Here is a 60,948-nt window from a genome sequence, read left to right as displayed (position 1 = left end):
TGTCCTTGAAAGATGCAGTCACAAATAGGCCCAGATATCAAAACCCCTCTGAAACAACTCTAAATGGGAAAGAGGATGGCGGCATCTTCTTAGACAGTTCATTTATAGGAAGAAGTTTACTTTAATTCAAATTTGACGTAACCAGAGTATCTGCCAAATTGGGTTAAAATGTCTGCGATAACAGGGATGGATGAGGCTGGGTTAGACACATATAATAACAAATCGTCGGAACAAAGGGACAGCTTGTGGGTGACATAATGTCTGGTGATGCCCTCAACTCGCCCCTCCCCCCAAAGCCAAATGGCCAATGGCTCGATAGCTAGAGCAAATAGGAGGGGGAAGAGGGGGCATCCCTATCTGGTGCCCCGACAGAGGGCAAAAGGGGGCGACCTCAAACCGTTTGTAAGGATATGGGCAGTTGGAGTCATAAAGCAGTCTAATCCATGCAATAAAGCCTCAAACCAAATTTAGACAGGACGCAGTACAGATACTTCCACTCAACCCTGTCGAACGCTTTCTCAGCGTCTAAAGAAATTACCACCTCGGGTGTGACAGGATTGGGGGAGCCGATAATGTTGAGAAGTCTCCTGGTGTTGCACGAAGAGTTCCGTCCGGCCATGATTCCAGTCTGGTCTGTAGAAATTAGGGTAGGTAGGGCTTGCTGCAGACGAGTGGCTAGAACCTTGGCAAGAATCTTTTGGTCCACATTTAAAAGTGAGATGGGCCTATAGTTACTACATTCAAGGGGGTCCTTGTCTTTTTTTAACAAAAGAGAGACGTTGGCTTCTGATAGGGTTGGAGGCAATCTCCCACTATTAAAGGATTCGTTGTAGACATTAGCCAAATGTGGGATTATTAGGATTGAATATGCTTTGTAGAATTCTACTACAAACCCATCTGGGCCAGGGGATTTGCCGTTCTGTAGCTGCCCAATCGCCTCCTGTACTTCTGCCGCTGCAATCGGAGCGCCCAGTTTATCAGCCAGATTGCCATCAACTTTGGGATATGAGAGCTCCTCCAGGGGATTGTGGTTCTTCCAGATTTCAGGTGAGTACTCTGAGGTATACAGGTCAGACTAGAAATTCAAAATTGATCATTTATCAATTTGGGGTCGGTGACCACTGACCCCGACGGCGATTCTATCCTAGGGATCAGTCTCGAAAGAGCTGCGGTTCTAGCTTGATGGGCGAGGAGTTTATCAACAAATTCTTAAACCTGCAACAACAAATGTCCTTTAGTTACAAGGGGGCAGAGGAGTAAGTGTTGAGTCCCTTGATAAGGATAACATTTTAGCATTTACTTATTTACAAATGCAAAAGTTGCAAAGCTACATAAGAACTCAGTGTTTTTCACCGCATGACAAATCCAATATTCACAGTTTTAGCTCCGTTTTAGGTCTTGATGAAAATATATGAATATTAGATATTAGTTTTCTGCGAGTAAGGTGTTCTGCGAGAACATACATTACCTCCACTGAGGCTAATGCCCTATCTTGCAATGTCAAAGCAGTGTATCCCATTTATTATCTAGATTGTTGTGGCCCACCATATTCTAATTTGTCTGTTTTGTTTTTTTTTAAGCTTCTAACATAAAGAGTCACTTGGTGTTTTGCTCCTTTGCCACATCGTATAGTTGTGTGCAGGGCTATTTGACATGTGGTGTGAAGTTCATTGTCCACACAGAGTCAAACCTCTAGTTTCAGCTGCAGTTGAGCTCGTACTTGCAAGTGGGTCCTGTTAACGAACCAACTCTGAGGAAACCTGAGCTGAAAACGCCCTAGAAAACCCCTCAAAAATGAAGTTGGAGGGGAGCTGCACATTCTTGTCAAAATTATTTCTGCATTCATCACTGAGTAACCCCTCTCACGCTGTCGCATTATTTTCACTCTTATTTCATTGTCTTCATTAAAATAATGTCTCAAATAGTTTATTATGGGTCAACTTCAGCTAATCAATTAACATTTTACTTCATTGTATACTTTTTTATTGATGTCAAACCCCAAAAATTGTGGCTTGACAGCAAGTTTTCACGTTGTCATATTTGTCGACACATTATTGTAAAACTTGTTTTAATCTTGTCATGGAAATAATTGAATCTAACTGTCCTCTTATAAAATGTAACAGATCCTTCTGTCCTGACATAGCTATGCTCAAAGTTCAGTTGGATTGACCTGAAAAACATCATTATATAAATTCTACTTAATGTTTGCATCTGCCTGATATCAGGAAATGTTAGTTAGTTTGAACCTAAACGTCCTTGTGACTATTTGATGTTCTGCCCAGTGTCTATACACTCAGGAGAGAGGGGGGCATTTTGTCCCTTCTCTGCCAATGTCTGACCACTGGACACATCCTGCCTGATATCGAAGGATGACGTGGAACCTTTGAGCTGTGCATAAAAGCTGGCACATCTCATCTTGCCCTTTGTCAGATCCTTGATACCTGCAGTGGTGTTGAGAATTGTGTCCCGCTTGGCCAAGTCTTTGCTTAGTAACTCTGTTTGTGTTCAAATCTATTCTCTGTAAATTGTTTCTTGACCATTAATTAAATACTTTGATATCATTGAAGTGATCACTCAGTCTGATGGTTTATTTCCTCACCAGGGAATTAAATACAAATTCCCACCACAACTCTCAGGTTTTTGAAGAGGTTAATTACAATTTCATGTAATTAACTTTTAGCAAGGCCCATTTCAAGTCTTTATGCTAAATGTTTCTCTTCATCAGCTTCCTATTTAAAATGCAGATGAGAATCGAATCAATCTTCACTTCTCACTCTTAGCAACAAGGCGAATAAGAATGTTTCTCATAATGCCAATCTATACTATGAAAGGAACAATACATGTAAAAACTCACACCCATTCTCACTGTATTATCAGAAATTAAAATCTATTCATCAAGTCTATTCATAGCCGACAGCCCAGGAGGTTATGAAAGGAGCGTGTCACTGGAGCATACAAGGTCCAAGGCTCACATCCCCTTATCTGATTACTCTGCTTTCGTCCTCAGGCGACTCATCACACAGGACGATTTAATAACATATAAGGCACACAAACTCGATATCCTAAAATATGATCTCTTTATTGAATCCATACATAGTAAAGTCAGTTTGTGTACTATGGTATATGGCTAAGGGGCTAAGGCTTATTTCCCATTTTACACACTTGCAGTTGGGTACCAACTAAAACAATGTGCTATCACATGTGGATCCAAGCACAGGTCCATAACTCAGCTGGCAGCTCAACACAGTCCCACAGGAGTCATGTACACTGCATGGTATGTTTAACAAAGAGCTGTGGTTCTTTTTCTAAGGGAAACATCATTGTTAACTACAACATTATGTACTAATGTCACCACAGCTGATGGTGTTTGATGATGTTGGACACTTTCATACTACCTGCTTAGACTGTTGGGAAATTGGTTGAGTTGAGTTTTCGGCCCAACAGTTGGATATTTACATTTAACTTGTAACAGGTCTGTAACTGTGTGTAGATGTAGAAAGGAGGTCAGACAGGGTTATTTTGGCTTGGAATTGCATGAGACATCCTAAGGCATACTGAGTGGTGGGGTCAAAAGACCAGTCCTTTTGGATCACAGTGGTCTCACTTGAATGACGTTCCCTTCGGAGGATCCTCCAGACTTGGAGGGCACGTCAAGGTGCTGAAAGTCATTGCTGGTGATGATGAAGACTATGGAGGAGGAGTTGAATGTCACCCTCTTTTTGGGTCGGTTTCTGCTCCCGCAAGCGCGGGACACAACAATCGGCCGGATGGGACGCTCGACCGGAGCCAGGGGGCGCTCTTTAATGCTGCGCTGCAGCCAAGAGAAGCGCGAGCAGAGCAGCTGCAGCAAACAGCGGCGGAACTATGAGAGGAGGAAGAGGAGGAAAGATAAAAGCATGGTATTAAACAAGGGGATGAAATAGCACCCTTTCCTCACTCATTTTCCCATAAAACACAAAGGATATCAGGATGCCAGCAATTTCACTTCAACACAAAATAAATGCATTCTGTATATTTAAGTACGCAGAACGCATTAATTGCAGATATTTTTCTCATCTTGAAATAGATTTTTTCAGAAACCTTTACAGCCCTTTATCTCCACTTCTCTTCAAATAAAATTCTGCACTAATTTGTCTAAAATTGCTTAAAAAAAATACTAGTTTCCTTTTTTTTCTTTTCTCGAATGTCAAACTGAAGCAGCACGAGAGAACAAACCTTCAACCCTTTTTGAGATGCTCTTGATTTGTTCCATCTGTCCATATTCAATTCCAATTTCAGTAGAGCACATAGACGGCTAGTAGAGTAGCCACATAGATCAAGATATTAGTGCTGGATAGGTACAGAGTTTTCCCAGAATTGAATGTTCCTTCCTGCAAACAGAAACTATAAGAAAACTTTATCACTACAAACCTTTCTGCTCATGAACACATAGATCAGGGGATTGTAGGCAGTGCTGGACTTAGCAAAGAACGAGGGGATGATGGCCATTGTGGGGGAGACCATGCTCTTCCTGCCGAAGGCCTCCATCATGGACACAGCAGCGTAGGGTGTCCAACACACCAGGAAGCAGGAGATCATCAGGAGAAACATGACGGCGACCTTCTTCTCGTACCGCAGAATCTTGATGATCTGAACCGTCTGGAGGTCCTGGATGGAGCGCAGCTACGAGAAACAGGTGAAAGTGAGATGCCACCATGAGGGAGACTTTGGCCAAACAATAAGACAGATGACCACATTGTCATACCCGAACAATAAGCTGCGTCTCAAGTCAGGGGCTGCATCCTTTGGAGGCTGCATTTGATGACCAATTGGGTCACAGTGGTGTGACTAGGCTGTCTCATTTGCTTCGACCAACAAATTCGTCCCTCTATCCCAGAGAAACAAAGGGTGGATTCTTTCTGTCTCAACCTATCCCAGGATAAGGAAGGTAATGACGCTGGCAATGGACAAGACGTCCTATGCTTGAGTATCAGGCTTCAACTAGACTGAACAATTCCCAGTCACATAAAAAAACATGGAGCATTAAAAATGTCTTGATGTGTCCTGCTAGAGCTCTGTTGCTTATTTTGGCTTGGCCTGAGGGGTCAGTGGGCCGGGTAGACCACGTCCTGCAAATGATGCAGAACCCCAACTGTATTAAAAGATGGAAGACATGATTGCTCCCAAAAAAATGAACCCAAAGTGTCTCCATCGCCACCTGGTGGCTGGCTGCAGTATGGGTCATAAATCCTGCCTCCTCCATGTCAGTAGGTGGGATGTGGACCAAACAAAAAAGGTCAACATAAATGTCAAATACTGTTTTTAAAGATAGTTTCTGTAATTTAAAATAAGTTTGCAACTTTGTAACTCATTTTTCCAGGTAAGTTTGGTCCTAATTTTACTTGACATTATAAAAGCAGGCTGAAACATCATGACTGACAACGGAGACTGACTCAAGATTGGTTGAGCATGTTTTTTACACTTGATCGCTACCGCGCAGACTCTGGCTCCAATTGGTCAAGATGACAGAATTCATATCCTGCATATTTTGGCCTCATATTTTAATGACGGGAAGAAATGGAGAAGCTTTGTTTATCTATGGGTAAGACTCTTTCAGCAATACCTGAATGTAATGAATTAACACAGAGACCTACCAGTGAGAATATGTCTATTTAAAATCAAACAACTGTTTATAAGTGCAGCATCGTGGAGCTTTATTCCCAAAAGCTTAGCAATAGCATTGCGATAGTCTGAGTGGGTGACTGACTCTGTGGATTATAACCTTCAGATGAAGAGATGAGATGATAAAGCATATGGCTACATTACAGACTCCCTCAGGACAGTCGACAGCAGCTGACTGAATCCCTGCAAGCTTTCAAATGTATTCATGAATTTGCAAGTTCTGTTCTTTATTCATGTTCTACATTTCTGATGATTCATTTCCATGTTAAAAATTGTTTCCCTTTTTCTTCTTTTCTTGTGTAACAAGCCAAAAATACTCTGTAGGGTTCAGCGTATGTCTCTTTGAAGGTTTTTCATTGCAACTCCCAGAATGCTGTGACATGCGATGAGTCCTACCAGGCCTCTGATGTGTTCTGGGAATTTGCGTAGGGGCTGAGTGTATTGTGCACTTGTGCTCGGGGCTGTGAGGAAGTAGCAGCTCAAACAAGGTTGTGAACACTGGAGGACATAAAGATAACAGCTGCGGCCAGTTGTGATGCAGACAGACACCTCATTCGATGTTTGTGTTCCTCATTTACATACTGCTTAAATACTCTCCTATTATAACACTTCAGTGACCATCTGCTTGGTCGTACAAATAGATTCACTAATTTCAGGGAACGATGAGCTTTCCAACGATTTGCACCCTACAGAGCAAGCACTATAGCCACAGACACATATTACAATAGTGGAGTCTATAATGAAAGAGGAGTGAGAGGCAGTACGTGTCTGCAGAAGGTCAAACCGTTTCTTTTCATTAAAAAAGGAAAAATAGTCTGTATAGCTGCAGGTAATAACAGCACGTACATTTATTTAATTTGTAGCAGACATTTCAAACTTAATTTCACATCTGTATTTAGAAGAGGGGACATTTATTGAAGGGAATGTGTGCGCCTGTGTTCCGAGAAATCAAGGCTGCAACATTTGAAATAGTTAATTTTTTTTCTGTCTGGGCGACTATTGCTGTTCATAATGCACCAAAATGAGGCAAATCTGTGATTCAGCCCGATTAGTATCGCCTGTGTAGGAAGTGATGCCTGACGGACTCCTAATTTCGGTACCCTACCATAGTGTTGAACATGATGAGAATTGGACAGGCGATACGTTCAATATTAAAGGTTATTTGAAGATTAAATGATGAGAACTGTAGAAATGTCAGATCGTGAAGTTGTTGAAGAGTAAAAACATTGATGCATTGATACATGTCACTCTATCTAATTTTAGATCCTGATGCTTGAAAATGTGCTGATTTTACATGTAAAGTAAACTGAAGATCTTTGGGTTTTCTGACTATTGTTTGAGCAAATAATGTAGCTTTTTTATTTTTCATCGATAACAAAAAGCAGCTATAAAAGTAGCAGACTAGCAAACTCATGTTAAATTCTGATCTATAGATTGAGAATAAAACAGTAAAGAGAACATCTGCGTGTCTTACCATTTGCACTGTGTAGAGGATGTTGCCGTAGCAGTAGATCATGATGCCCACAGGCACAAAGAAACAGGCCAGGAGGAACAAGAGGATGAAGGAGGCGTCATTCGGGTCCTTCGATGCCCAGTCCATAGAACAGCCCAGCTGGTGGATCTCCAGAGTGTAGCGGTTCCACCCCAGAAGAGGAGCTCCCGTCCAGGCCAGGGAGTACAGCCAGATGTGGGCGATGGCCCGCCACGCCCAGGGGAAGTCCACCACCTGGGCATGGACCACCCGGATGTAGCGCTCATAGGCCAGGGCCGCCAGAGTCATGATGGAAACAATGCCTGGTGAGGGAGAGAGACATCCACGCTGAGTAATGCAGAGTGATCACTGCAGGATCTGGGTCAGTGACTACTCATCATCTCTTAAGACTGAATGAATTTCATCCGGAGCCATTTAAAGGCATCATCTTGGTACTGAACATCAATTTCCATCATTTCTGTGTTGAATCCATGAACCCCCCCCCCCCACACACACACACACACACACACACACACTCCTCAAGGACGTACGTCTGCATTGTACAGCCTGGGTTTTCTTGTCAAAGTTACATGGTCTGCTTCAAATTCTGCAAGCCAGAGTCATGGTGCAGCGTCTAAAATTGATTCTGCATCTTTTTTGTCAATAAACATCACACACAAACACACACACACACACACCCACATACAGAGACACACACACAGACACACACTTTCCTTAGAGCGCAAAACAACATCACAAGCCCAAACATGTCTGCAAGCGAGAGCGAGAGTGCATCAGCCTCCGATAATGATTTACTACCTTAAAAGAAACTGCTTCTTCGATAGTGTGGAAGCGGTTTGGCTACAAGAGGCCAGACCTTCGACATTCATATGAAAGAAAACTGTTACTGCTAAAGGTGGAAACACAACTAACTTCTTTCACCACATGTTTTCCCCAGTGTGTTTCATCTATATTGTACAAATTGTTGTTTTCTTTACCCTAGAATGTGTCCTCTATATTTAAATACTTTAAATTACATCGGTATAGGGTCCTCTCTACTGAGGACATGTTTGTACAGTTGCCAAGACTGAGCAAACTAAACATCTTTTGCGTTTTTATGACAACTGAAGGCTGCCCCAGGTTCTCTCTCATGTTTGGAAGGGGAGGGTGACGTGAGGTTTTTTAGCTGCAACATGTAATTTCACCAGTAAATGTCACTTAATCTTACACACTGAACCTTTAAGGTACGTGAGGAGGAGACAGGAGCTGCTGATAATGTCCGGCCAAAAGTAAACAAATGACTCGACCCGAAGAGCACCCGCTACTTGCTCTCGCTAGTTGCTCTTCATACAGGCAGAGCAAACAGTGGATGTAAAGCACTGATGCGGTTACATATCCTTGCCTGCAATGAAGCATGCAAGACCAACAAGCAACTACATTATCGTCTGTGGAGTTTTATGCCTCAACCACGGACCTGTGGTCGAGCCGAACCACAATACCATACATCAAGCCTGACCGCGCACTACATCGACAACGACTGGAAGCTGCGCAACTCCTGCCTTGAGACAAGTATCTTTTCCAAAGATCACACTGGCGAAAATATTGCGAGATGTTCTTAACTCGTTGAAGAGGACAAAGAACAGACAACTGGGCCAATGTTGTCAAAGCCATCGCTCTCAATAACTGGACCAGACTGTCGTTCTTTGGCCGTCGTCTGCACATTGCTATTTGTAAGCTTCATTTACCATTAAAAAAATATTCTAAATTTGTAATTCATTTTTATGAGAAATGCCTGTCACTTTCCCCCCAAAATCAAAGAAGGACTAATCCCAAAATCATAATCCTCTCCAATGCCTATTCGTAATAGCAGGCAATCCCAACACAATTATATTCATGGGATATTGCTGTGGGCAATAATTTCTGCCTTCAGTTATTAAAACTCTCCCTTTCCTTTTGTGTAAAATATGTATGAGTGTTATTGATGTGCTTTCATTTGTCTATTCCCGGATTAGATGATCATATATAATTCATTAATGATTCAACCTGTTTTAAACCTGAATCTGTGCTAAAAAATATCATAAAATGGGTTTGTAAGCACCTATAGCTTTATGACAATCTGAAAATAACATCTGGTCACCCTAGTGAGAGAGAGACTGTGAGAGAGAGAGTGAGAGAGAGAGACACACAAGTGTGAAGGACCCCAGGATTGATAGAACAAAAAGAGTGTTTCTGCCTTGCTAAGCGCTGGTAGTGGACAGCAGGCACTCAGGGATGCTCAAGTGGAAGTAGGACTACCTCAACTCAAAGTGGTCACAGAAAGACAAAAGATGATCCAGCTGATGGAAATTGTCTTTCATTTTGTTTGCACTGATTAATGCTGCTGCTGCCTACACGCTGCAATCACCGATAAAACGTTGTTCAGTATCTTGTGTCCATATCTTCATAGATATCGTTTTCATAGAAAATCCTTGAAATATCGTGATACCATTTTGAGGCTGTATCGCCCACCCCTACACGCAAAACAGGGGGGTGATTCACATGAAGCACTCAGCTTGAGCCACAGCTGCCCGGATAGGGTTTCAGTAGGAAGGATGGAGCTGCAAGGGCTTATCGCTCCGGCCCAGTAGCCTGTGTGTGTGTGTGTGTGTGTAGGTCACACTGACAACAGCGTCCAGTGGGTATGATAAGGCACAAAAATGATGGTGTGTCAGGGTTACAGCTGTGCGATTTATTTTTTGTACACTTTTATATTACAAACCTGAGTCAGCAGGAAGACATATTATCCTTGTTCTACCAGAAGGGGCTGCAGGGCCTGTGGTGCTTCCACCAAATCAAGCGTGTCATGTACAACAGGTTTCATTTTTTTTGATTGTTGCAACACTGCACTGCAAATAACAAGGGAAGGACAGGATGTGTCACAGTAGCTGAAAATGTCCGTCCTCTGCATCAGCTTTCTGTTACCCATCTGAGTGTGGGCCAAAGCAGCCGGACGCCACATCCTTTCTGTGCAATGTCACCTAAATGAGAAAGCAAGTCACTCTATAACCACGCCAGGACATTTTCTTTTAACAGATATTTTCTGCTTCCTGTTTAAAAAAACCTCTGTCCAGACAACCTTCTTTTTGCAAAATATGTCTCTCAAGACGAGAACACAGAAAGGACCAGAAACAACAAGCATGTGGGGCCAGTCCGTGGCAATAAGTTCAAAAATCCGTGAAATATCAGAGAACATCACTGTGAGCATGCTCAGTCAGCTTACTTGCCTTTGGTGGTAGTAACTTCAAAACCAAAACAACCGTATCTCATCATTTTTTACTCATATCTTTAATTATGAATATTTGACATCTGTTCCCTCACCTTATCCAAGAGCAAGGCCGTTCTGGCACATGGCCCAAAGTGCTGATACACACAAACGACAGCAGGCATGCACGGAGTTAAGCTGCCGGGTCATTGTTTCCCATAGGATCTGATTTCAAATTACACACAGACACACAAAAACTGCGGTTATTTAAAATTCGCACTTTGGAAGGTGTTAAAGGACCAATCATATGCCCATTTTACCACAGTTGATATGGTTCATTGGGGTCTTAATGAAATGTTTGTAACATATTTTGGTCAAAATACCACAAAGATCATTTAAAACAGCAACTTTTTTACCCTGTCTAAAACAGCCCTCCTCAGATTGACCAGTTTTGAGTGCCCCGCCCCCCTCTCACCCCCTCTTAAGGCCGGAGCATGCTTCTGCGTTGTCAGGGGCCCGCAGGCACGCAGCTGTAACACAGGACTCGTTCTCATTCATGGTTTTCCAACCATTGCGCGGGTTGCCATGCAATTCCCCGCCAGAACACTAGGCGGAGTAATATTTTTTGTCGAAGTCGGCTCTTCTTCGTGTGTGGCACGAAGAGGAGCGATTTATATACATCGCCACGGCGGCTCCGCAGAGCCTTTTTCTGGCGGAAAAATCCGCCGGTCAGTGACGGGTTATACTAGTGGTCATAGTGTCGGATCTCTTCTGCCAAGTGCTCTTCTATTTGGTCCATATTCGTTCTTCTAAATCTTCCGTGGTTTCCGGGCATGAACCGGAAATGCGACTCCGGAAATGATGTTGTCAGCAGACCAATCACAGCCCTTGCGGCCGGGTGACGCTTGCGGGGCTTTGCCGTCTAGTTAGAAAAATTGGCCGACGTACGTAAGGACGTAAGAAGGGCCGTGAGGGGCCCTGGAGGGCTCCTGCGTCTCCGGGCCCGTGAAAACGCAGAAGCATGCGCCGGCCTTTAGAGGTGTCTCGGGGAGAGGGTGGAGCGCGTTAGCTAGCAAGCTAACGCTAGCCGGGTAGCCGGGCCATCTCTCCCCGGAGCCCGGTGAGATGATGGTGGGGGGTGGTCCTACATGGGCATGGTTGGAAAATTACATATTTTTCGGTCGTAATCCCATTTGACGCACTCTAGCGTATCGTTTCTGAAATAGAGGAACCACAACAAATCGCGGGAGTTGTTTTTTTCCAGAGTTTTTGGGACGGTAGACATGCCAGATACCCAAATTAACGTGTAGAAGCACTACAAAAGTAGAATTTTCATAATATGTGCCCTTTAAATCTCCCTCTGAGGGCAAGGTCACACTAGCACGAGTGCAGCAGTTCACTTCCAAACTGTGCGAGCGAATCAAAACTTGTGCTTCCTGTGGTGAGGCAAATTGCAGCGTGGCTTCACGTGGAGTTGAACTTTGGTGAACTGTGATCGTGCCCTTCGTTTACTGTGGACGATTCGTATAGTTGATGGCAGGATATTCGCTTCTGAATCGACATGCATATTTACTATAAACGTGCTGCAACAGCTTTGCATTAAATGATTCGTCACTCTCATTAGCATGACCCATTTGCAATGCAAACCACATCAACAAAATCAGGTACACGTGTTCCTCGGATCAAGTGAAAAAGAAACCCAATGTCAATTGAAAGATGGAGAGGGGGGGGGGGCAGATAAGGATCAGTCAGGAGTGAGCCCTCCACTTCAGCTCTGTGATTATTTTGCTGATAAAGCAGCTGAAGACTTGCAGGTTGGCACTAATGAGCTAATTATCCCACAAATCCATCCTCCTTAGCTGCAATTCCTACGGGGGGGGGGGGTGACCTGCCCAGCGACCCCCAGTCAGTGTCCGTCACACGCCACTGCCAGGCTCAGTTACGCTGATGATAAAAGGACAATGTTACAGTCCAGAGGAAGCTGTGGATGCAATGGACATAAGGAAATCGCCATTTATTAACTTATTAACAAGCATAGTGTAATGTCTGATAGGAACATAAACAACAGGATTAAAAGCTCATTAAGGTCACATCTCACTGCAGCCCACCATAAGGCAAACTATAGAGGGTCTAGTGCAAACTGTTTTCATTTGATATCTCTTTATATTCTGCAAGGAAGTGCTCACACCACGAGCAAACAGAAAAATGTGTCACCATGAGGGCAGAGGACGTCGCACCTTGTTCAGCCCCGCGAGACAAATGGTGATTTGTGAATACCGGCTCCACGCAAATCAAATGGGACTAATATTCACATGGGAATTTAAACACTTTTAACAGAAAAATCCATTTCCACTCGCAGCATCATTCTCTCCTGCGTAGTGGAGAAGTCAAGTGGAGGATGAGTGAGCGCCTATCTGCTTTTTACAGCATCACATTAGGCTGCATGTGTTCCTCGGCTCAGTTTACAGCAGGTGACAGAACCACGGCAGGTCAGAGAGGGCAAAAACACTGTAATGAATTACTTTTGGATTAATAAAAAAAAAAAAAAAAGTTGATGATGAGTGTGACACAGCAGGAATGTAAATGGTAAATGGATTTGTATCTATATAGTGCTTTTCTAGTCTTGATGACCACTCAAAGCGCTTTACAGTACAGTTTTACATTCACCCATTCACACACACATTCACACAGTGCATCTATTCGCAGCACTTTGTTACTCTATGAGGACAATTCAGGGTTCAGCATCTTGTCCAAGGACACTTCGGCATGCAGATGGGTCAGACTGGGGATCGAACTGCAGACCTTCAGGTTGGAGGACGACCGCTCTACCCCTCAGCCACAGCCGCCCAAATCGGACTAATATTTCAAAATCTAATGTGAATTTAAACACTTTTCACAAAAAAATCATTCTCTCCTGCGTAGTGGAGAAGTCAAGTGGAGGATGAGCGCCTCGCTGCTTCTTACAGAACCACATTAGGCTGCATGTGTTCATGGGCTCAGTTTACACCAGGTGACAGAACCACGGCAGGTCAGAGAGGGCGAAAACACTGTAATGAATTACTTTTGGATTAATAAAAAAAAAAAAAAGTTGATGCTGAATGTGACACAGCAGGCATGTTTGAGTAAACAGTGTGATCTCTCTCACCGAACAGGCTGTTGCTGAACCCGTCCCAAACGCACGTCGCATGGCTCCAGATCCATCCGCCTTTTACGCACGAAACGAACGTGAAGTTGATCCCGATGATGGACACCAGCAGGTCGCTGAGGCTGATGTTGACCAGCAGCAGGTTGGTGGGCGTGCGGAGCCGCTTGAACTTGCAGAAGAGCCCGAGGACCAGCGCGTTGTTGCAGAAGCCGAACAGCCCGATGGTCCCGATGGCGACGGCCAGAAGTTTGTAGGTGCCCGCGGCGAACAGCAGCTGCTCCGCACTCCTCTCGGCTCTGCTCGCGTTACCGGGATTCATTCCATTCATTGCGGGAACTCACCGACTCCGGTCCCAGCATGGCGTGTCCCGCACGCTCATCCATTCCACGCACAGTTGGAGGAAAGTGGGTCAATGTACACACACACATGGGGAATCAGCGACACACTTCCGGATTCGCTTTCAAAGTAAACTCTTTTCGTTCCCCCATCCACATCTTTGATGACAAACACATGGTCTGAGTGCGATGGAATTTAGATTTTTAAATTGCGATGCATGGAGGAAGCATATGGAGTATCGTCTGTAAAGTTATCTCTGCTATAGCAAATTTTAAAGTTATGCAGTATTGCATTTTCTTTCTGGTTGATTATTTTGGATTTTATTTTGAAACTAATGTCGAAGACTAATTTCCTGTTTTACTGTGACTAACAGTGAGTGAATTGATACAGAATTCAATTAAATTATCAACATCGTAATGTTTTATCTTTTTTGCATCTCTGACACAGAATGCACATATTTTAAGGTTATTTCACACTTTGAAAATGTTTGCATATAATGTTTAATGTTTTTATAATGTGTCACTATGATATCTTCTTCTTCTTCTGCTTCTTCTTCTTCTTCTTCTTCTTCTTCTTCTTCTTCTTCTTCTTAATAGAGTTCAGGACAATTAAGCTATAAAACCTGTGAATGTTGAGGTGACAGGTTAAACTCTAATAAAATTATAAGACTCAAATGCATGAATGATTTTACTTTTATAAATACACAAACAATGATCAAGTTCTATACAGGCACTACCGACAAAACACCAGTTTCCTGTCACAGACGTGTGTGTGTTAGACCAGGTGTCACAGTTTATTTAGACAAGAGCAACCAACTGGAACTCCACAGATGACTCTCATTGTGCTCCTGACAATGTTTGAGAATTAGAACACTTGTGATCTATAAGATAAAATAACCCTGTGTTGGTGCAACTATATTTACCACATTAGAGCAGCAAAAGGAGAAGAGTGAAATAAACACTCAGTAAAGGTAATCAATCTGTAACCCAATACAATATAGGGAACTATGAAAAAGATAGAAATGTGCACAATGTAAACCAATTTCAAATGGTAAAACAGTGTATTGAAATTGAGTGGATAGAAAATGGTTATTGCACATTTAAACCGTTGAAAACTTGAGTGAGATATGGTGATGGTCTACTGAGAGAAGAACTGGTTGTAGAATCTTGCTGCTGCAAGATGGAACGACCTCTGATAGCTCTACCTCAGACACAATCTGTCACTGAAGGAGCTGCTCAAGGCTGTGATGGTTTTCCATCAGAGATGACAGCTTCGCCATCATTCTCCTCTTTCCCATGCACCTCTACATGGTCAAGGGGATATCCCAGGGACGAGCTGGCCTATTCATTTATTTTTAACTATTTATTGATTTTCTTTAAAACAAACAACACATCAGTATCAGGTGCTGGACTTCCCTCCAGATGAACAAGACAAAATTAGAACAGAACTGATAGAGCTCGGCCCACTGACACAAACATTGAGACAAGAAATAGACTCAAGCATTACATAATGTACAACAACCAAACTTCAAAGCAAAACAGAATATAAAAATATTGAACTAATAAGAAAAAAAATAACATTAACAGAATAAAAAGTGATACTACTAAATAATGGAATGGAGAAAATCTGATATAGGCCATGAAGATGAAAAAAACATAGTCTTTAGAATGTAGTAGACATGTTAGGTAATCTAACAATACATATTCAAGTATGACCTTGTGACATTGTGATAGATTGTAGCTTTGTCTGTTATTCAATTCTTATATGTTTTCATGCACTAAATGATAACATTTTATAGTTTACCTCCATACTTATCACATAGGAAGCCCCTTATTCTCCCAAGTAACATGCATAGTGGATCGTTTTAAGTTTAATGGCTAGAATTGTATTAATTTCTTGCCCAATAACAAACCAGAACCTCTGTATTTTCCTGCAGGACCACAGACAATTTGCTGTCTTTATTTTGCACTTGAAACATATAGGGGAGAGGAGTCAACAACAAATTTGTGGGGTTGCAAGGGAGGAATATGGGCACTCCCACACATCATCTCATTGATCATATGTGATATTTATATTAAGCTCCCTTTCCCAATATTTCTTTAATCACAAGGTGCCTGCATTATCAAACTTATGAGCACAGAGTTGTCCTCCTGCAGAAGGAAAAGCTGTCTCTCTGTGCCTGATTGACTTTGATTAGATAGTAGTTTTGGGTCCCTCCAAACAAGATCTCTTATCTGTTCATAACAGAAAAAGCTTGGTTTTGGATATGACATGTTTTGATTAATTGACTTAAAGTCATTGAAGTTGCACAAGTAAATCATACAGATGCGAGATGCCATTAGCACTGCGGATCCAGACACACATTTCTGTTGTCCGAGGAAGTCAAGATTATCACATGTGAAGACAGAGGTCAACTGAGATCGACCTTCTATTCTTTTTATAGCCCTCCATGTCCAAAGGAACTTAAGCTCTCAATATCAAGCCATAAAGACGTAGGCTCTTTATGCACCCAGTCAGCTATAAGGCATAGGTTGGCACTTGTATTGTTTTGGAATTTTTTAATTTGGATTGAAGCAGAGTGTGAGAACAACAGAGGGGGAGGCACCAAAAGCAAGAAGTCCACGTCTATGATCCTGGGGTCGTGACTGCACGGAGCTCAAACATGGGGAGCATTGGTTTGAGTATCACAAACAAGAATTTGATGATGCCTTTTTTCAATAATTCTTCATTTGTAACTTCCCCTGTGATTGATAAATCTTGTCGTGTTTGTCTTGTGGAGCGAGGACATTTGCCTATTGTTAGTGTCACAATTAGGTTTAAGTCAGGGTTAGGGTTAGAGTTGGGGTTAGACATTTTGTTATGGTAAAGGTTAGGGAATGCAGGATGGGAATTGGTGTCCTCACTAAGATAGAAGTATAAGGTTGTCTGTAATATTTTTTGGCTTTTGAAGATGTGTGCGTCAGTGGAGTCGGGGGTCACGATGCCAGAGAAAGTTTGACAACCTCTGGTCTCTACCCACTGTGACATTTTGAGGTGCTGTCCTTTCACCGGTCGTTGGTGATTCGTCCACACAGAAATGTCACCACGTTGAAACGTTGAATTCCTGCTGCGAAGCTTTGTGTCTGTCCTCATTTCTCTGTGCCCTGAGGTTGATACAGCATAGCATCTATCTCTTGAACAACAAAAGAGATGAGAATATACAGTACGTTGAAGACTAGAATGACAAACTGAATCGAAGATTGTTTTGCTACGTGCTGCAGCTCATCCATTGAATCACCTTCATGGTTTGAGGGTATTTCACTAAAGTTTTCGATTAAGCTTTACACTCAACTCGTTTTAGTTACCAGGATTTATGCTTTGACCTGACAAAAAAATAATTTTTACTTTTTCCCAAGGGGATTAAAAAAGGGCAATGAGGTCTTTGGTTCATGTGCTTTAAATAAATATAAAAAATGGAAGATATCACATTCTTTTTTTATGTGCAATTAAAGCTGCAAGAAGCAGTGAAGGGCCCTCGTACCTTGTGCATGAAGGAGCAGATTGTTCTTTTAGACATGAAGGGGCTGGACATAAGCTCTACTTCATGAAAAAGTAAGGATTTGTAAATGGAGAACAAAGCTGTATTCAGACATGAACTTTTCTGCAGTTTGCTCCTTATATATAAAGAACGCAGCAGAAGATTGTTCTGGTCAGATGTGTTCACCGCGAAAGAAAAATGTCCGGTACATTCAGACGAGGGATGATGCTTGAAACGAGCATGCAGGAGGCAGGAGATAATATATAAATCTCGTGTTTTTGTTTAAATCACATCAATACAAGCTCTTGAATCTCGGTTGAAAGTCGACATCTTTGTCTGAGCCCTCTTCATGTATGACACCTCTTTTGTCATGCTGCAATATTTCTATTCCTTATTTTTCACTTTCGACTCCATCCTGTGTTAGAAACATCATCCACATAGAGCCACTCGCTCCCTGTGAGTTAGTGAGTTTTAGCGCCCGGGTCACACATGCACAAATGTATCGCAGGCTGTGGCTCAGGAAATAGAGCGGCTAGTTCAATCCCAGTCTTTCCCCTTCCATGTGTCAAAGTCTCTTCGGGACACTGACGGATGTGCGTGGATGATTGAGAAAGAGCTGCACTTCGAGTTCAACTTTGGTGCAGCCTGCATGTAGGTGGGGGGGTTGGCAGAAAAATGTTGTGGAAAATGTCAGGAGCAAGAGACATTTGCGTTCTCACATCCTGCGCCTCTCCAGAAAATTTCTTAAAAATTTCTGTAATTCAGTGCAGATCTGAAAATAGCTCCATATGCTGGGTAACATTTCAACGGGAGTTACAAATGAAAAGGCAGAGAGAGACAAAGATACGAATAATATCAGACATCACAAGTAGTTCTGACTAATACAGTTACATACACATGAAGTACTGCAGGATGCAGTGGATAAGTAAAATACTGCAATTTTATTCAGAGTCTAATATACATGCACCCCACATTTCATACATCTAGGGCAAAGTTAAAGCACGAGCAAGAGTTATATTTTTTAAACTTTTTGGGGGTGCAATTGAATTTAGCAATCGTGCTATGCCCATGCATGAGACCCATAAAATACACAAGTTCTTGCATGACCTGAAGTGTCTGTAAAGTTTTGTTCGAGAGCTATCTAGTATATTTCAAAAATGTGTCGAAAGACAAAAACAAAAGATCAGATCAGATTGAATCACAAGCGCGCATGGAGCAATTGTTCAGATCGCTTGCAACAGAAATATTGAAATCCATTTAATAGATAGCATAATGGCATTTGTGCCACAACATTATGTGCTGTAGATGTAAAAAATTGAACAGGCTTAACTATCAACAGACCCTTCGAATCCAGGTCTGGATAATCTCGATAAATACTAAAAGACAGACGCTTTCTTTTGGATTTCCACTTATCTTTTGTTCAGAGTTTCTGCAGCAAGGTCAATCTTCCAATCAAATCATTTCTCACACTCCTCTATCTGTCCATCTTTCTCTCTCCTCACAACTGTTTGTCGGCCTCTCTTTCTATTTATTTCTTTTACGAGTTATTAAAGCTGCTTGCATATACACAGGCATCCACTGCTGTGCCCCCCCGAGAAGCAATTACTATAGAAATACACTCACTCTGCTGTGAACTTGCTCCATGATGAATTTTTAAGTGGCTTTTCACCGTCAGAACCATCAGCACTTCAGACATGACCGAGCTCTGTACCCGCTCCGCCAGCACCACTCACATGTCCACGCATAATTCAATGACATTATATCTTTGCTGATACTCTCCAGTCATGGTGTGTGGTTCACTGAGTAAACAGCTTGCAGCCAAACATTAAGGTGTTAACATGGTGCCTTTTTTATTTTCTCAATTAGCTGGAACGGCATATTTAGTCATGGCTTATTTATATTGGAAATTAAAACCACACTCACTGTGTAGAAGAAAGACATAACAAGAGAGTGAATCATATTCATTCCGTCAAAAGAGATCAGTGCAGCTTTTGATACCCAGACAAGCAGGGGGGGATAAAGAAATAAATCAACATCTGACGAAATACGCGTATTCCCTGTCTTGCCAAGAGTTAAAGAGCAATTCTGTGGATTTTCTCTGGTCATCGAGAATGCCAGCTCTTCCCCAATCAAACTTTAATCACAAATGATGTAACTCTTAGATAATACTCTAACTCTGAGTACGGGAGGAGCAGGAGAAGAGGACATGCATGAATTTCCCCAAATCATACCTTTTATTTAAGTTTTTCTTACACAAAACTAGTTCACTTTTCTTTGCATTGATTTCATTCACCAACTATGTCTCTGGCATTACTCATCAAATTGTCCTGATAATAACCCCGGCAAGGCGTACTAGATGATCCTGATAAGCTACTGCACAAGTCCTTGACAGACTCTGAACACATTCATCACTGTACAGCAGTTGAGACATATTTAGTGGCAATAATGCACGTGCTGAAAATCATCTTCTCTCAAGTGGCTGTGTCATATAATCCGAACTTTCTCAGAGGGATTAACAGAGAGGAGAATGCCAATAGGGAAGTTGAGGACAGGGGTGGTGATTAAAAAAAATGTGCTTTTAGCTTTTAACATCTGTTAACCTGTGATTTTAATCTATTTGTTGTCACAGCACAAATGCTTGTGTATCTTTTTAGTTTGCAGCTGGATTAAAGATGTTGAATTTAATCAAGCCAAATAGTTATTGAGCACATTTTAAAGAACATTTCTAGCATCTGTTATTGTTATTTTCACACTTGGCCTTCAATGATGAGTCTCTTTCATCATTCCTCTTCCCTGTCACTGCAGAGTGTCTTTGAGAATTTGCTCTTCTAATTAAAAATGTGAATGTTTCTGTTATGCAGTGACTTTGCCTTTCACATGTAAAAGAAACATCCAAGGTTGTACGGTATATAAGATGAGATAAAGATGTTGCAGGAAGTGTCTTTGGTTCCACACTTCTGAAGAACGGATAAACATTGGCTTGTGCAAATAATGTGCATATCTACACTGTATAAGACAATAAGACAATGCCAGGAATTTCTTTCCAATCTAGTTCATTCCCTTTGTTTTAATATGTCACGAGACAAACTCCATGAGCAGACACAAGGGCAGGCAGAATTTATCTCTACTCACATGCGAGTCACAGATTGCCGGCCCAATTCTGAATCTGCAAAAAGCAACTTCATTATGGCAAGCTATGATGTCAAGCTGGATTCAAGAAATAATCTTTTCACGGGAATCAGATGAACAGACACCAGATTAACACACTAACCTTCGTGGTGTCTTTATTGATTTAAGAATAATTAATTACACTACACCATATCTTGCTTTCGCAGTAATGGGATAAGATTGATGTGTGCGTGTATGTATTTAGCAGCTAAGAGTATAACATACCATAGTGAGAGACATAAAACGGTTATCATTGACACTCAGGGTATTTTGCTCTGGGAGCTACAGAGGAGCAGCGGAGATATTCTTGGATGCTTTTATTTTCCACCTCTGGGGGTTTCTCTCGGCAGAGGAGTCACGGATCCGTGATGTCATGAAGGTTGAATTGTCGGGCTGGTGTCTGGTTTCACATCCAGTGTTTCCCAGCCTGAGAGGAGCTGGAAGAAGGATGCAGATATAATCTAATAAGGCAGAAAAAGCTTGGTTTTGGATATGACATGAATAATCTAAAAATGTATATTTACACAAACCATAATGAGTATATGTAATGTGGTGAGTACTACTCAAAACAAGGAATCCACCCAATTATTACATCATTATGCACAAATATGCCCCAAGCTTTTTGGACTACATTCATGAGTCAGTGTCAGCTGTCAATCCTTTCATCTCGTATTTACACCATCAAATAACTAGGTGAGACCAGACTTAATGGGAACAATTAACAGTTTGATAAAAAACACCAAAAATGACAGAAACCATCTCTGAGAAAACTTACTTAACTTACTTTACTTTTTAGTTTAGCCCATTGTCCCAACAGCCAGCCACCAGGGGGCGATCAAGAGGATTTGGTAAGCTGCCATCTTTTTATAATGCATGGTATGGTTTCCTTACCAGTCTTCACCACATGTGAAGCAATGGCTTAACAACATGAACAATATTGATTGGATTGTTAGACAAATTGTATAGCTGCTCTAGTCATACTGTTGACAGGCTTTTACTTTACACACAGACACATGCATATGTAAATATATACAACACACATACACACAGATGTATGTTCCCTGTGTGGAATTGTGTTAAGGACAGATTGTTCTTTGTGCCGATCTATACACTCAAATTCCTACACTGGTCGAGGTTTGCTTATAAATGTTAATGGAACTGATACAGAATCTTTGTATACTGCACAACTTTCAGCAATCAACTTATTTACAAACATATTTACCCTGTGTTTTCAGTGGCCTTGAGATGCATTGATCCTTCTGGCCGGCATTTTTTTCCCACACGCATATTTTTCAGATTCCTGACCTACATCTCTCGCTTTCATGCATGTCTCTCTCGTTAGATGAACTCTCTTTTGAGAACCACCTTTCCTCCTTCCACGGAAATGTGTTTTCTCCCCTCTCCCTGATGTGCCTGACATCTCTTGAGTAAGTGCTAAAAGTTTGAAGTCAGTACAGCGTGCAACACACACCTCCTCCGATGACCGATGTACCAGTGCTGGCTGAAATGCAAAAGTGTCATAAATGTAGTTTTATGTGTGCTTTTAGTGGTTAAACGATATGAAAGCATGCATCAGGCTGTCACCCTGTGCAACCCGTCCTGTCCATTTTCTGACCAACATGATCAGTCTCTCTCCTCACCTTGCTGGGTCATTGCATGCCAGTCTAGTACTGCTTTCTATCTCTGCTGTAAGAATTACAGTGTTTGTATTGATCTCAAACTAACTTATTTGCACTGGCCATCATTTTATAAATAACTGCTCTGCCGATGATGTCTCCTCAGCTCCCTCTCAAACATGCACTTCAAGCAAACGTCTGCGTCATCTTCAATGTCCTCTGCTGTCACAGTGAGAAATAATGATTCATAAACAACTGGTGGTCTTTTCATCACACTAATTACGCTGATGGCCTACTCCACACACACAGGCACATGTATTCACATTATTATAATGAGCAAATTCAAACCAGAAGAGGCTCATCCCCTGAGAAATTGTGGCCAATTACAACCAATTTATTGCTATTTCACGATTGATGTGCTTAATTAATATCTATCTGAATAACTGTCAATCCATCTAAATAACTTTCAACTATGAGTTTTACCCTGCTCAAACTTAGTAAACATTGCTGCAGACACAGCAAAAATGTCAACAATACGTGATTTTGGAGGAAACATTAGTTAGTTTTAAAAAGCTATGGATATTGTTGTGTGGTTAAAACAACAACAAAAAAAGAACTAAGACCACACAAATTGTATATTTTTCATGTAAGCCGTATAATCTAAAATGTTAAAACAAGTTGAAGTGTGGACTGACACAATATTCCCCTTGAAATAGTTTTTTCCTTTCAATTGATTAACTTGGTACAACACATGAAGTATGGGATATCGTACAACCGCACATGCTTGGGCCTCTAGCCAAAGGGGCACGTGACAACATCAGCGATACTCAACAGTAGCTGCAGCTATGCAGCTATGCTACCTTAACTAGCAAAATGATACCGAAACCGAGCTCCGGAAGTGGATCACAGCGGACATAAGGCTAAAAACGGTGTAAAGTACCTTGTTTGAGTCAAATGTGAATGTCGGGCTTCGGGACACTTGGATGACACCGCAGGAGCAATATGGAGGCATTTTTATGCTTTGTTTTTTTCTTTATTAAGACATGGTCACAAAAGTGTTTTGTGGACTCACACACTTCACACACCCCTCCATTGGCATAGTGATGAGTAGATAATGAGTGAATTATCATTTTTCTGTGAACAATCCGTTTAACAGCCCCTGTTCGTGTAGCCCTCACTACTTTAATAAACAAGTTGTAGTTGTATATGTAGGATGTAAAAACAATAAAAAGCTCTTTTGCTCTTACAGGTTCAATTATATTCCTGTGAAACAAATATCTCATCAAGTAAAATTAATTAAAGCTGAATTTTGGTTTTAAAACAGTCAGGCTACCCTTCTACCAACTTAGTAGGTATATCTTAACCATTAGTCATTGAATATATCATTGAAATGATTTTAGAGGTTTTCCTCTGACATTCTCTGCGGCCTGTCCTGTTCTTTGTGCTCCAGCTTTGGTTTCTGCTGATGCTGGTTTTGTGACAAGACACACGCCGAGGAGACTACACTTCCGTCCAAGGACAAAAACACAAGCTTCCCCTTGATTGACACATTCTCCCAAAGGCCACCTTGGTTTTAATCTTCCTCAGGGGTCAGGTACTTTGTTCTGTTTTTTGTCAACTCAAAAGACAAAGATGAAGGTCATGTGTAGTAGGTACAAATGTTCTTCTGTTAGGGAGAAAAATCATTTTCTTTGTCAAGTGTGAACTCATTAAAGGTCATTGTCTGATCTATTGCCTGCTTCTGTTTCTGTACACTGTCCAAAGGTCTGGGACCACTTTCCGATTTAATTGAGAACCCTACACTACTTATAGACAAGTGAGTGGAATTACAGTCTCTCTTAATTACCATGTGCTGTAGCTGCCAAATTGATGTTATTCACTGGATCCTTGTTGTATAAGATTTCTGCTTAAACCATGGACATTTCTAATTAAACCCTATATCAATCATAGTCTGAAATAATGGCATCTGGGACAGTGGTGTCATGAAGCTGAGCACCACAGTATATTAATTACATTGTGGCTGGAGTGGTAGGCTGCTCATTTTGTTGGCAGCAATTTATTTGAGAAGTATGGACTCCTGTTTTGCATATTTCCCTCTGTGAAGATTCTCAGTCATCCAAGTCATGATATCTTCAGAAGTTGTTCAAGTGCACAACATTCTGTAGTCCATTACACAGATCTGTTATCTTGTATTCAACTTCTATTGACTCTTAACATTTTTTACTCAAAGTGCAGAATATATAAAGTTCAGTTTCTGCTGGCAGACATCCGATGGTATTTCACTGCTTATTTGACAGTAGTTTCCAGAAGGAGAGCTCTGCATTGAGAATGCATCGAATATAAAAGGTCACAGAAGACAAGATGAGAGAGAGCAGAGTCCTGGGACAACATAATCCAGGATTAGTGTACTTCAATCTCAGACTGTATAATAACCCTGTATTTTATTTTTAACTTGGAATCCAGGGGGGAAAGCAAGCCGATAATTGGGAAATCATAGTGAAAGGCGAAATCATGCTCTGCTGTTTTAAAAGTCACATGAGTTGCTTTTCATAGAATATATCACTTCTTCTATTGATAATTGATGTTATCGTTCTATATTCAATTTTAACATGTAGAATGTTTTAGGTTATACCGAGAGTTTGAAATGTTGCTGATTGACGCCATTAAATTATCAGGTATGTACCTGACTAAGACTTTGTGAGTTCAATTATCAAATATTATGCTCAACATAAATATTTGATAATTGGTAAATTTTGTATTAATCTTGTAGATTATCAAGCTATGATTTATTGAACTGCCAAATGTTTTAGCATGGTTTGATTGGGCATTTGGGATGAGAAGGATGTTCACTTACAATTATATCTACCTAACAATTATGTTTGTCTGTCGGTCAGAATGTGGAACGCTTCTTTCCTGAACCTTGCGGCTGGTTTCACACTTGTGATCTGTATTTTTAGTGGTCCAGCAAAGTGCAGTGTCAAATTTGGTACAATTTAGACATTTGATACATTGAATAGAAAAATAAATGGATTAACAGTTGACCAGCGCTCTGTAGCAGTCAGTACGTTTGCGGCAATTTTTTATATCTGGCTGAATTCCAGTGCTTTTATTTTGAAAGGTTTTAAACTAGGTCCTATATCACTTGCTTGATAGACCATCTATTAAAAATAACACCAGTTAAGTAAGTCATTGAAACTTATATATAAATCACACAAATGTATGCAAATGTAATAAAGCTAATTCAATTTCATTTTATGAAAACCATGACTGTAAAATCTTGATTACAGATAAAACAGGTAGGATGAACACAAAGTTTCTAATTTCCCATCTACACCATAGACAGTTTATCAAAAGCTCTGCACACAAAGTCCAACACACAAACAATAAAAAGTGAAAGTATATTGTGGAACTGTTCGAGAAGGACTCACTAATGACAAGGAATAATTCAGAAGTAGCTCTGGAGCATCAACACAGGACAAGAGAACAGAACATTCCATAACAAGCAGGTATAAAATGTACACTTAGAGTAGTAGTAAACAACTATTAGATGTCACACAAAAGGAAGAGAATATGTTGTTGTTGCTCTGCACTATAAATTAACCACCTCTTAGCAGAAGGCAGAAGAAAACATTATATCAAAGGCCTCTCTTCTTCTTGGCAGCTGAAATGTAATGTGATGTATTGCCTCACAAAGCCGACTACTTGATATACCTGACTGATTCTACTCTGGAGTGCTGTGTGAAAGTGAGGACCGCTCACTCTGCAGCTACTTCTGGGGACTGAGATGTATTAAATAAATTAAACATAAGCATAAATAATCACCGTCATCACCATCTGATGATTGGAATCTTTTACTTTTAGGGAGGAACTTTCAAACCTACTGTTTGAAAGACAACAAGTGTTGACCAATGGTTTTCAGAAGTTTGATGCAGGGAAAAAATGATGCAAACTGAGCAAATGTAGCCCTACAGCAAAAATGAACGACAGAATGGGGAGGTCCCTGTTGCTGTTGACCCAATACATTAAAGTCCCGACTAACAGATAGGATTGGCACCAGTCGGCCATTTGATATGACCGCCCGGCCCCTGATGACAGATGATGAAAAGAACTCGTGCTTCAGACCTCCTTCCCCATTCAGCAGACCCCGGCACAGCCTGAAAACGTATAGACAGTTGGGGGTGAAACCCAATAACATGTTCACAGGATGGTGACAGTTCAGAGGCCACTTGATCCTCACTGTGTCCCCATCGCTGTCTAAGCTAATCTCCTCACGGTGACAGCAGACCTGCAGCTCTGTCCTGTCCAGGTTTAAGGTGGACTGAGGTCACTGGAGATAGTGGTGAAACAATTACTTTTAAAACAATGTACTTCATCACTTGCTTTAAAAAAAGACAGCCAATGTGCTACTTTGTCTGCCCTTAACCAAAAATGTAGAAACCTTATCTCCCGCGAAGAACAAAGATGTAGCTGAGCTAGCCAACAAAATAGCTATATTTTATAACATTATTATATCATATCATAATAACATAAATGGAGTGGTGTATTATTGTTTTGTATTCATGCAAAAGAAGATGTGTGAAAGTGATAATGGAGAAGTAATTACAATTGTAATAACAGTATTGCTAATAACAGAAGTATATGTGAGTTGGCATATTTTATATCTAAGTATTCTAGTTGTACTCATTATACACGATTAGCTGCCGCCACATGTAATTTGCAACTGAGCTACTTCAGAATAATTCAGAATAATTAATTTTTATTGTTTGTGTGCGTAACGTTGTGTGCAGAGTCTATGGTGCAGAGTGAAGTTAGAAAACTTTTTGTTCATCCTACCTGGTTTACCTGCAGTGAAGATTTTAAAGTCATTTTGTAATCAAATTGAAATGAATTTGCTTCATTAGTGTTCATGTTTGGCTTATATATTGTATATGTTTCAGTGTTTATGATTGCCTCAGCTGGTGTTATTTTTTCATCCATTGCACAAGGGCTATTTGAGAAGTCAATTAAGCAAGTAACACATCTTCAGACCCAATTTCACAACCTTTATAAATAAAAGTTATTTTATTCCCCTTTATAAAAAGCATGACAGTAACTATTGGTATTACCTCATATACTACTTTACAAATACAACTACATTAAAATGGAGGTGATGCTGTGAATTTGGTTGCCACGTCTGTGTCAGTCCTATATCGTGAAATTAAAATAATCAAATTATAGAAAATGATCCAGTTATACTCACTTCATCACACTTTCATCACATTTAGAGATTGCAGCCCTGCTAGCAGCTTGGCTCTAGATATGTAATGAGCAGCGAGTTAACCACAGATCAATTTAGCAACAGTCTGCATATGTGTGGTGTTTATACTGATCATGTCTGTCTTTGTGGTCCTGGTTACGTAACGCTGAAAATCAGAGGCGAACAAAAGGCGTGTGAGGGTATTTCAATCAACCCCTCCCCGGAATCTTATGAATGAAGCAAATAGCTGGGTCTAAGGGCTGCCTGGAGCTGTGAATGGGTCTGGAAATGAGAAGCAGAGGACGGAAGCAGGTAGAAAACGATCAGCTCCACTCATCTTTAATGCATCACTTGTCGTTTTTGAGGTGCAGGGCTTAGTCAGAGCCTTGTTTGAAGTCTTCCAACCTAATAGGAAATCGGTTTGCTGATGAGGAATCCGGTCTCGTCTTCGGCAAATTTGTGAAGACTAAGACCCTTCAGGAGGAAGTTTGGAGGCTTCTTTGATGTTTGCGCCAAGGGTTTGTGTGTTTCTTAATTGCAGGCGGGTCCTTTGTGACTGTGAAGTCATTCACACAAACACACGTGTGTAACGTTTGTTATCTTTAAGCAAAGCCTTTTACAATTCAACTAATGAAAATCTTTCAAATCAGACGGTGTTTTGTTGTTGGCTCTCCTGAATCGACTCCCACTGTGGGATTTTTCCAGGTTGGAACTCTTTGATCCATGTGATTGCAGCTATTGAAAGGCTGTTGCTGGCTGTCGGTGACATTTCAGCAGAGTGATAGATAGAAGATGGAAAGCTTTATTGTCATGATACAGGACACAACAGTGCTCCTCGATATTAATGCATTTTAATTTTTTAAAAACAACATCAACCACCATACACAATCATTCATCAGCAGCCAGAGGGAAACAGGTCTAACAGGTGGTTCGCTGGGTGGGAGGAGTCCCTCAGTATTTTTTAGTTCTGGGAAAGCAGCGGGAGCTTGACTTGTCTGCTCAGGGAAGGCAAAGGACAGACAAGACTCCGGTGCTCTCATTATGTCCCACAGAAGTCGCTTGTTAACGGCTGAGCTTCTCTGCAGTCCCGATGTTAATTAACTCCTCTTGTGTGTAGACATACGTTGTCTGACTCGACGACTCACACAAACAAATGCATAAGGCCCTATATCATACAAACGACATCATGAGGTCTTTGTCAAAACGTACGTGTGTATTCGTGTTCCGTGTGGAGGGGAGATCTGATCAAAATTTGCATTCCAAGGCCAGGTGTGTACTGACAAATGTAGAGCTGTTCACTTGTGATCAGATCACCCCAGATGCATGGTGATACCAGAGCTAGAGACACAGCATCAATGAAAAAGAAAATTAGAAAAAAATCAGGAGCTCAGACAATCATGTGAGGATTTCCATAAGTTTCGGATCGTGTCAGGAGAATGAAACCAGACGTTGCATTGATGTGAATGCTGCTACCGCACTGAATTGTGGGAAGATATTCTCTCCGTCTCTTTCACAAAGGATGGTCCAGTGTTTCCTATGCTAAAGGACATATTGGACATTTAAGAAATTTAAATGACTCTTATTACGGTGGGCACTGATATATTTTCAGATCATTTCACTCAGTTAACCTTCCTAAGCAAAATGTGACTATTGGAACACACCCGAGTTTCAGGATCATGACAATTGTTCTTCAAAATCAAACTCTACCTTGGATGTCATTGCTCTAATTCTACTCAGATCTAAGTCACATGTCAACCCTCCAAACAACAATTTAATGTAGTCATGAAAAAGCTGCAGAAGAGCAGAACGAAGTTGGAAATAACATGACTTGTGTCTCACATGTGCTCCTCTTTGAAATTATTTCTAAACTCACAAATGTCACTGGTTGCAACTGACTCACTGATGAGTTCTGACACTGGTGACTGCTCAATTTTACTGCTGCTTGATCTCAGTGCAGCTTTCGACACTGCTGATCATAACATCCTTCTCAATAGATTAAGTTACTGCTATATCCGGAACTGCCCTTCAATGGTTTCATTCATATTTTACAGATAGAGATTTATGATAGAAAGAAACAGACTGTCTATTGGTAATCATATTATATTCACTTGCACTGACTGAAAAAAAATGGAGCCTCCTATCACAGCTACGAAGGAGATGAGTAGGTTTACTTTTCATTTAAACAATAGCGTCATCAGAGGATTTGAATGTGTCACGGCAATAGAAAAATTGATGTCTTTTAACTTTCTGCAGCTCATATCAATAAGCATATTAAATCTTGTTACTTTTAATCCTCTGTGTCTCGGCTTCAGCTTGTACAGAATGCTGCACCTCGCATTTTAAGCAACACCAAGTGTAGATAAGTTAAATTTAGGATTGATTTCAAGATTTAAATAACTTTTAAAGCCCAGCACAGTCTGGCCCCAAGTTATGTTAGAGAGCAACTAACTCCCTGTGCTCCAAGTTGTAATCCAAGATCTTCAAACCATCACTTGCTAATTGTTGTATTTACTTTGATGTCATCTTCTCCATTTTTTTTTTGCCATGTTTTTTTCTGGTGTTTTATTCCCATGTAAAACGCCTTCAAACCTATACAAATAAAGTTTATTCCTTTTTTTTATTATGATTATGGCAGGAAGTTTTCTCCCAGCACTTCATCATTAAATCCGACAACTTCCTTGAGCATGTTCCCTCCTGTCCTTGGTCTTGCCATCTGAGGCCCCAGTGGATCCACATAGAACGCATCTACACATGACAGAAAGATAAGAGTTAATCATTATGAAATGCACTGGACTCAATAACCTGTTAACAATAATTCTTAGTGATTCGGAGCATTCTTGGTTTCTACATATTTTCCAGCCTTGTCCTGGAACCCCGAGAACACAAATGGCTCAAGGGAAAGGGAAGCAACACCGTTTTAAACATTTCATTGATTTCAGATAGGTAAGAGGTGAAGAAGAAGAGAAAGTTTTCCTCACCCAGTTCATTTGGGGCGCTGGCCTCGTAGGGCTCGTCGGAGGTAGTGATCGACCTTATCATGGATCTCCGCTTATGTTGTTTGATGCTATTGCTGAAGTCTGCACAAAACACACAAACACACACACAATTGGTGATCGACCAATTTATGTACACGATCGATAGGGAGGAGCGAGTACAGCATTATCTGTATCTGTATCTGTTAACCATATGAATTATCCGTATCCGTATCCGTACTCGGAGTGGGCGGGGCCTAACCCGGAATTGGGTGTGATTTAACCCGGAAGTGGGCTGTTTCAACATAACTTTCTTTATTAACTTTGAAATTTTTTTATGATTTTTTTATTTTTATTTTTTTTAAATTTATTTCCACACCAGGTGTGTGTGTGTGTGTGTGTGTGTGAGTGAGTGTGAGTGAGATGCGAGGGACGTTCACTGTCTCCCGGAGAAATGAACACTCTGTGTTTTTAGTATAGAAAGACGTGAATTATATTCGTTCACAAGTCATACAGACTGGTTTTGTTATTTTCACTTTACATTAACACTTAAAGTTTAGTGCAGTGTAATTGTTTGCCGTGATAATTAAATGCCAGTGTGATAATAAATGACAATTTCAAACCATACAAACTGTCATGTTGTACTGTATTTAATAGAGGTTTACTTTACTGTAAAGTAAGTGTAAATGTGAAAATAACAAAACCAGTCATTATGACTTGTGAACAAATATAATTCACGTCTTTCTATACTAAAAACACAGAGTGTTCATTTCTCCGGGAGACAGTGAACGTCCCTCGCATCTCCAGCGCTCCTCTACTGAGCCAATGCAGGTCTCGTGAAAATGTTTCCAAAGACTCGTACCCGAAGACCCAGTCGGGAAATGAACGAATCATTTCTGCTTCCTTGACTGAGCCTATGGAACAGTCCCGATGCGCAGTGAACCTGAGTGACTGAGAGACAGAGCTGTTCTGTGAGTGAGTGAGCAGAGCCGTGTGTGATGGGAGGAGCGCTGTGACGCTGTGTGAGGATTTTCATTCAGTCCGAGCACAGATAATGACTCCGATTACTCGTATTAAACTCGTAATCGGCAAAAGTGCTTTATCCGTACCGGATACTCGTTTCAGCCGAGTATCCTGCTCATCTCTAACGATCGACCAATATATGTATTTTTGGATTTGCACTCTCAAAGATGACAGGTCCAAAAACCATTCAAAGTGTGGAAACAGGTGTTGGGTGTGTTGGACTATATGTTTCTGCAACAGGACCAAACTTGTGCTTTATAGTGACCAACTCACCAGCACTGGCAACGCTGCCGTCTGTGCTTTCTCTCCAGCCAAGGACACTGAGCCTTCGACCGGAATTCAGCCTCTGCAGGAAGAGACAAAGAGGATTTGATTACATAACAAAAACAGCTTAAAAGTGTGAATAATTTAGCTACAGGGTGAAACCCTATCAGGGTCACAACTGCAAAACAGTTGGCTCTGCTTATCTTAAAAGTAAACTGTAAAGTTGCGACAGTCATGAGACGTACTGTATATCATATATAAACTGTACCTGTTCACTGATCCTCATCGCCCTCTCCCACTTGCCCTTGTAGTTGTTGGCTTCCTTTAGTTCCATATCAATGCACAGATTCACCAAGAAACGCAGACCTGAACACAAACATGAACATATTGCTATCTTCTCTCCACTATGATAAGTGGATTGTGTGTTATTTTTTTGTTCAGTTAAAAGTTTTGCAACAAACCAGATTACTTACATTCCATATCCTCTGGAAACAGGCAGTGGATGTGTTTGTATTTTTCCAAAGCTTTCTGGTAGTCTCCTTTAAAAAAAGCAAAAACAGACACATTTCTGAAATGTTGAGTTAAAAAAGGGCGGCTCTTCCTCATAATCTGTGAAGACTACTTAAAGGATCAGTGTGTAAAATTGAGTGACATCTAGTGGGGAAGTTGCATGTTGAATACCCCTCATCTCATCCTACCATTCGAAAGAGAACCTGTGGTAATCTTCAGGTGTCATAAAAACTCTAAATGATCACCATCTCTAGGGAAAACATCAGTAGGATTATTTTATATTCACTTTCTGCAAAAGATCCCTTTCCCCTACATCTTGCAAACTGGACCTAGATTATCTTATGTAGGAGTTTGGTTTTAAATGATGAGGTTTTCAGTAGAAAACAGACAGAGATTACGCAGTTAGTTATCATTCTTTGAAATCATTCTCACCATTTCTCCTGTAGCAGGCTGCCACCAAGAGCCGCCATTTCACCAGCTTCGGTCTGAGAAAACAAAACAGAATCTGCTGAGTACGAACACACAATCCTGCACGGTAAATGTTTTTTTTTCATTGGATTGAAATTAAATTGTCATCCAATTCTGAAATGAGCTGAGAGGCAAAAGCAGCCGATAATCTGTCCACTATGCTCAAGTAAAAAAGATGTCTTCCTCTTGTGTGGTGGATGTGAGGACATTTCTACACAAGAATTCAAACAAGAACAATTAAAGACGACAGAAGAAATCCTGGGACCAAAAAATACTTTCAGATAAATTGGTATTATGGCGATGATGCTGATATTATCATAAATTTTACATTGATATATCTGGATTATGCTCTTGTCTTCAAAAGTTAAGTTAATACTGATTACTTACTGCAGGACTGCAGCTCTCTCAAAGGATTCGATGGCCTTCACACAGGACTGAGTCTGTATGTAATGCCCTGCAAGCCACTCAATCACTTCCACGCTGCAAGGGTAGAGCTTAAAGGACTAAACAGCAACATAACACAACAATATTAGAGTTCTTCCATGTGTGTGTCTGTGTGTGCCTGTGGTTTTTCAACGCCTATTCAACTACAGAGCCTCCTGGCCCGTAACTGAGCTTCCACCCATTGTCTACCCATAGGAATGTCCAGGTTACAGGTCGGTAGATTTCTGTAGCTGACGAGGTTTCATGTAACCAAAGCTGAAATGTTAATTCAGAAAAACACTTGGTCATAAACCTTGTACCTCGTAGTAGTACTGGTAAGCCTGCAACTTGTCTCCTGTTGCATCATGCAGCTGCCCCAGCTTGGCCAGTGCACTTGGGTCGGTGGGAGTTGAACTGATGATGTGCATCAACCATTCTATCGCCTGGTCGTAATCCCCCAGAAGCTCATATCTGAGACACAGAGTAAAGGACCAAGAGATGCACCTATGGCGATAGGGCGAGGAGCAGGTTTGAATTCCTGAATGAGGCAACAACCACTGAGGTATAACTGACTGAAGCAGCTACACCTCATAACACAAGCACATCCACAAACACTTCTTATGAGGAGGATACAGTTTGACCAGCTGATACATGACTTGGTTGTTGTTCCTCAGAATGGAGTGGAGATCCAGGAAGCAGTGCAGAGCCTCCTCCGGACAAGTCAGCTTCTTATAGCACAGACCTGGTACAAAAAGAGGGAGATGAAAGTTGCTGATTAACATTTGCTCAAGGGCGAATTTAAATCAGCTACTGTTAATATTTTTTCATCATAATGATGTGTCAAAAGAAAGTCTGATGATAGCGTGTCAATGTAAAAGCTCCTCTGTGCTATGAAAAGCTTCACAGTGATGTTCAACCCTTTGAACTGTTTTTGTGCGGCCATCAAATTCACTGTTTCACTGCTGTAGTCTTCAGCCACAATAAGCAATTTTCAGCTATAAATTCCACAGCTACTGCACAGTTACACTACAATAAATCCACCCTTGTACCACCACTATATCATAAATGGATGTGTTACCAAGGTTGTAGAGGGCCTCTGGGCAGGCGGAATTATTCCACAGGGCCTCTTTGTAGCACTCCACAGCCCTTTCATAGTCCTGTTTGCCGAACACTGCGTTGCCCTTGTTGATGAGTGCTGCCGGGTTGTAGGGATCAGCCTTCAAGGCGAGAAGAGCGTATTCCTCTGCCTTGTCATAGTTCTTGTCCTGTAAGAGGGAATCATGTACTGGTACTAGCTTGGCACAGAGACTGTAGGCTGTAATTCTTAAATAAATTTCACTTGAATAATTTTGTAGAAAATCTATTTGACCTAATGCAATTGGCAATAATCTCCAAACATGGCTCTTTCTTTATGTTTGGGATGTTTAGTCATTGAAGAGACTTACCAGGAAGTGACGAAAAGAGAGGTTGTTGGCTGTTGTGCCCTTCACTCTGTTGTCTTTCAAATGAAATTTATTCAGGATTTCAAATGCCTGATAAGAAATATATACAAAAAAACCAAAACATTAGTAAAACATTTGACCATGGCTTTTGTCTTGTTCATACTATATTATTATACTGACTATGGCTAAAGCCTGTTTCCCCAGCATGCAGTATACTTCCAAACATTACAACCCATGTTTTTATTAACTTTGAATTAAAAAAAACTAATTTTTTCACATGCTCAATGCATTATGAAATTTATTTGTTAAAATATAATTATTCCTATCAGCAAACTTTGACTAATGTGGAATTGCCATATATATTCTGGAAAACAAGATAATCCGAAATCATCATAAATCCAACAACTATATAATTAATTTTGAATAAGCCCCTTTTTCCAAGGTTATTTCCAAAATGTATTAGAGAAGACTTGTATAACAAATGATAACAATACACTCACTGATTTGAAATCTTTCTGTTTGAGTTGGGCGATGGCTTTAGCAAACTCCAGGTCACTGGCGAGCTCAGAATGCTGAGAGTCCTTCACCATGGTCATGCACCTAAAAACAAAAGAAAGCAACCAACACAGTATGATTATTAGGTGTTTTTTTAAAACAAAAAATGTTACAGGAATAATCAAACCCTCCTAAGCAGAGAGAAGAAAGTGAAAAAAAATGCCCAATTGTAACTTTATAACAAACAAATAAGACAGTGCACAAAGAAAACTTTACAGTAGTACCCAGCAGTAACTATTGTTTTCACTTCTGCTTGCACAGGGACACAGCTGCATGGAGAATCAATGCCAATATGGTTTGTTTTCAGAACAAAAATTGAGATGTTGGATTTAGAAACTGCTGATTTCCCTTGAGTTCACCTGTATATACTGTATGTCATCTGCTATTAACAGTGAAATATGAAACAAAAGCACAATAGTCACCAACCAGTCAAGTCCAGCTGCAGCAGAAGTCTCCATAGCCGGAGAGATGAGCTTGGCAGCGGTCATAATGTACTTTTCTGCCTGTTTTTCTCTATGTAGTGAAAGAGGGACACAAATTGAGGAAATTAGGGGTAAAATAAAAACATAAATTAAACGTTCAGTTTGTAAGATTTAAGTGAAAAGGATCTACTGGCAGAAATGTTTCTTCTAAATTGTACGAATTGTTGTTTTCTTTACCCTAGAATGGTCCTTTTATATTTATATACTTTATATTTTCATCAGGAGCAGGTCCTCTCAACAGAGGCCGCCATCTTTTTTTTTTACAGTAGTCAAACTGGACAAACTAAACACCTTTATTTTTTTTATAAAAACTGAAGAGTACCACAGGTTCTCTTTCATGTTTGCAAGGGTATAGTGATGTGAGGGGTATTCAGCTGCAACATGCTACTTCACCACTAGATTTCACTCAATTCTACACACTGAACCTTTAAATCAAGGGTAGTGTGGTGAATGAGTCAGTGTTTTGTTCCAGAAAATGACATGTCACTGTTTAGACAATACTAAAAAAAAAATTGTACACAAGTGTTGCGGACATTGTGTTCTTACTGTGCCTCCTTCATCTGGTGAGTCTCGTCGCTCATGGACTCGATGGTCACGGTTGGACAGTTGTCACCCTGGAAAAGTCAACAGTTCAAGGTTTGATTTAAGCCATTTAGCGCCTTATTATGTGCATTGTCTGTAGTGACCAACAAAAGACAAGAGTAATTCTTCAAAATAAATCAGCAATCAACTTTAATTTGTTATTCCTGGTGTGCTGTCTTATTCAACTAATTTAATTTGCTTTGATTACACACATCTTCCTGCTACGCACCTCAGACGGGAAGTGCTTGGCCTCATCATCAGTGCCCAGAGGGGCCAAAAGTAGCATCTCAAACCCATTCCTCATCATCTTCTTGTCACCTTTGGCATAGTAGCACAGGACGAGGTTGTAGCCCACTGTGACGTTGGGGGTCTCTCTCATGACCTCTTCAAAACAGAGGATGGCATCTGGGTACTGGCGCATGTGAACAAAGACCACGCCAATATTTTGCTTGATCTGCATTCTCCTCTCCTTGTGACAGTTAGGGGTCCGATCCAGTGCCTTGCAGTAGAGCTTGATGGCTTTGGGGTAGTTCTTTTGTTTGACATAGATGTTAGCCATGCTGAGTCTCAGTAGGCCTGGAGGAAAATCACAGACAAAGTTTAAAGGAAAATCTAGTACGACTGATATAAAAAGCAGTATACAAGTATTACAAAAAAAAACCATTAGTAAAACATTTGACCATGGCTTTTGTCTTGTTAATACTATATTATTATACTGACTATGGCTAAAGCCTGTTTCCCCAGCATGCAGTATACTTCCAAACATTACAACCCATGTTTTTATTAACTTTGAATTAAAAAAAACTACATTTTCCACATGCTCAATGAATTATGAAATTTATTTGTTAAATTTATATTATTCCTATCAGCAAACTTTGACTAATGTGGAATTGCCATATATATTCTGGAAAACAAGACGATCCGAAATCATCATAAATCCAACAACTATATAATTAATTATTAATTATAATTAATTTTGAATAAGCCCCTATTTCCCAAGTATCTGGGGTTATTTCAACTACTGATGGTGGATGCACTCACAGGTTTAAGATAGCAGTCTGCTTACCAGTACAATTGCAGTTCTTGTTCTTTACTATAACCCGATAGGTGCTCAGGGCCTCTGGGTACATCTTGTTGTTCTCAAACTGGTTTGCAAGGTTAAACAAAACCTGGTAATGATAGAAATGTTATATTTACTATAATGAGTCAATTAATAAAAAAAAACTAAAACATTGACATATATTTAATTAACTGTATCTTCATCTAACATGGAAATAATCACAAATTAATTAAATAAAATGAGAAATTAAATAAGGTTTGCCACTATCTTTTGAAGAAAATGTATGTATTTACAGGGAAAACTGATCATAAAAGTTACATTTGATGTCATGCCTAAAGAACAAAATCAAGGAGAATTCCCCCTGCCACATACAATAGCTGCAAATAATGTAATCTTCCTTCTTGGGTGCATTTGTACATGAGGTGCTAAACCACCACACTCTTGAGACATTAGCTGAAGAAAAATGCACATATTTTCCTTTCCTTACGTGACAACTAAACACCAGATTTTAAGAGGGTTACCCAAAATAGTATATACCCTTTTAGGCATATCATTTTTGAGTAGGCCTAGCCTGACGTTGTCATACTCATTATTCTAGTCAGAATATGAGTCTGAGACCGCTCCATTGGGCTGTGATTATGGGTCGTGTTTCAACGGAACCAGGAAACCCCCTCTCTCTTTTTATTTATATGACTGCTTGTGTGGCTGCAGCATCGGGGCCAGCTGATAAATTAAACTTTTTATGAATCCCGTAGGAGGACGGCAAAAACATCTGTTCGATCTACAAATGCCTTGATCGCGTTCCTCTGTTCCTCTTTCAAAATGAATGCGCTGTCGATGTCTCTGAAACAGACTCGATGGCAGCATCGACACATCTCAGCTCATAGATATAAACACTATATATGTCTAAATATGTCTCAGCTCTCCAGCGGCAGGCAGCGCTCTCTGCTGACGTGGTTGACTACGTCACTGTAGATCATCTGTCAATCATCATATAAAGCCCGCCCTGACGATCTGATTGGTCCGTACAGCTTCTGTACGAGCATAGTTTCTCCCCAACGGAGCGACTCCAGACCGAACTTCCCGAACAACAAATGTTGTGGGCGGGGCTAAGTTCGTCTGGCACCCAGGCTAGAGTAGGCCTATAAGAAGTACAACTCCATCATATCACCTAAAAGCACTACAGCAGCCAATGAGGTACAGCAGCCGTACTTACAGTGAAGTTGAGATCATCATTGATTCTGTACTCCTTTCCAGACTTTTCCTTCTGTTTCACCAATGCTCGCTCATTCCTCACTGCCTCTATGGCTTTCTCAAGAGCCTGTAGAATCACAACACACAAACACATGCATAGGTCATTAGAAGAGACACCAATGGAATAGACATCAACATCCGTGTCCAAACTAAACAATACCAAGCCAGTTAACTCTGTACTTTGGCTGAACAATACAGTTCATCTGCACTGAAGCATTGGAAATATACTTAAAGGTGTAAGATTTAGGTTAAAGGAATCCATTTTTCACTTGTGAAATCACCTATTGTATAAATTGTTGTTTTCTTTAGCCTAGAATGAGGCCATTTTATTTAAATACTTTCAAATATATATATATATATATATATATATATACTGTATTTTGACATCAGGGATGGGTCTTCTTTACAGAGGCTGCCATGTTTTTAACAGTAACTCAGTTGAGTTTTTAGGAGAAGTGAAAGCTACCACAGGTTCTTCTTCATGATTGGAAGAGAAGGGTGAGGTGAGGGGTATTCTGATGCAACATGCAACTACACTACTAGATGTCACTCAATTCTATCCACTGAACCTTAGAGCTTTTTTAAGGTTTTAAACGTCTGTTGGATGCGCAGAAAGCTTTCCTACAGTATTGCATTTTATAGTAGTAGAGTAAGTAGTAAAGAATCTGACCAATTTTAAGTCTCCCTTGCTCTGTTCTAGCCAGCTCTCTTTGATCAATTCATTGACTTCCTCCTCCAGGATCTTATGCATGTCAGACCTGCAAAACCAGAGACACAGATATACAACATGTGATAATGTTGCTGGAAAGCACAACGTATTCTCCTACTTCAAAAGACAGTGACATGCACAGCATATAAGGGCACATACATAAATAAATATCTTGTCTTTTTTAATTCACAATTCATGGATATGGTATATTTATAACTGTATACATATTTATATATATATATATTCATTAATTGTAACTTAAATGTAAAATGTTACCACTGCTATAACATTTTTCTTTAAATATCAATTATACTGAACCTGAAAATTCTACACCGTTCTTATAAATATGTCTAAAATCGCTTTCAGTTACACACTGCAAAGGAGAAATTGCTTGGTTTGGGTGATACAGTGATATTCTTCAAAGAACGTTGGAAAGTTCCACTCACATGTCCTCATCCTCTGCTTCAAGAGAAGGGCTCTTGTCAGAAGGGTCATTAGTTGAATCTAAAAATGCAAGACCCAAAATGAATACAAAGTCAGACGGCAACAGTCTTTAATTGATGATAAATACTATTGGACAGAGGGAAATCATTGGGTAGAGGAAATTAACAAATAAAGTAAAACCCACTAACTACTCTGAGAACCACACTGACAATTTTTCTCTATATCTGTTTCTGTTGTAGAATAACAAGCTAATACAAGATCACAGAATATTCATATAATAAACATATATTTAGAGAGAATGAGTTTGTGTTTGTACTGTAAACTGTAAAAAACTATATTTGCTTATGACTTTGAGGAACTCACCACAACTTATTGAGGAGGTGCACCTTGCACCATTAACGGCAGTCATTGGCCGGTAGATATTCATTGTCCGGTAAGCACTAATTGGCCGGGAGGCGGTCAATGGCCGAGACGGGGTCATTGGCTGGGAGGCAGTGTTTAGCCTGTCGGCTCCACTCTGTCAAAATACATGAGGTTGTTAGTGTGTTTTAAATTAATACATTAATATAATGATAAAAAAGTTTGCAAAACTGTTCGCTAAATAAAAACTTATTGCAAATTGAACAAGTTAGTACTAATATCAGTTCACAAACTGATGCATATTAGACCTTAAAAGCACACTTGTGTCAATGCCTCTTACCTTCACAGCTCCAGTCATGGGTCTGGCCACTGAATTGTGCTTATGGTTGTGAGACCTGATAAAACAATGAGAAAAAGGTATGTGAGAAGGATTTAGTCATGTTTAATCATGCAATCAATAATAGTTTTGATGATCTGGAAATTGCCTTCTTGAAAAATTGCAATTGTACTGCTTACTAGTCAGTTAATTTATTAATTATTTGTGTCTTTTAGTATCCTCTACGTGTGGATTTGTGTAGCAGTCATTTAAGGCACATCTGTCTGTGTCCATCACTGGGCAGTTCTCCATGTCAGAGGCCAGGGAAAGCGTGTGCCTTTTTTTATTGGACATCATCCAAATATTCAGGCATTTGAAAGCATTGTTGTTACGTAAAAAAATATCAAATTTGGGTTTGTAATTCATTCAATAATATGCATATTTTTGCAGATCAGAGACATTTGAATAGCTTATTAGCGGATAGAAATACACATGGTGTTCACGTGGCCAAATGTTTTTAATAGCTTTCAGTAAGGCAGTGCATGATATAGTTAGCAACATCGTACTTATCTGCTGCTATTGCTTTTTATTTGTCAATTTTTCCCTAGTGCAAGTAATTATTACTACTTAAATTTAGGGCAGAGTTTATCTGCCTGTCGATTCATGCAAGGCGTGTGAGGAAGCGTGGATACCAAGTATGACTAGAAAATGCATTTCCTGACAAAAAATATCATGTGAATACGTACATGCTAAAATGCTTCGTTGAAGATGAAAATGTGTTGCGAATCATAAGCTGCTGAATTCAGCTAAAGTCCTACAATATTTGAGTAATTAATTCCAGGAGTGCTGCTGAATGTAAGAAGTAAAACAAAATATGAAAACCCTTAAAAAGATCTAAGGAATGTGTCACACTATCATAAAAGACAGCATGTGAAATTGCCACAGAGCAAATATCAAAGGAATGTCACATTGACATGGATCAATGACATGTGATGTCACAGTAGATAATGCATGTCCACAAAGAGGTACTTCCACTGTTACTTCTAGTAAAGGTTGTTTCAAATATTAAGGTGCAAGGGAACTATTGGTAAAAATTGAATATAAATAACCCTAGTGATGTTATCCCTTGTGTGTAATCATCTAAAAGTGAATTATTGTTTGATTTACCTTAAAACAGGCCCTTTATATTGAAATACTTAATATTTACATCTGGAGAGGGTGCTCTATGGAGGCTGCCATGTTGTATAGTCCAAACTGGACAAAATAAATACCTTTTGAGTTTTTATGACAACTGAAGGCTACCACAGGTTCTCTTTTAATGTTTGGAAGGCAAGTGTGAGGTGAGGGGTATTCTGTTGCGACAAGTCACTAAATTCTACACACTGAACCTTTAAGGTTTTTTGTCCGTCCACCTTTTTAAGTTTTAAAAACTCCTGGTGGATGAGCAGAAAGCTTTATTTACATTCATCTTCTTAAAATCAGCCCAGATTGATGGAGCTGAAAAAAGGTGAAACATTGTCACTTGTCATCCCTAGTGACATTTTATGAAGTGAAATGAGGATAGAGTCATTAGCTGCTGTGTGGATAACATACCCTCCATCGCAATCAGGTGCAATTTATATTGTAGGTCACCCAAGTTTTTCAGGGATCAACACATAATCACTTTAGTTTTGCACCTAGACAGCCATAGAGTTGATTTGTAGAAATACTAGCTATGTTGATTAAAACACGTGCGCACGGTGGAAGATACTTACTACAAAGACATCTAAAAGTACATCAAAGTAAAAATGTGGAATATGGCCAAATTGGCCACTAAATGCAAGATAGCAGGCTTCCTGTTGTGTTTTTCCAATTGCACCTTAAGACTTTTTTGTTTGTCTGGTCATGATACACCTGTATATCGATTTTTGTGAAGATCAGTCAACACCAATGTGTACACGTTCCAGGGGTCTCGGGGGCACCGTTGAGCCATTTTGCGACGCCCATTGAAAATTCCTTCAGAATACGTACATTTTCACCACTTTCTAACTTTCTGCAAATTTTGGTAAGAAGTTGAGCATGTTAAAGCCCTCAAAAAGCCAATTCATTTGCCTGAATAATAATAATAATCCTTACAATAACAATAGGGTCCTTCCTGACCTTTGATCAGTGCTCGGGCCCTAATAAGGAGGTGTAGCATTGGTGGAGTTAAATGGAACTCTCTCAGCATCTTGCTGTGAGTCCAGGGCTAGATAGAATGTGCATCTACTTTTCTACTTAATGATTTCCCAGCAGTTCAGACAAAGGATAGCAGTTTGTGCAGGAAATTACTGATGCCTGCAGCACAGCTACGTTAAACATCAATGTCGAATGTGATAGCAGTGATCATGGGTCGATGACAGGGCCAGCACTTTGTATCTGTCCTTGGAAATGCATTAATTCCTCAAGACATAACAGTCCTGTTGACTTTAACCTGTCCTTGCTCAGTTTATTTCTCTGCTTCCTTGTTCCTGTGTGTTGATATAATGACATTGACAATAATCCCTCCAAATTCTCATTTTAGATATTCACCTCACACTGCTGTGTCATTTTAGATTGAGTCTTAGTTTCTGAAGGAAGGATTACTTCTTTCACAGTAATTACCACAGCAAATGTTACAGGGCTTGATTGCTATTCAGAATCAATTTAAACGTTAGAGAAGATAATCTTCCCAGCGCATCAATCCGTCAAATTCTGTCAGCAGGCTGCAAGCTGTGTGAGGGGATGCAAGCGCAACCTTAATGATCCTCTCAGCTGCGGACATTTTATCATGCATGCATCCATAAATTCAACCTTCCATCCACCTGTTTTTATTCATAACATTTTATAGAGCAAGTCACATTGTCTTAAGGTAAAATACGAAAGTTCTGGCAGCGTATTTGCCTATCACCTCTGCTTTCCTCTCAGGTCACTGCACCCACTCCTTCAAGAGATTTATATGCAGTACCTTACTGCCCAGTCCTTGACACCTGGTATGTGGTTGGTTCAAGTTTCTTTAGTATTTCAAAGGGTAGGAAGTAGCAATAGCTATGTCATGGATTGAAGGATCTCTGCCGACTGATCGTACCAGGACTTTGCTATGTGTGATTGGGTAAGCACACTCATTTTATCCAATCTGTCTCTCATCTGGACAACATAGGATACAATGTTAACAGATACAACCCACCTACACTGAGGAGACGGATGGACTGAAATTGTCTGATGATTGAGGATTCTTCCTCTTTTGGTATCAGTACTCTTCAAGCTCTGCGCCAGTCTTTGGCTATAATTGCCTTACCCATGGAATTCTCATTCATTACTACAAGAAGCGTAGAACATCAGGAGCATTCTTATATCCATTTGGTGTTCTGGTTGCTCAATCGGTGGAATATGAGATGGAATAGCTATCAGATAATTTGGATCAGAGTGTGTTCTTTCCAGGTGCTCCTCCATGCGATCCATGCTTTCTTTCGATCAAGCACTTTGCCAATGTTCTTTTAGCCCAGCCACAGGTACGCATCTTGAGTTTCTTGTCAGAGACTGCTATGTTAGCTTCTTGTCTTGTGCTTGCCTTCCTCTTGGTCATGTCCTTTCCAGGATCATTAGCCATGTAGTCCATTAGTGAGTCGTCTTCTGCCCCGAATTTGGAGGTATTTTTCCTTAATTGCTTCCGTAGCCATTGGTTGGTGTCTCAAAATAACAATTTGTTTCAGATGCTGCCAGCATTGTTAGCTGGCCTATGCCTGCGTCAATGTGGTCTTTTCACTCCAGTCAGTTGTCTTTCCTTGCAATCACAAGGTCTTTTCCTTCTTGTCAGCTATCCTGTTCATAGCGGTCACTGGATGCATCCAGCTACAATCATCTTAGAATATAGGACAATATGGTAAATATCCCTCGTACGTTTGAAGGTCTTCTGCACATTTAAGGGTGCTACAAAATGTTGGCATTTTTCTGCCTCCCAGCTGCCGATGAAGTCAACTGTTAAACTCTCACCCTCTTCCTCCTTGGTTTGTATGGCAACATTGTTCAAAATAAAGCTACTCTGGTTCTATTCGAATATCTCCCATCTCCCCCCAATATTGATGATCGTTTCAACACTCACTGTTATACATGGTACCGATGGACTTTTGTTTGTATACCTCACAACTTGCCTAAAAGCGTGATATTTCAATTCAGGAAAGGCATAATTTAAAGTTTAAACACAACTATGCTATATTGAAGCTTAATCAATTATAGAGGAGGCGGTATTCCCTTGAACCTGTCTCTGTTTTATAGGTCAAATCTATGAGCCATTACCTCAAGATTCTATTAAAAAATGCAAGATATCATTTGGAGTCACTGCTACAGCAGCAAAAAAGAGGTCATTTGTTGTTAAGCTAATTATCTTAGATTAATCTTGCAAAAGCTGTGTTTTACCTTCCACATGTAATCAATCATTGTCTGTCATTATGTCTGATGTGATGTGTGGGAGAACAGCTGTCTTATAATGAGTAGGTAAATTTCTGTGTAGTATGCATGAACGTGAAAAAGTTATAAATAGAGATGAAACGGTGTGAAATGTTGTATCCAGATTGTTAACACATTCTGTATCTTAAGATTAAGATACATTTATTTATCCCACACTCATGCAAGGGGAAATTTAACCACTGCTTTTAACCCATCTGGTGCAGGACACACAGAGCAGTGGGCAGCTGTGTACGGCGCCCAGGGAGCATATGTTAGGGGAGTAAGGTGCCTTGCTCAGGGGCACTAGACAGGGTAGGGAGAATCCTCTAGGATTTTTGGACAGATCAATCCAGGTTCGTCTTTTTGTTGTTTCTCTGTGGAGTCGAACCAGAGACGAACCAGAGACCTTTTCTGCCCATAGTCCAAGTTTCTGCCACTAGTCCACCGCCTCTCATGCAATGTGGCGACAGTGGATGTTAACATTTGTTTGCTATTGCCAGAGATTAAAGTTCTCCTGCTGTTACAGCCCCTACCTGCCTGCTGCTTCTGTACTCCATGTCGTTACAACACACAATGCTGCGCCTTCCTCTTATACACTTGCCGACTTTGGTTGATGCTGGATAGTATCAACCAAATTGTCATGGTAATTAAAGATTAAACAGTACAATTAACGAGCATGAATTTTACCACGGTATACCATAAAACAGACAATTGTGTCATCTCTTGTTATAAAGGCATTTTTTAAATATGAAATTGGCCATATCTATTATATGCCAATATCTATATCCAAATCAATAGCATAAATTAACATGTCTCATGCATTTTGTCACTTATGATTTGTTGTGATTGGAAATTGGGAACCCCGTTCCACCCCGGCTTACGCACAAATCATATTTTTGTAAACAATATCACCTATCTATCTCAATATCTCCTTATACTAATGCACAAGTGCAGTTTGACATGCTTGTACATTCATCCTGTACCACTGTACTTTAGTCATGTACATTTCAAGACGATATTTTTGCAGTTTAAGGTGTATATTATTTACATTTTCATTTTTAAATTTTTTTTATTCTATTGCCATTTTTATTTCTATTCTATTGTCTTCCTCATTCAGAATTGTCTGCTGCTGAACTAAATTTCCCCGTTGTGGGATCAATTAATTTTGACCTTATCTTATCTTGGCATCAGTTGTGCCGGAACCAATTTGACCCCAAATTAGATATTGAAAGTCTGGGTGAGTCACTCATTAGACACAAAATACCTTCACAAACAGGACTATATATATTCTATATAGAAGGCCAGAACGGCTAATGAGGTGTTACAGCGACTTCAGTGTTTTAATTGGTAGAGAATGACTCCCTTTGCCACTGGCTTTGGCTTCTTTAAAAGTTTTGACACTAATGACATTTATTTAGTCTCAAAATTCCATGCATGTAAAAATCGAACTTGCTTGAGCCAAAATCGTGAATCATTTTTTTTAAGTTTGAGAAGAGGATAGTTTCTAATGTTCCCTTCCTTACCAATCAAACACTGCTCCCCCCCTCCCCCCCACACACTTTGGGGAGGGGGGGAGCAGTGTTTTATGTTAACACAAGAAAGGAAGAACATTAAAAAGTCAAATGTCTCCTGTACGTCTCCGCCTAATAGACGTGCCTCCCAAGTTTAACACATCTACAGTTCAGGTAAAGTAGGGGGCTTTGATTTATTAAACAGTTAGGCGGCGCAATTGAGTCATTTCTCCACACTCGTACTTGAAAGCCATAAAATATATAATATATCAGACAGGAACACTTCGTCATGACATAACCATTTACTATGCAAATGGTACTGTGTCCTGCATGAACTATGCTTCATTTCACTGACTGGATGTGTGTGCAAAGTTTTGAGAGTTTTGAGTATGTTTAGGCCTTTAAACATACATTGAAAGACAAAATAATCAAGGAAACAACGGGAAACTTTATAAACATGACTATCTATGTCTTTTTTTATTCCTAAAAGCTTTGTGTAGGCCTCAGCATAGTTGCAATGGATGCAAGTGCCTGAACTCACATCTCAATGTCTGAATCTGGGAATTAAAGGAAAGATAATAATTACAGTCTTCCATTTATTGTCAGTATGTAACTCAGTCAGCATGTGGCTTCACTTATTCAACATTAACATTAATATCATGAACATAATTTCATTTATGCAAGATAAACCATGGTTTGCCATTTGACTGAGCATTGTTTGCTGTCTGATGTTAATTCATTTTCGTAATGTCGAGGAGAGTCTGTCTCTCCTGTCGTCTCTCTGAGGGGTTGTTGTGCAGACAGGCTATTGATTGGAACGCATTAATTTTCCTGACGGCTGGCTGCAAAACATACACTGTCTTAGTGTAACCTGAGGAGAACAATAGTGCTGCTACTGCTGCTCCTACATTCAAGCCTCACAAATTGGATCCATCTGAATAGACAACTGCACTAGGAGGAGAGCAAATCCAGAGAAACAAAGTGTATTTCAGTGTAACTTTTCTATACTCGTGTTGGCCTCGAAAGATGGTGCATAAACTGTGAGCATGCACAAATCTGTTTATGGTGAACCCATTGGGCATTGCAATATGATCCAAACCGCTAGTGGACATACTAAGAAAAGAAGTCTGAGGATGAATAGAAGATAAAGAAAGATATAAAGGGAACCAGGCTACATGGCAACAATAATAAACAATGCCAAACATGTACATGTGCATTTTCTGACCCACCAGAATCTGCGGTACCTCTTTGTTTACCCCCGGGTCGCCACAATAAGCCTTAACAGCACATAAACCAGCCTTGACAGTTTGTCCTTCACAGAAACATGCAGCATACATAATCTTTAGTCCTGTTATTCAGCCCATCAGGCTCATGCTAAGTCCAACACTGGAGCTGAGGGTGATAGCCATTGGGAACTCTCTGTTGACATGGCAGAAAAGAGTCCGCTAAGCCTCATATGTATTTATTCACTGCTGTTGTTGATAGTGTAGATGAGTAACTGTGGTCAATGACATGATATTTGAATGATATTTTTTTCATCTGCATTCATTACATTTCCTTTTTTCAGCCTTTTGAAGTTCCGTCTTCCGCCTCTTTCGCCACCTTGGCTTTCCTCCCTTTCCCTCCTTTCTCTTCCCATGATCCTCCTCCTTCATCACACTCTAGTGGAGGTGATAATCGGCGCAAGCAGGTTGAGGCACTGCTTAGACAGATTGCTGTTGCTGCCTGCTTCACACTTGTAACAAGCACTGACACACACACACGCACACACTGTGTGAGAAGAATTGTTTATTGTGCCTTCCCATTTGCCCATTCTGCACAGACCACAATCTTGGAAACATTGTGAGGTAAGGGGCAGTTATCTTTAGCAATCAATCCACCGCCCTGTATAGCACAGCTTTGTGTTTTTTTGAACTATACTAAAACATGAAGGAATGCAACGTGTGACATGATGCCGCATGAGACAGTTTGATCTGTTTAGATGAATTCAGAATCCAGGCAGCAAACAGTGCAAGATAATGCTCATTGTGCCAACCTGTGTTTGCACTGCAGGGCGTTGGCAGCTGATGCCCAGCGGAGCTTGCAGATCAATATAGACTGCTCCTCCACCTGCAGCCCACTGGACAAGTGTTGAGCTGACAAGCCACAGCTCGTATCTGCTGTTGTCTCGGCTGCAGCTCATCTGTAACATTCATAGTTGCTGACACCTGTGAGACTTGAGATTGGGTTGCTAGGTAAACCAGAAGAGTTGCTAAAGGACATTTTGTAAAATTCAGCAGTATACTTAACAAGTAGATATACTCACACTAAACTTGGTTCACTAACTCCATGACAGACATTTAATAAAATACTACATGCCCTTGCCCCTTACCCTTACCTTAACCACCACATCTAATGCCCTGTCCCAATTCACCCCTTAGCTGAACCACTTGGCCCTACCCCTTCATTGTGCGTGTGTCTGTAATGGGGTAGTGTTGTCCCCTTTCTTTATGTGATGTAGGGCTAGTGGCCATCTATGCATATGTATTGATCAGTAGATCAGTCTGTCCCGTCTGTCACCGTAATTATGTTGGTTGGCTGCTGATGACGTAACAAGTGGTGTCCCTATTCCCAGGGGAAGATTTTCTAGCCCTCTGCCATGTGTTTCCAAGGGGACACTCCCAGTGAAGGGCACTTCATATCCAGGGGTAGGGCCAATGGAGAGGAATTGTGACAGGGCGTAACCCTAACCCTCAAAAAGTTGTCTCTTCCTGTTGAAACCTAATTATTTGTCCATCAAACCATTATCTATATTGCTTATCCTCAAAGGGTCGTAGGGGGAACTGGAGCCAATACCAGCTGATAGTGGGTGAGAGGCAGGGTACACCCAAGACAGGTCGCCAGCTTATCACAGGGCCAACCCACCAAGACCAGTGACTCCACACTCACATAGTCAATTTAGAGTAATCAGTTAACCTTTCCTCAATTTCGATTGCATGTTGTTATACCGAAGGAGGAAGCTGGAGTGCTCTTAGAAAACAGACACAGACACAAGGAGAAGAATGAGAAGCCCTCATTCTTTCCCCACATTAAGACGAGTTCTCATCGTGTAGTGTGTGTTCAGGTTGAAGACCCCCAGCCCAAGAGAAACTGGAAAGTTGTTTAATATTCGTTCATAGATATGTCCTAGAGTGACTGAAACTTTTTATGTTGCACATAGTGTAAAGATAGGTATTATGATGTGCAATACAGCCATAATCACTTTGTCATGGGCAGATTAATCCAAAGAATCCATCATCTCAATGGCAATATACTGATTTTCATAGCAGTTTAGCTGGATTCTAATCAAAAGACCTTACATTGTGACTCCAGTCAAGATTTTTGAGCAACCTCAGCATGTGTCAGGACGAAGGAGGGAACTTGCTGATGTGTGAACCTTATATGCCCTGGGTTATATTATAGAATTGTCACTGCTGCCCTTACAATGCATGTGAAATTGTGCTGCAGCAGCAGCAACAACAGAGACATTTTTGGAAGGACTCGTCACACTGTGACCATTTCAACCACTGCTGACACAGCTGCAGGGTCCATCCCATCGGTCACCCTACTAAACATCTATTTACTTTCAAAGGCAGCAATATGTAGTTAAATAGTTTTGTTATTATTTATCACTCACACGGTCAATGAACGAGATAATTATTTATATTTATAGCTGACATTGTTCATGAGGCATGAAGTTTACAGGGAGCCTGCGGCCTCATGTTATTAAATGTTTCTGATTTCAGATATTACATTACATTACATTTCATTTAGCTGACGCTTTCATCCTAAGCCACTTACAATAAGTGCATTCAACCATGAAGGTACAAACCCAGAACAACAAGAATCAAGAAAGTACAAATTTTATTCAAGGTATAGTCGGAAGAGGTGCCAGAACATGCGCGGCCTTCTGAGTGAGAAGGGGAGGTATTCTCCTGATGTTGTACAGCATGAATCTACAGGAACGTGTTGTTGCAGTAATGTTGGCAGTAAGGGAGAGTTGGCTGTTGAGTGTCTCACCCAGGTTCCTAGCAGTCTGAGTGGGGCTTAACACGGAGTTGGAGTTGTCCAAGGTAATGGTCAGGTCGTGGGTGGGAGAGCCTTTCCCTGCAAGGAAGAGTAGTTCATTCTTGTCAAGGTTAATTTTCAGGTGGTGTGCGGTCCTCCACTGAGAAATGTCAGTCAGAAAGGCAGAGATTCGTTCTGCTTCCTGTGTTGACATGTGATGAAGTCTTGATAATCTCCTGACCTTCTCCAGAAGGACTGTGAGTGAGAATGTAAATGTCTGAGTGCAAGGCTCCAGACATTCTCTAGAGTTTCTCCTGTCAGTTCCCTAGTAAAACCTCCAGATTATGCCTGAATGAGCAATGTGAGTACACATTAGAAGATCCTCTGCAGGATTCACTGCGAGTGGGTGCATGATGATGACAAATATTCGTTTTAATGCGACAGACACAAAACTGAAAAAACTTCAGTGTTGATGCTGTGGATAAAAACAGGTGATCTCCACAGTGGAATTAATAAGTTAGGTCCTGCCTCTGCCTGCTGCACCAGCCCTCAGCTGAATGCTCTCCCAAGATTTCTGTGTTGTAAACACGTCTGAGGGGGGGATCTCCTGTTGCGTTGTTTTTGTGTGAAAGGCAAAATCTGAAGAAAGCCCGTACTGAATCCTGCAAACATTCTCCGGAGTTCATGTCTAAACCCGGCTTCTATTGTCTCTTCTGTCTCTTCTCTCTGATGATGTCCACATCATTCTATATCCATCTGTAACAGACCTGCTAAGAGTGTAATCTCAGCCTAGAGAAAATTCTGGTAAACATCGTCACTTTCTACAAGGTGACGGTTCGGTGTTTGCACCTGCCTCTGCAACAAAGACGTGTGAAGTACGACAGACGTGGGCTGAATGCAAATTTGACAGTTTATCAAAAGCAATGAATTCTGAAGAGAAGCAACTTCAATGCTGTGTCACACTTGATGGTGCACGGGGTGGTCAGGAGCAGCTTTAAGGATCCTGTGGCATTTCCCTTGGAACTGTCGATCAGCTCTCCTAACTGTCTCACAACTCTGTGTGCACCTTTAACCCCGAAGCTGCTGACCCAATCACTCCTGAAGTGCTTCTGCTCAGCTGAATCCCGAGCAGAAGGAATCAGCACAGTTCTGATTAAATGATTTTATCTCGTCCTGCTCTTCACCTGGCAGCCTTTCAGTCTTTAAAACCCATGTGGACACTGCTCTCTTGTTTTATGCCCTTCACCCACTTTCAACCAGCTTATCCACTGCAGAACGTCCTCTGACACAATGTTGAAACATGCAAATATAAAGGAAGCAAATTAATCATGTTCCTGTCAAAAACATTTAGTGATCAAATTTCCGCAGCTCGAAAGCAAGCTATTAAACTTGACCCTAATTTTCACGCTCTTTGTTTTGAGTGAGACATTTTTCCCACCCAGCTGTGAACATGCTGTTATTACATCACTTCAGAAGTGATCCATCAAAAGTTTTTTTCATTGCCTCCAGATGGCTGTTGTTTTGGATTTTTTATATTCGGTAATAAGACGCCATTGTTCAACGTAGTCATTGTAAAGTGATTGCTTATTTTTCTCTTCATGCAAATCCACCAGCAATGTAGGGCATTGCTGGAGGATTTCCTAGGTGACTTTATAGAGTCACTGAAAAACTATTTTCTTTTTTTTTAGCCACACATACACATGTCATAAAAAAGGGAATATATATAAATATATATATATATATAAAGGTATATTGTCAATAATGTAAGTATGACACTGTCCAATTTTGGTAAGCAATAGCTGGACATTTTGACATATTAAAAGACAAAATCACAAAGACAGCACTGGAGCTGAAAGAGTTCAAATCCATCTATTTTCCCATCAGTTTGTCTCAAACACACTCTGAACTGTCGTGTTGCAGGCTCACACTGTATTTGATAGATGAAATATTGTGGCAGTGCAGTGTCTCAATGGGACGTGTGGGAGAGGGAGATTGGCAGATGAAAATGAAATGAACAGAAATGGCAGGCTGTGATAATTCACAGCCAGTCAGCTGTGTGTCAGTAAAGTCAAACAAATAATTTATTCAAACAACAAAAGCATATATATGTTGTCAACTGTTGTGGACCACATTCGGACATATCTATAAAAATATATCAGACAATCAGAGAAGTGGTCACCAAGTTTCATTTATTTATGTCCATGCTTTGTTGCCTCTTCTTTCGCGCTTCCTGCTGTGAGAGTCCAGGATAAAAAAAAAAAAGATTGATTGCCATCTCCAGCTCATCTTTTAAACAACAAAACAGTGTTCATAAGGCTGCTGTGATAAAAGCAGGGACAGAGGGACATCATATCTGAGGTCTGTCTTCGTCTATGGCTTTAAAAATCCAGTGTGGAGGTTATTTGCTCGTGATGAATTTAAATGAGGTGTGTGACAATCACAGCAAAGTCGTGACAGGAATTGGTAATGACAGACTGAATCAGACCTCGGCCCTCAGCTTATCGTTGAGGGTTTGACAAATTTCTGATTTGCTGGAGACGTCATGTGACGAGCACTGGACATGCAATTTTACTGCCGGTGAAGTGCTGGACCCTGAGAGCTGGCGGCTTTATTACATTCACAAGATGAGAGCTTTGAAATGTACAGTTTACTTTTCTTTGACATACAGCAAAATTACTATTTCTAATTCTTAGAAAAGCTCTTTGGAAACAGACAATAGCAAACAAAATTACTGATTAGGAGAAACCTTCCTCATACTGTACATGAAACTAACATAAATCCCATAGTTGCATAATTTTTTTTTACCATTGTTTAATTACATCATCTTGTTGCGCTGTTCTCTTCCTCTACAGTGGTTTGATGGCCCCTGACTGGAGATTGAGCAGAGCAAGCTCAAACATTAGCTTTTTACTGGTTGGAAATTCACATTCTGTGACAAACACTTTTTTCAAAGAGGTGGCAAAGGGCAAGGAGAAAACATCAGAGGAATTTATTTTTAATTGTACTCATCTGAACTCTTAATGGTACGCATGTTAAAAACACCTTGTCATTCTTAACCAACCGAAGAACTTTGTCAACTGTTGCCTGGCAACAGACCTCCAGTTGAAATGCAGTGTACACGGCTGATAAAGGATGCAGCCAATGACAGCTGCATAGACCAGCTACACCAAAGGATGCGGTCCATGAATTGTGACACAGCTTTAGACTGAATACAGTTTAATCTGAACAAAAACATCAGGTGTGACGGATGCCTTGGATCATGGTTTGGACCTACAATCAAAATGTTGAATCAGACCAGAAGTGCAGGTCACAGTACAGATCAAACTGAACCATGGCTTGGATTGTTTGCAGTGGTAAAACACTTTATTGGATAGTTCACACTATCAAACCAAATGCAGGGTGATAAGACAGCATGAAACAGTAGAAGAGCAAAACTAAGCAGAAGTAAAGCTTCTGCAGAGGCAGAGTTACCCAGGTGCGTTAGATCACTGCTTTTCAAAAACATTTTTAAAAACTGCACAACCACGGAATACCACCTTGACATCTCAAACTCAGAGGAATGAAATCTCTTCTTCCATTAGCCGCCACATACCTCTGCGAGTCTGGCTTTTTTACATTGGAGGTATTGAAAAGAAAACACAGGGCATGTCTGCAAGTGGAGAATAACAGTCGTCTGGCACTGACAGCCATTAAACCGATGATAAATAAACTGTGTGGGAGCCACCGAGCCCACCCCTCCCACTAGTGAGGGACCAGGTATACACACAGATACAAACATACTTAAATGACAAGCACTGTTGAAAATGGAAGAGAGACACTGAATGTGATGAATAAATAACAAAATAGAAAAACTAGAATATATATATATGTTTACTGTTAATATGACTATACGGAAATAACAAGGAATGTTTGTAACAGATGTAAGACAGATTATTAGTTATTAATAAAAATAAGGGAATTATATCAAGAAGCTGTATGTTTGATTTTGGATATTTGCCATCATATTGCACAAGTAATTTAAAAAAAAGTTTGCAACTGGGGGGTCCCGCCAGAGGCTTATGCTATATGGGGGTCCTTGGCATGGAAATGTTGGGAACCCCCGCGTTAGATTGCTTGCTGTCTTTGCCTTAGATACAATGTTTGATGATGAGGGCGTTCATTTTGCAAATTAGAACTAGTTCCTGGGGCTGAAGTTGGTGATGCTGGTTTTAATACCATCATGGCCACGAAATAAAAAATGTGTTCCTGTCAGAAGGAAAGACTACCACCTGACAAATTGACAACACGTCAACCTCAGAAGCACGCCTGTCTACCAACTAAACAATATCAAGTCGAGGTGGATGCAGCCTATTTGGGATGAAAAAAGGACCCGCAGCCCTCATACAAAAGTCTTTGGCGCGATCTCTAAATTGCAATTAAAACTGCATAATAAAGAGTAAAGACATGAACCTTGTTTCAGACTTTCATGTTTCGAAATGCCTATTGAGTCTTCACCAGTCTCACCTCTGCCGACCCCAGCCTTGAGTTTCAGTTATGTTATTACACTTCAGGACAATTTTCTTCTCTTTAACTGTCCCTGACCAGTCTGAGTCTACACACTGGGGAGATGTAGGACAGGAGCTGCTGCAGCTCATGCTCATCTCCTGTGTGAACATGGGTTTAAGTTAGTAAACTGTACACCTGACAGCAACACTATTTACATGGATCTTGCTGAGCTCCCGTGCTCCCTGCTGGATTTAGCACTCAGTTGACAGGCAGATGATGGCGCCTCTGGCCCGTTATTTATCTAAGGTGAGCAAATCACTCTGAGTGCCATCCCAAAGTGAGCTTGTAATTAAGGTTCTGCAGTCCAGGCCCGATACGCTCAGCCATAGCGTTACCCAATTGCGATGACCTTTCGCTTCGTGGTGAAGTGGTGAGGGGGATATATCTCTCTGCTTCACCACGTGCACTCCATCACAGAGAGTGGCGTCAACTGTCATCTCTCATTTTTTCCTGCTGCCACAGAACTGGAGTAGAGGTAGAAGCTGAACCGCAGGTGGACAGATGGGGGTTTGTTGTGGTCTTGCAAAGGTGGTATATGAAAAGCAGTCCAGATAATTGATCGTCGGTGTTTTTTTCATCACATCCCTCAGGTGCACCCTCTCTCTCAAATCCCTGACAGCTCTCCAAGAGATGTGAGAACACTTTGAAAATGCCTGCTGTCATGACGTGTGTCAGGACAGAGACGAGAGGATGAAACCCTCCAGACGCACACTGCAGCTTTGTGTAGTCTTCTCACTGTGGAAATGACAAGATAAAGGTTGCAACGACGCATCTTTAATTCATCAAATGGAAACAGTCTTGAGCAGGGCCGGTCTTTCCTACAGGCGAAATAGGCAGTTGCCTAGGGCGCCACTCAGAGGGGGGCGCCAAAAACTGCGCCCAGCAAAAAAAAAAAAAAAAAATCTATATATACATTTTTTTTTTCTTTTTTTCTATATGTGGTATGCCCCAAAATATTGTATTTAATGACTTTAACAGTAATTAAAGATTATTCCTACTTATTATTCCTACATACTACTATATACGTGATAGTCACGTGGTTTATGTTTCATTAGAGAAATATCAGTAAACGACCGCAGCACTCAGGTGGAACGTTTGGCACGGGAGCAGTTGCACCCCGGACTGTCTCTCTGGGGGTAACGTCCTCCCACATGCCAGATGCAGTCTGGATGAGGAACGGAATGCTCCGTGTCTTAATTGCTGCTGCATTCATCCTGTATTCTACGGGTTAGTAGTGGGTAAGAGTCACCTACGTTAGCTCCTAAAGCTTCGCTTGATCACCACGAGTGTCATTGAGACATATTGATATCGTTTTGATTGTCTACTTAGACTGGAAAAAACTTAGAAACTCCGCTGTGCAGTGGGACACTCGCGCCAATAGGTGGGCGGGGCTACATTCGCCTGTATAGGTGTTTAATTTACCTGCGCTTCGTCCTCCAGGCGGCTCGAGTTATTGCTGCTCCATTCATGCTGTATTCTACAGATATACTTTGTTGCTGTGGTATTAACATTAGGGTAAAATGAGCCAAAAATCGAAAACGGTGTTGTCAGAACATGCTAGCACATTGAGGCTTATGGTCAGAGTGTGTGTCCAAGCAACTTCGACGAAGAAAGACATAATTTTTTACGTTTTTGTGGAAAATCGTTTTGAAATTTTTTGCCAAATGTGCTAGGGCCGGCCCTGGTCTTGAGACCTGATGCTGAGGGGCAGCCTGACAAAGTGTCACGAGTCCTAACTGACTGCTAAAACATACAGAGCTTGGGCCTTGAGGGGACAACGTTTAAAGAGCTCTTCACAGGCGGCTGAGCATCTAACTCAACATTTGTTGGTATTTTCCCAAACGGAGGCTGGCTTGGATTCAAGGTGCTTAACCAGACTGCATGATGATACGCTTTAACTCTGTTTACATGTCTCAGGATTAAGGGAGTTAAAGATTGAATTAATCATCCACTGGTCTTGTTTTATTTTTTCTTTCAGGTCACGTCAGGGTACCAGGTTACTACACAACATTAGGATCAGTTTGGAATAAAGGAGCTGATTGCTGTCAATCAAACTCTTTTACCGTCACACTCAGGAGAGATCAATGCTTTACGGAGACTCGGGTTGACAGTGTCTCATACGAACCACACTTCAAACTCGTCTCCTCTCATTTACCCCTTTTTGTCGCCGCTTTTAGAGAATCTCGTCTGCTCGCTCTGCGTCTTCTGGCAGCGCCCCAGTGCTGAGGGAGTCCCTTTGATCACTTTTATTCCCGGGGCCGGCAGTTGGCTACTGCAGAGATTCACTGCTGCAAACAAATATCTGTAATTCCACCCACATTCCCGCTCCCACCTGTCGACCGTGAAAATCTCAGCCAGCGGGTGAAGCTGGATGATGCTCGGAATGTGCTGTGCTGTGTTTACTTGCTGTGGGCTAAAAGCATATTTTCCTACAGCACTTGCAGAAAATGCAAAAGGGTATGAATACAATATTTAAAATTATATAGTTTTCTCCTTGGGTGTTTTTGTCATGATTGGAAGGTAGCGTGGTCATCCAGTAAATATGTAGCACAATTATTATGTAATGAAAGGCTTTGGTTGCTTTAAATTGCTGTCGATATATAGAGAGCAAACTGTAGAACTTTCTTGTCTGGGATTTTTGGGTACATGAAACAATCAGAAATGGCATGAAAGTTTTCGTCCTCAGTCACTGCAGGAACAAGAGACAGTCATCTTGTACATGTCGGCCTCTCTCTCTGCCTCAAATTGTTTCTCTTTCCATTTCCATTTGTCTTCTATGCTTGGTACTGTCTGTAAACTGTCAGCTGTAGTGGACACGTGATAAGACAGAATTCACCAAAGACTGTTACATCGGTTTACACTAATTGAGTGCACTATGTGGTTTACACGCTTACACACGCTGTAAGGAGCTGGGGAGTTACCAGGGTAACAAGGGCACCGGGAGGGGTTGGAAGCGGATGTTTTGGTGACACCCTGAAGTTCTCTGGAGCGGTAAAATGTTTGTTAAATAAAACGCACACCGAGAGGTGCACAAAACGAGAGATCTCCTGACTACTTCATCCCATCGACTCCTACACAGCCATCTAAGTCACTTGACTTAAAGTCTTTACAGATCTGCTCTACAACCAGTATGTAATAACCCATTCGGTGATGAGTATATTTATTTATTTCTGGATAGAGGTGTAGTGTTAGGTGGAAGGAAAGACTGACGCTCCACATGTGGGCTGGAGTTTACTCCCTTTCTTCATAAATTACAGCTTGTCCTAAACACAGAAGCCAGACTTCTCTTTAAATCTCCTCATCCTCTCTTCATTGGCTTTCACTCATTTTAAGATTTTATCTGAGCCCGGTGGTAACATGAGGTCGTCAGTGAAGGCCCTGCTCGCCATTTCAAAGTCCCTGCATAGGACCAGAGGTGAGCGGGTCTTTTCTGTCAGGGCGCCCACACCTGTAGAGTATGTCTCTCTGGCAAATCTCTCTTCAAGATACATTTTAATAGGTCTGTTTTCTCCTACTTCTGATCTTAACATCTATTCTAATTATTTCAATATGTTTTATTTTACGTAAGTTTCTTATATAACATTTGTTATTTCTGTAGTTGTGCTCTATTGCCTTGTGATCTTTAAATTGCTTTTAATTTTTGGCCAAAAATGTTTCATTTTTAACTTGTAAATCACCTTAAAACTGTGTTTTGGAGGGGCTTTATTAATAAAGTTTAACTGGTTACACCTGATAGACTGAGGACCTACAGCTGATGGTGAAGACAATTATAATATTAGTATTAGACAGGGTCTGGTTATAGCTATATGGTTCATCGGACTTGTGGTTTGATCAGCTCAGAAATCATGTTTTATACTTTTCCTCAGTGTAAAGTCAGACTTACTGAGTGGGATTTGTTTGAATGTAGAGATAATAGTGCATGTTTAACAGACTGTCTCTCTCTCTCTGAAAGACATTTATGGTGTTGCACTATTTTGTAGCGAAAAAAAATTATTGTTTTGCAAAGAGTTTAAGAAAAAGAAAAAGCTCCTACACAGAGTGAAGGGAAGGTCGAATAAACTGTGACAAAAAGCTACAGAAATGGTCCGACACAGCACAGATAATCCGGAAGGTGTGGGTGCGGGGGGTTCATGAAGCTGTGTGATCTAGTGAGCTGTTCTGATGAAATACACTAACACCTTCACAGTTGAATAACCTGCCGTGTGAGAGGGAAAAGGCAGCAGCTTAGCTCACGGCATAGTTACAATCGCACACATCCAAGGGGCTTCTTTACTCACTCAGAGCAGTTCAGAAATTATTTGTTGTAAAATGTAACTCTTTTAGTTATTCATTATTTAAGAATCTAGTACTCTTTGCAAAGATAGAGAGTTAAGGTGTGATTGGTGATTCAGGATGGCACGGTGGAACAGTGTTTAACACTGTCACCTTACAGCTTGATGTTCTCAGTTCAAATCCCAATTTGGCCAAGGTGTTTTATATGGAGCTGCATGTTCTCCCCGTGTGTGCGTGGGTTTTCTCTGGGTGAACAATCCAAAGAGAATTTTAATTGTAGATTAAGGTTAGGTAAAAGGTTTCTGTTAACATAGAGCTGTTCTAGTCTTGATGACCACTCAAAGCACTCTACAGTACAGTTCTGCCATTCACACACACACACACACACACATATTCATGCATTGAATTTATGTGCAGCACTTTTTCTACCAAACATCACTAACACACGATATGCAAAGTCCATCAAGCCTAAACTGGGGTTCAGTATCTTACCCAAAGACACTTCAGCACATACAACTGGGAAGACGAAGCGCCAACCTTCTGGTTAGTGGAGGACCTGCACCCACAGGTGAATTGGAGACTGTAAAATATATGTAGGTGTGACTGGTTGTATGTTTCAGGGCATTCATGACTGCTCCATTTTGGTTAGCTCAAAAAAAGTAGTTGATTAACCACGATTAACCGCTGATCCAGGAGAGTACTCTCTGTATTCACTCAGAGACAATTCACTTTAAATACATTTTTTGTTTATAATTAAAGGGGCTAACGCTCGTTGCAAAGATTTACAGTGCTTTGGTCAATTGTGGTTCCCGCACTTCTACATCATTGCTGGTGATGGCAAAATTATCATGACCCATATTCAGAGTGGTTATAAATATGAGACGACCCAGCTTGAAATACATCAGAATTTCCCTTTAATGGCCAATAATCCTCACTTATTAAACCATCAATCAGTGAAGCCAAGACGGACAATGACAAATTATCCAGAATGATCTCAGGTGATTAATGACACCAGACTCATCATGGTAGAACTCAGCGGGTGGGAACTGGGAGTTGTACAGCCCAAATACAGGGTGTAACCTCTTACCACAGCTCCATTGTTGCTATGGTTACACTGTGTGATGGACGACTTTGCAGTGACAGCGTTCTCTCTTCCTTGCATTTTTGAACTCTTGGTTAATGCCATTACCTCCCATCGTATGGCGAACAGGATGTACGTCTAATGACCTTTAATAAAGCAGAGCAGAGGGATTTCATGATGACATCCCACAGATGATGAACATAGGGTGAACTGAGATAATAAGCTGAAGTCTTACATTGAAACATTTAATCACTTCGATGCATTTATAATTAGCCATGGCTGCCAGAAGGTCAGTGTTATCTTAACTGAGGGTTGACTTTTGCATTAAAACAATTAAAATGTACGAGTTGAGTAATATTGAGGGTTTTACCCTCTGAATATTAGAATTGAGATTACACAATATGAAGTCATCCAGATTTATACTGATTCCCCTTTGCTCTAAGATATTTAGTTGGGTGAGAATTATTCAGCAGTGTCTTGGCTGAATAACTTGGGGGGGGGGAAAGAAAAGAAGACACAAGGGGGAGAAGTAAAAAAAACACTCAGTGAACGCACCACTGAAGGATGAATGGTGGATTTTAAAAAGTAGCTAAAGTCTGACCAGTCTTAAATTGGACGACCCATTACTCTTGATTGTATCAGTGATGCATGTGATGAACTACTGCTTGTATCGAGCTTTACTCCCGATATCTCATCAGTAAATGATAAATAAACGTATTGATCCCATGAGATTCTGATGACACGTCAGCACCCATGTTGTACTGTACATGTACTGTAAATAATATGAAATGGGGTATGTTTAAAAAGGAAGTGTT

At 40.7% G+C, this 60,948-nt stretch overlaps 2 protein-coding genes across 2 annotated transcripts; both read right to left on the bottom strand.

The window, feature by feature from the left end:
* Positions 1-3,589: 3,589 nt before the first annotated feature.
* On the bottom strand, positions 3,590-13,846 carry opn3 (opsin 3). The gene is made up of 4 exons (XM_061087896.1): positions 13,519-13,846; positions 7,136-7,455; positions 4,411-4,662; positions 3,590-3,862 (listed from the first exon to the last, which is right to left on the bottom strand). Exons 1-4 carry the CDS (start codon positions 13,844-13,846, stop codon positions 3,590-3,592), a joined length of 1,173 nt encoding a protein of 390 aa, XP_060943879.1.
* A 16,171-nt stretch (positions 13,847-30,017) lies between these two features.
* Positions 30,018-39,165, bottom strand: LOC133021053 (intraflagellar transport protein 88 homolog). Its single transcript, XM_061087822.1, has 18 exons — positions 39,097-39,165; positions 38,389-38,493; positions 37,179-37,281; positions 36,342-36,688; positions 36,077-36,144; positions 35,475-35,561; positions 34,994-35,093; positions 34,497-34,583; positions 34,130-34,316; positions 33,685-33,793; positions 33,372-33,522; positions 33,016-33,131; positions 32,593-32,645; positions 32,124-32,189; positions 31,919-32,016; positions 31,660-31,732; positions 30,370-30,468; positions 30,018-30,136 (listed from the first exon to the last, which is right to left on the bottom strand). Exons 3-18 carry the CDS (start codon positions 37,240-37,242, stop codon positions 30,018-30,020), a joined length of 1,824 nt encoding a protein of 607 aa, XP_060943805.1. The 5' UTR covers positions 37,243-37,281; positions 38,389-38,493; positions 39,097-39,165.
* Between the last annotated feature and the right edge of the window lie 21,783 nt (positions 39,166-60,948).

The sequence above is a fragment of the Limanda limanda genome, chromosome 15, assembly GCF_963576545.1.
Source record: "Limanda limanda chromosome 15, fLimLim1.1, whole genome shotgun sequence".
Classification (NCBI taxonomy): domain Eukaryota; kingdom Metazoa; phylum Chordata; class Actinopteri; order Pleuronectiformes; family Pleuronectidae; genus Limanda; species Limanda limanda.
Note: the sequence above shows the minus strand (reverse complement) of the source record. Positions and strands in the feature narration are given on the sequence as shown.

What these genes read in the sequence shown, in the direction of transcription:
- opn3 (XM_061087896.1), bottom strand. Translation starts at nt 13,846, where the DNA reads ATGAATGGAATGAATCCCGGTAACGCGAGCAGAGCCGAGAGGAGTGCG. An exon ending in GTTCAGCAACAGCCTGTTCG is followed by an intron (nt 7,456 to 13,518) that starts GTGAGAGAGATC and finishes CTCCCTCACCAG; the next exon opens with GCATTGTTTCCATCATGACT. An exon ending in ATGTGTTCATGAGCAGAAAG is followed by an intron (nt 3,863 to 4,410) that starts GTTTGTAGTGAT and finishes CTCCTCTCATAG; the next exon opens with TTCCGCCGCTGTTTGCTGCA.
- LOC133021053 (XM_061087822.1), bottom strand. Translation starts at nt 37,242, where the DNA reads ATGTACCCAGAGGCCCTGAGCACCTATCGGGTTATAGTAAAGAACAAG. An exon ending in CCAAGCACTTCCCGTCTGAG is followed by an intron (nt 36,145 to 36,341) that starts GTGCGTAGCAGG and finishes TGACTTTTCCAG; the next exon opens with GGTGACAACTGTCCAACCGT. An exon ending in CACCAGATGAAGGAGGCACA is followed by an intron (nt 35,562 to 36,076) that starts GTAAGAACACAA and finishes TTCACTACATAG; the next exon opens with AGAAAAACAGGCAGAAAAGT.